The 60948-nt window shown below is 43.5% G+C and overlaps 1 protein-coding gene across 3 annotated transcripts; it reads left to right on the forward strand.

Annotated features, from left to right (window-relative positions):
• Window positions 1-18233: 18233 nt before the first annotated feature.
• n6amt1 (N-6 adenine-specific DNA methyltransferase 1) lies at window positions 18234-59701 on the forward strand. Of its 3 annotated transcripts, XM_029668597.2 has the most exons (8): window positions 18239-18608; window positions 35997-36225; window positions 55542-55735; window positions 56083-56169; window positions 56356-56446; window positions 58405-58488; window positions 58574-58715; window positions 59084-59701. In XM_029668597.2, the coding sequence occupies exons 2-8, from the start codon at window positions 36067-36069 to the stop codon at window positions 59191-59193; spliced, it is 867 nt and encodes a 288-aa protein (XP_029524457.1). In that variant the 5' UTR covers window positions 18239-18608; window positions 35997-36066; the 3' UTR covers window positions 59194-59701. The 3 variants fall into 3 exon arrangements, with proteins under 3 accessions (XP_029524467.1, XP_029524457.1, XP_029524479.1); XM_029668607.2 differs by lacking the exon at window positions 58405-58488 and having other exon boundaries at window positions 18234-18608; XM_029668619.1 differs by lacking the exons at window positions 18239-18608; window positions 35997-36225 and adding an exon at window positions 54088-54195.
• Window positions 59702-60948: the final 1247 nt, after the last annotated feature.

Raw genomic sequence — 60948 nt, forward strand, 5'->3', positions numbered from 1 at the left:
GTACTTGAAAATGTGTTCTCAGTCAACTTACCTGGTAAAATAAGAGTTAAGTAAATACAAATAACGATGTTACAAGCATGATTCAGAACGTAAGGACAGAGATGCTTTATTAGCCGGAGAAGAATGGATCAACTTTTCCGATGCTATTTTTTTTTTTAACTAGGCAAGTAAGTTAAAAAAAATCTTATTTTCAATGACGGCCTACCCAGGCCAAACCATAATGCTGGGCCAATTGTACGCCGCCCTATCTAGTTAAGGATACCATATGCCTAGTTATCACATTTCACGTTGGATTTATTATCTACAAAAACGTGTTTTCAAGTTTGTTAGCTCGCTAGTTTTAGCTTCTTAGCTTGCTAGCTCAAAGGACATTCAAAGTGCCTCCATAGAAGCCGACCCCTGCATATAAATCATGAAGCTACTGTATAATGTTCTTTTAAATGGCTAACTTTTCCATTACTTCAAGCACACCTTCAGATTATTGCTCTCACTATTAACAACTGTCTAAAGGGTCTGATTTCCCTGATGTTTTGGACGAGTAAGCCTCTAATCGAATGCGTCAAATGAACTCGCTGCCCCTACTTGGAAGAGAATGGAGCTTACTGTCAATTCATCAAAGAAGCAGTCAACCATGTATCTATCTGGTCCAGTGCTGTGATTTTCGCTCGTGTGAACCTCCTTGGGGATTGCTACAGTCTTGCTAATGAAGATTGATTTATCTGCCTGCCATGACTTGGGCTGAGACAGCGATCTGGCTGAAACAAGCTTTGGGAAATGCTCCTAGAACTGACAACTGGTGGTGCGGAATAGTGTGTGTGTGTGTGCATGCGCATATGCATTCATATACTTTTATCTGACAAAGTGAGGTTTATTATACAAAGTAGGATTGACAGGCTGGCAGAGAAATATGTGTATGTGATCCCTGTGGGAATTGAACCCATGACTTCTGTGTTGCTAGCATGAGCTCTTACCAAATTAAAAACACAGTAATCCGTTATTCAAGCAAACTCTCTGCATGACAAAGCACCAAATTAAAGTGTGTTTACTTTTCCTTCGTGAAATGATACAGCCAAAAGTGGAGAGAGGGGAGGAATGAAATTCATGAACACACGAGACACAAAGGTCAGGGGTCACTGCCAATCTCCGGGCTACAAGATTGTCTTCCGCCACGTCACAGGCGTCTCGTATTCCACACGCTCATTACAGGTCAAGGAAACAATGGGAGATCAAGACTGCTCTCCCGCCACTTAATTTCCTTCCACTAAGAAAATCTCCACATCGAATAGATAATCTTTCACTAACAGCTCAGCTCTCAAGTCAGCTCTTTTCTAGCCCCAGAAATCCCCAAATCTTCCGATCTGGCTCAATGAACCGATAAGTCATGTTTAATGTCTTCCCAGCGACAGTACTGAATCTCGATATGACGGGCTAGCAAATTAACGGGGGACATTTTCTTGTCCTAATGGATAGTATTTACAAGCTCGGACTGGCCTCAGAAATATTCTGTCAGTGACCCCATTCCTAGATATTATGAACAACATCTCATCAATGCGGACTAGCCTACCTAGCGAGTACATTCCGACACCAACGTCCATGGACATTGAAAAAAACATAGACATTTGGTCCGTCCACCCTGGCCTCGATTTCAACGTCCACAGATGTAGTTTCTAGTTCTGGTCAGTACCTTGACCTGTAGTAACAAATTAAGTGTTAAACAAATCAAAATATATTTTCAATTTTAGATATATATAGGATCAGCTTCTCTCCCGCAATCCTAACCGTAACCATTAGTGGGGGAAATGCTAAACTGACCCACGATCAATCTAGGGACAACTACACCCTACGCCCAGTATTCGCTTCCAACTAGGCCATTACTTCCAACTGGTTTTGCAGAGTCATTTTGAGGTGCATCAATGCTGCCTGCACCACAAAAAAAAAGTCATTGTGATGCATTTCCTGTCTGCTCCCCATTCCCAAACGTTACACTTCCTGGTTCCCTCACTCTTGCCCTCATGCCCTTCCCTGTCAGGGTTTGGTCAATCATGCAACAACTGAAAAGCTTTTCTTGGCCATAACCTTGCCCTATTGGCGTTGCAAAAAAACAACCTTTCCTGCGTCAAAAACATGAGAAAGAAAGACCTATGACTAACGACCAGGTGTATGTTATGTTGCATACACACATGCCTTTTTGTGTCTGGTAATGTCCTAAAAGAGGGAGTGAAATTACCATCAACCTGCTCAATCAGTGAGCCAATAAGCAGTCATTCTCATCCATTTTATTACGACAAAGTCAAGCTTCCTGTAAAAGGCTAATTCAAACCAACAATTCACGTCATATTTCCTTCCTTACTTCAGCCTTGGAGGGAAACTACCAGCGAAAGGCTGCTGACTCACCCTGACTATGGGACTGTGGGAAATATCCTATGAAAAAAAAGCCCCCTAACTCTAACGTGAGAAACGTCAGTAGGAAGAGAGAGAGTCTGAATTTTGTCACTGACGTCGCCTTCTGTCCCACAGGCTTTAGGGAAACGGAGGAACCGAATGGCTCACGCTTTGGGCGTCGAAGAGCCGTCATGGCGTCTGGAGCGGCTCCGGGCGAGCAGCAGTCTCACCAGTGTGTGCATTCCATAGAGGTCAGCTTCTGTTTGGGCAGCAGTGCTCTCCAGCTAATCAATGCTGTCAGTGTCGATGTCAGCAGTTCTGAAGGGAGCAAGGATTTACTTTGCAGACCGCCGTCTGAAATGGTATCCTCCTCTCAGACTTTGGTTCATAGTCTACTAACATGAACGGCTGGGTTCAAGCCCCGTTCTCCTACACTACAATACTATTTTAGCCCTTTGAGCTAAAGCCTAGGCATTTGTTTGGGGAGCTAATGCAAGTCTTCTGGTCTGAGGCAAGGTTATAATCACGTGAGCATAGTTCACTGAAACACCTGTCTCTCTTACACAAATGTCCTTGGCGAGACTTCACTTGGGGGTCTGTTAGTAAACTGTTTATGGACCCTCATCAAATAGTTAGTTCATCTTTTGTAAACTAATTCATTATGTGCCATGAGTTAATGTACACTGAGTGAACTAAACATTAAGAACACCTCCTAATATGGAGTTGCACCCCCACCTTTTTCCCTCAGAACAGTCTCAATTTGTCGGCGCATGAAACTCTACAAGATGTTGGAAGCATTCTACAGGGATGCTGGCCCATGTTGACTTCAATGCTTCCCACAGTTGTGTCAAGTTGGCTGGATGTCCTTTGGGTGGTGGACCATTCTGGCACCTACTACCATAGCTTTCACCTGGATTCACCTGGTCAGTCTAGTTGATGGAAAGAGCAGGTGTCCTTATACCGGTAATGTATCAGCATTATCAAACATATTAAAACGGTGTACTTATGACTTCCTCCGGAGGGCAAAGACTAAAACAAACCATCTCTACAAGAGAGCAACCGGTTACTACCTCAGAGATGTTTCAAACCGGTTTCTGGAGATAAGAGAGCAATCGTCAGCAGCTGCCTCCAAATTGAGAGCAGAGACCCTATTTCAACGGCAAGCAATTTGTTTCAATTTGTTAATACTCCCTTAATGCCTGATACAGATGTTTATCTGCAATGTTGTGTAGTGGTTGTTACCCACAATGACCTGTTACCTGATGTTGGCTTATTCTAGGTTGAGATACAGGCTAGATACTAGATTGACAGCTACTCTGGGAGATAGTCAATGTTGCTTCCCATGTGTGCCTTATCTGGACAATAAATAATCAATAGGCCCATGAAAGCTTACCTTGATTAGGGTCTATAGAGATAATAATTATAATAAGAGTCGACAACAGCACAAATAGCTGTGTCCTCTGATTTGACCTGTGATTGTAAGAAGGCAGCTTCAGGACGATCTTCAACAAATAGGGTGCCATGAACAACCGCTAAAACTCTCCTGTGCTAAGATAAACCTTTGGCTTGACTCTCCCTCGTTTTCCTATGTACCTCCACCTCCTCCGCTGCCTTCTGTCGGCCCGAATCGGCATCCCTCTCCAGACCTGGGCTCAAATACTATTTGAACTCATTTCAAATACTTTACCTATGCTCGGTTGAGCTTGCTTTGCTCAGTGGACTGATAGAATAGTCTGACGCTCCAGGCAGACTTGAGCAAATGCTCAGTATTTTGACATTTTTTGAATAGTATTTAATAAACCCAGGCCTACTCCTCTCTCAGCTCCCTGCCGTGGTTGAGGTGTTGACAGGGAAAGGAGAAAGGAGAGAGTTTCACACACATTCAACTCTGCACTGGAACTGGACAAACAGAAAAACCACTGGAGAAAAAGGCCATGCCAAACATTCACTGTTTGCTTCTTTGACCTGATGAGGACCATGTTGGTCCAAATGTTCTGTCTGTATTACCAATAGATTTTTTGCATATTTTAATAAAACCTGTGTTTGTCCAGGTTCGTCTTGTTGAGAGAAAATCAATTTTGCAAGAAGGGACCTGGTAAGATAAGTAGTAGAAACAGCAGTATCTTTTATTTCTCTAAAGGTGCTGACAGTCCCATGCGTCACAGTCGTGTGGTAGTTGGCAGGAGCGAGAGGGACTTACTGTATGTGGCCCCTTTTCTGGTGACACTCCTCACCGGCCTACTGGAAACGCTCCATCCATCCAGTAAATTACGTCAAACTCTTCCACCCCCAAGAGAGAGGCTACATCCCAAAAGGCACCCTATTCCCTCTATAGTGCACTACTTTTCACCAGGACCAAAAGGTAGTAGTGCACTATATAGGGAGTAGGGTGCCATTTGGGATGGACCACTTACTTGCATGGCTACTGCCAAGTGCCAAACGGTAAACCCGTACAGCTCTAGCTGCCTCCACCCAATAGTGTCAAATCGAAACAAAGACCAAGCTGAAATCTGTCATCTCAGCATTTTTCTCCCTCACTTATTTTATGGCTCAGAGCAATAGTCTGCTATGGGAGAATTCCTTTGATGGTGTAACGTTATAGCCCAGTGCAGAGGTGTGATGGGAAAGGGAATTGTCCACCTACGTAGTTAGTTTTAATATTGAATGCTTTATTTTTCCCCCAGTAGCAAACTGGTGTAACGTAATTCAAGAGTTTGCCACAGCAGGCATTCTAATTAGCACTCTAACCCTGACAATCGATGGAACTACAATCACCATCAACGTGCTGCTGTAATCCACCGAGTGAAATACGACCTCAGCGCTGCACGTTTGTGGAAATCCTCTTCAGTTGGCTAGCATAGCATCCGCTTTTTTGGCAAGGCAAATAGCAATCATTGGCACAACCACACAATGATGACATGGAAGAGGTGGGTGGGAAACCGAGAGAGAGAGAGAGAGCGAGAGAGGAGGAGAAATGTCTTCCCATTGTAGCTTTTTCCGATGAGCGGCACAGCGGAACAGCTTCCTTTCTTTCTTTTCTTCCTCTCCGACTCCCCCTCCACACCCCTTTCTTGTTTTATATGATTACGTTATCAAGAGCCCCCCCAGTAGAGGACAGGGGGTGAAGCGTGAAGGCAGTAGTCATCACGACGGTGACCCCAATAACTTAGTGACTGCCCAGCTGCAAGCATATATTGGACGTCCCTCTGGGGGCGAACGTCCTTCCTCTCATGAACTGTAAGCCAACTCACATGCCACAAGGGGCTCCACCCTCCACAATAGCTTCCTGCCCCCATTTGTTCCAAAGAAGAGGGTTGAATAGGGTTGGAGGTGTGGGAGGAAAAGGATAGGGATGGGATGGGAGGCATTCTAGGATTGTTTTGACGTTGGAGCCGAGGCCTTTTCCTTCCTGCCGTTTTATAGCCTACTTACGGGTAGATCATGTTCATCTGTCCAGGGTAGATATCTCGGACAGATCTGTTGCAGAGGTTTCAGGGAGCTGGACCGGATGGCCCAGGAAAGGCTCACAGCCTTGTTACACACCTGGTTGGCCTATTAAGGTGGTGGTGTTAGGACAAGGCTGTTCTAGACCTAGATACTACTGTTCTAGACCTAGATACTCTGAAAAATACTGTACAGTGGCTTGCGAAAGTATTCAACCCCCTTGGAATTTTTCCTATTTTGTTGCCTTACACCCTGGAATTTCAAAAAAAATGGGGGAGGGGGGGTTGTATCATTTGATTTACACAACATGCTTACCACTATGAAGATGCAATATATTTTTTATTGTGAAAAACTGAAAACTTGAGCTTGCTTATTCACCCCCCCAAAGTCAATACTTTGTACAGCCATCATTTGCAGAAATTACAGCTGCAAGTCTCTTGGGGAATGTCTCTATAAACATCAAGCCAACGGGATTTTGTCCCATTCTTCAAGGCAAAACTGCTCCAACTCCTTCAAATTGGATTGGTTCCGGTGGTGTATAGCAATCTTTAAGTCATACCACAGATTCTCAATTGGATTGAGGTCAGGGCTTTGACGAGGCCATTCTAAGACATTTAAATGTTTCCCCTTAAACCACTCAAGTGTTGCTTTAGCAGTATCCTTAAGGTCCGTGTCCTGCTTGAAGGTGAACCTCCGTCCCAGTCTCAAATCTCTGGAAGACTGAAACATGTTTCCTTCAAGAATTTCATGTATTTTGTGCCATCCATCAGTCCTTAAATTCTGACCAGTTTCCCAGTCCCTGCCGATGATGGGGTTCTCAGGGTGATGAGAGGTGTTGGGTTTGCCCCAGACAAAGCGTTTTCCTTGATGGCCAAAAAGTTCAATTTAATCTCATCTGACCAGAGTACCTTCTTCCATATGTTTGGGGAGTCTCCCACATGCCTTTTGACAAAGACCAAACATGTTTGCTTATTTTTTTCCGTCCACTCTTCCGTAAAGCCCAGCTCTGTGGAGTGTACGGCTTAAAGTGTATGGAATGTATGGTCCTATGGGTAGATACTCCAATCTCCACTGTGGAGCTTTGCAGCTCTTTCAGGGTTATCTTGGTTTCTTTGTTGCCTCTCTGATTAATGCCCTCTTTGCCTGGTCTGTGAGTTTTGGTGGGCGGCCCTCTCTTGGCAGGTTTGTTGTGGTGCCATATTCTTTTCATTTTTTTAATAATGTACTTAATGGTGCCCATTGGGATGTTCAAAGTTTCTGATATTTTTTTATAACCCAAACCTGATCTGTACTTCTCCACAACTTTGTCCCTGACCGGGTGCCGCTTGCTTGGCGGTGCCCCTTGCTTAGTGGTGTTGCAAACTCTGGGGCCTTTCAGAACAGGTGTATATATACTGAGATCATGTGACACTTAAATAAAGTCCACCTGTGTGTAATCTGACTAATTAGCATGTGACCTCTGAAGGTAATTGGTTGCACCAGATCTTATTTAGGAGCTTCATAGCAAAGGGGGTGAATACATATATACGCACCACTTTTCAGTTTTTTATTTTTTAGAATTTTTGGGAAAAAGTATATTTTTTTCATTTCACTTCACCAATTTGGACTATTTTGTGCATGTCCATTACATGAAATCCAAATAAAAATATATATAAATTATAGATTGTAATGCAACAAAATAGTAAAAACACTAAGGGGCGAATACTTTTGCAAGGCACTGTATATACACACACACTGTATATAGTGACATTCTTGTCACCATTGGATATTGTTGTTGAGGATTAAGCATATCTGAGATGAGCATATATCTGAGCATATATCTGAGAATGTATAGAATGTTCATACCTTCCTAAAGTACTGTGCCAGAGTCACACATATCAGGTACAATCAGTTCTAACAGTATGCTGCTATAAGGTACAGTGATTCCAATGGGTTCACGGAATAAAGACCCGCCCCATGAGACATTGGGCGGCAGTGGAAAACGGCACTGTAAGATGCACTCATGGCGACTAAGGCCTAGATTCAATCCGTCGTGTGGAAGATCTGTGCTGTAGCGCAAGTTGAAGTTGAATGCACATGTAAGTCGGCTCAATTGGAATTTACCTTTAAATTCCAATTGTGCTATAACGCAGATCTTTCACGCTACGTATTGAATCTAGCCCTAAGTTCCAGCAACTCAGACACACAGGCTGCATGCATTGTGAACCAGTGAAGGTGAACTACAGACTTCAGGGTCTTGTTCATTAGGGCACCAAACAGCAGAAAATGGACTGGAACAGGGAGGAATTACCTGAAATGTTACAAGTGTGGACTACCGGATATGACACAGCGCTGCTCAGGTATACGTTGACCTTATTGAGCTACAATCTGCGACGGAGTTAGGGCCCGGTGCTTGGACCCAGTTTGCCATGCATTCGTCATCTGTTTTTTATTTTCCATCGAGGAATCAAACAGGGAGGGGAGAAAAGAGAGAACGAGGGGAACAGTTGCAGGAGGATGAGTGAGGGTGGGGAGGGTTGCCACGTGCTGACACTAACATGGTGATGTGCCAATGGAGAGAGGGAAGAAGGGGTCCCAGGAAAACAAAGCCTGGCTGCTAAAGAAGAATGGAACCATGATTCATCATGCTGCAGCTCCTGACACTGCCATTGGCAACGAGCAGACAGAGTGCATGCTGGTCCTGCTGTTGTTGTGTTAGAGATGGCGGGCGCGAGTGAGGAGGGCAAGGGAGGGCTGTGACACCGTAATAGATGGAAAGGGAGAAAGAGTGGAGTAGATTTATATTAACCTAGAAACAAGAGCAGCTGACCTTCTACTAGGGATGGAGGGAGGGAGTGAGGAAGGGAAAGAGGAAAGGAGGGAGGGAGGGATAACTGTGGACAGGATGGAGGGAGGGATAAGGCAGTGTGTGCTGCTACAAATCTGCCTAGTCATTCCTACCCACTGGGCACAGACATCAGTTTGTCTAGTTTTGATTTACATTTGGTTGAGTTGCCAACTAACGTGAATTCAATCAACAAAACTGTCTCCACGTCATTGGATTTAGGTTCAGGGTTATTTGAAAGAAGGACATCATTCCCTTGTGTGGATACATTTTTTGAAATCCAATCAGTTTTCCATGTTGATTCAATGTCACCAGATAGCTTTTTTTGTTGTTGAATTGAAGTGGAACAATGTTGATTCAACCTGTTTTTGCCCAGTGGGTAACCACTAAAATAAGTTTATACTTTTGATTATCAGTCCAAATCCCCTTTCGCTGTCTCATTTTATTTGGTGGGGTTAGGGCTGTATCCAGGCACTCCACGACCATATACCACACCTACTCGGGACCTATTGCTTAATTATACCATATCTTAGGGTTTTTGGTCTATATAAAGTTGGATATGAAGCTACCAATGGGTAAGGTGTTGGGGCTGGGTATGAGACATAGAAAGATAGAAAGCGATAACCAGGGAGAGCTTTCCTTCAGTGGGTTCAGTGGTGGTCTCTGAGTGAGAAACGAGCCCAGAGAGTTCAGGAGAGAGAGAAACTGAACACATCCCTCTAAACCTTACAACAACATACAGTCCTGAGCCGCATGGGAAGGAGGGAGAGAGACAGAGAGAGAGTAGGAGTGAGAGGGGAAGACAGACCGCCCTGAGCAGCATTGGGAGTGAGGAAGGGAGAGAGAGCGATAGAGAGAGAGAGAGATGGGTCACAGGACTTACAGTAACATGCTCTGAATAGCACGTCTGTCAAAACAGAACTGGAAGGCCTGGAACTACACATGTCTTCATGTCCTTCACACGCAAATAGCTGTGTGTGGGGTGCTGGGAGCCTGGGTAGACTTAGTTAAATCTTTTTTTTAATGCGTTGCTGGCAGATGATTGTTTACCTTTCAGGTCTGCTTTTTACAGTAAGGAGTAAGTACAGTGTCTGGACAGAAACGGGAGTGTTAGAAAGCCTTGTAAGGACCCCTCTAAGCATTAAGGGCCCTATACTGCCTGTCCAAAACTGTACTACTCCATACCACAATCATTCTGTCTATGATTGTTAGTTAAGTCATAATTGTAAAAGACAATGTGTTCTCAATGACTTAACTGTTTAAATAAATGCAAAATAAATAAAAGTAGTATGTCTCTTTAAAAAAGTGAGGCCTGGTACAGTATGTTTTCAGAAGTATGTCACTGAAATGGATTTCAAATTCGATCAGATCAGTTTTTATTTAGTCACACAAATGTTTGGGAGGAGATTTGGTTTCTCTGTTTTGAAATCGGGCCCTTCTAAAAAACTAGGTATCGGAAAAATCCCCCTCCACTTGTCTTAGCCAGGAAACTTTTTCTTTCTGAGCCGAAGCCGGGGGAATGTCGGACTCATTTTTATTTTATGGTGCACTGAGAGGCTATTTGGCTTAGCAGACAGCCCTTATCCACAGTGACTTACGATGCTTATGGCTGGAACTCCCGGCTGGGGAGTGACAGGTCCATTCAACTCACTGACCACTCTGGGGAACATGGGAAGTGTTGCCAGCGTTGACACAGTGTGTCACGTGGAGCATAACAGGTGAACCCAAGAGCAGACTCGGACGAGGAGACTGGGATAAGGTAACCAAGGTATTTATTGAAACACGGGGGGGAAGATTGAGTGCAGGTCAGGGGAAGCCCGGACGGGTTGCTAGAAACCAGGTGCGGAGGCTGAGGCTGGAGCGAGAGGTGTGGGGACAGGGTAAGCAGGTCCGGAGGGGAATCCAAGGGAGGGTATAGTGGGGAATCCAGGACAGAGTAGCAGGACTGACGAGAAGTCGGACTGGAGACAGGCATAAGAGTCAGAGCGGGCAGAACTGTAGTGGAGAGGAAAACAGGCACAACAGGAACAAACGGGTAGAAACATGGACTGACTGGGCAGAGATTACGATCTGGCAGTGTGGAAGTGGCAGGACTGAGTATTTGTAGAGGTCTTGATTATGGAACAGGTTGCAGCTAGTGGGGATCTGCTCTGACCTCAGCACACCTGTCCCCGCCCATACAATCACACACACACACACACACACACACACACACACACACACAGAGAGGGGAGAGAGCACTGGGGGAGTGGCGGCTAGTCAAGGAAACACCGGATGAGCACTAGAGGGTGTGGCAGGAGAAGATATGACACTGTGTGTGTGTGTGTGTGGTGTGTGTGCGGGCCTGAGAGTAACAGTTTTGGAAAGAGTGTGTGTTGCTGTCAAAGTACATGGGTGGGTGTGTGTGTAGGTGGGAGGATAAAATACGAAGGCAGGTGAGACATTTATCATTGGGCCTCAGTGAGTCAAATATCTGAAAATCCCCTCTCACATTGATGGAATTACGGAAACTGTTTTCCCAGCAATCCTACAGACTGGGTAAAAACTTTTGGAAAATGACTCTGCTAGTGTTTTTCCAAATCACTCATGAAGATGAGTGGGATGTGATTGGTTATTTGTCAAGAGCAACTCAAGAGTCTCATAACTACAGTGTGTGGTTTGCTGATATAGAAACAGATTTGGGTCATTAGGTCAACGGCCCTGATTTCCAAACTCATTTTCGGGAACCTCCTACATATACTGTAACTGAATCACTTTTTGTCACCCTTTTTCAGAGGGTAAGAAATGTGTGTGTGTTTTTCTGTATTCCTTTTTAATGGCACATCTCCATCCGACCGGTGGTCTTTGCTATAGTATGACAATGAAGGGGCTTTCCGTAATCAACAGGGGAGGTGAGAAATTGCACGGGTCCTGCAGTCGACTCCTGCACCATCAAAACATTGGGTAAAGAAACCAAAACAACGATGGCCGCCACTCTAACAAGCTGTGACCTGAGGCCGGGTCTGTGTGTGAGCCTCGTGAGGATAAGGGATGTGGGGCAATGGGAAGAGGGAGGGGGGATGGAGGGGGGATGGAGGGAGGGAGGGATTGGGTGGGATTTGGGACGCTGGAAAACGGGAGAGGAGATGGGGGCACATGTTTGTAGTCAATGGGGTTAAAGGAGGGGGAGGCAAAGTGGGAGGGGGGTTTGCCACAAATTTTGATCCTCAAACAAGCCCTGTCTGGGCAAGGTAGCTAGGCCCTTCTGCTCGCTTCCCGCTACGTTGCTCTTCCAAAACTAGGTCAGAGTTTTATTATGTTTAATTATGTTTAGTGAAGACAGTGTGTTAAGACAGTGTGCAGTCCCCCTCGGCCAGGCTACACGATTAGACAAACAAGCCTTGCTCTGATACCCGGCCATGTCTGTGTACTCAAGTTGACTTACAGTACTTATTTCATATACTTACACATGCCCAGGATACAATACACAAACAGTCTATTAACTGTGCATATTCACTGTATCTAAAACTACATCTAATAGGCCTACATGCACATAAAACACGATTTACTCACCGCTTCCGAACATACTACTCACCAATGTCCAGTCTCTTGACAACAAGGTAGATGAAATCCGAGCAAGGGTTGCCTTCCAGAGAGACATCGGATATTTTAACGTTCTTTGTTTCACGGAATTATGGCTCACCCGGGATACGTCATCAGAGTCGGTACAGCCACCTGGTTTCTTCACGCATCGCACCGACAGAAACAAAGATCTCTCTGGTAAGAAGAAGGGCGGGGGTGTATGCCTTATGATTAACGAGACGTGGTGTGATCATAACAACATACAGGAACTCAAGTCCTTTTGTTCACCTGACCTAGAATTCCTTACAATCAAAAGTCAACCGCATTATCAACCAAGAGAATTCTCTTCGATCATAATCACAGTCGTGTATATCCCCCCAAGCAGACACATCGACGGCCCTGAAAAAACTTTTTGACTGTATGTAAACTGGAAACCACATATCCTGAGGCTGCATTTATTGTAGCTGGGGATTTTAACAAGGCTAATCTGAAAACAAGACTCCCAAATTTTATCAGCATATCGAATGCTGGGCTGGCAAAACCCTGGATCATTGTTATACTAACTTCTGCGTAGCATACAAAGCCCATCCCCACCCTCCTTTCGAAAAATCTGACCACGACTCCATTTTGTTGCTGCTAGCCTACAGACAGAAACTAAAACAGGAAGCGCCCGTGCTCAGGTGTGTTCAACGCTGGTCGGACCAATCGGATTCCACGCTTCAAGATTGCTTCGATCACGTGGACTGGGATATGTTCTGCATAGTGTCGGACAATAACATTGATGCAAACGCTGATTCGGTGAGCGAGTTTATTAGCAAGTACATCGGTGCTGTTGTACCCACAGCGTCTATTAAAACCTTCCCCAACCAGAAACTGTGGATTGATGGCAGCATTCGGGCAAAACTGAAAGCACGAACCACTGCTTTTAATCAGGGCAAGGTGACCGGAAACATGACCGAATACAAACAGTGTAGCTATTCCCTCCGCAAGGCAATCAAACAAGTTAAGCGTCAGTATAGAGACAAAGTAGAGTCGCAATTAAACGGGTTAGACACGAGAGGTATGTGGCAGCTCGCTTTGAGGACAATACAGTGCCACTGACACGGCCCGCTACCAAAATCTGCGGGCTTTCCTTCACTGCAGCGAACATGAGTAAAACATTTAAACGTGTTAACCCTCGCAAGGCTGCCGGCCCAGACGGCATCCCCAGCCGCGTCCTCAGAGCATGCCAGACCAGCTGGCTGGTACGTTTACGGACATATTCAATCAATCCCTATCCCAGTCTGCTGTTCCCACATGCTTCAAGAGGGCCACCATTGTTTCTGTTCCCAGGAAAGCTAAGGTAACTGAGCTAAATGACTACCGCCCCGTAGCACTCACTTCCTTCATCATGAAGTGCTTTGAGAAACTTGTCAAGGACCATATCACCTCCACCTTACCTGACACCCTAGACCCACTCCAATTTGCTTACCCCCTCAATAGGTCCACAGACGACGCAATCACAATCACACTGCACACTGCCTTAACCCATCTGGACAAGAGGAATACCTATGTAAGAATGCTGTTCATCAACTACAGCTCAGCATTTAAAACCATAGTACCCTGGGTCTCGACCCCGCCCGGTGCAACTGGGTCCTGGACTTCCTGACGGGCCGTCCCCAGGTGGTGAGTGTAGGAAAGAACATCTCCACCCCGCTGATCCTCAATACTGGGGCCCCACAAGGGTGTCTCAGCCCCCTCCAGTACTCCCTATAACCATGACTGCGTGGCCATGCATGCCTCCAACTCAATCATCAAGTTTGCAGACGACACTACAGTGGTAGGCTTGATTACCAACAACGACTTGACGGCCTACAGGGAGGAGGTGAAGGCCCTCGGAGTGTGGTGTAAGGAAAATAACCTCACACTCAATGTCAACAAAACAAAGGAGATGATCGTGGACTTCAGGAAACAGCAGCGGGAGCAGCCCCCTATCCACATCGACGGAACAGCAGTGGAGAAGGTGGAAAGTTTTAAGTTCCTCGGCGTACACATCACGGACAGACTGAAATGGTCCACTCACATAGACAGCATGGTGAAGAAGGCGCAGCAGCGCCTCTTCAACCTCAGGAGGCTGAAGAAATGTGTCTTGTCACCAAAAAACACTCACAAACTTTAACAGATGCACAATCGAGAGCATCCTATCAGGCTGTATCACCATCTGGTATGGCAACTGCTCCGCCCACAACCATAAGGCTCTCCAGAGGGTAGTGAGGTCTGCACAATGCATCACCAGGGGCAAACTACCTGCCCTCCAGGAAACCTACACCACCCGATGTCACAGGAAGGCCAAAACGATCATCAAAGACAACAACCACCCGAGCCACTGCCTGTTCACCCCGCTATCATCCAGAAGGCGAGGTCAGTACAGCTGCATCAAAGCTGGGCCCGAGAGACTGAAAAACAGCTTCTATCTCAAGGCCATCAGACTGTTCAACAGCCATCACTAACATTGAGTGGCTGCTGCCAACATACTGACTCAAATCTCTAGCCACTTTAATAATCAAAAATGTATGTAATAAATGTATCACTAGCCACTTTAAACAATACCACTTTATATAATGTTTACATATCCTACATTACTCATCTCATATGTATATACTGTACCCTATTCCATCTACTGCATCTTGCCTATGCCGTTCGTCCATCGCTAATTCATTCATCTTTATATACATATTCATCCCTTTACATTCATCCCTTTTGTGTGTATAAAATAGTTGTGAAATTGTTAGATTACTTGTTAGATATTACTGCACGGTCGGAACTGGATGCCCAAGCATTTCGCTACACTCGCATTAACATCTGCTAGCCATGTGTATGTGGCCAATACAATGTGATTTGATTTGTTACTGCTGCAGCCTGAACGAATTCTCCTTGTAATCATAGCGGAATTCGTTATCATTTAGAGACCATCGGGTCAGACAGTTTTGGGTCTATACTTGTCCATCGTTTTGCCTCCTCCAGACTCGGGTCCAGACAAAAGGTATACACTTGCTCACTTCCCCTTGATGATTTGAAAGGACTGGAATAAGATTTATGGATCAAAATCCCTTTAGCAGCTGATGCCTACACCAATGTTTTGAGATGTATGGGGAGTAGTGTACAAGTGCACACTACAGAGAAAGGACACATTAAGGGGATCCAAGTGTTGTTGGTTGATCAGTTCAGTTCGAAGAGAAATATAGACAAGGGAATTAAGCAAAATATTTCAGCAACAATATACAACAACAAAACACAGATTTCACAATTTGATTAAAATGAGTTCCTGATTAGTCTTCTGATTGTATCTCTTATCTATCATCAATCATTTGTGAGTTTAAAAGGCTGCTTCGACCCCTCTACATTTTCCATCATTGCTTCATCATTGTGTGTGTGTGTGTGTGTGTGTGTGTGTGTGTGTGCACTGGAACTTGTTTACCAAAACTCCTCAAAAAAATCCCAGTCGTGGTCCAATTTCCTCATGCGTTAGATTACCGTAACATTGGACGTCAGACGAGTCAAACACCGAGTCGAATTTCAGCAACACGTTGCACCATCTTGGTCTGGATGAGTCCCTCCGCTGAATATTGAATTAAAGCAAAACAGTAAATCTCTTGGAAGAGGACACACACTTAAGGGACGGACTTTACAGCCTGACTGCATGGAACCGCAAATGAGCCTCAGCTGCTGCTGCTGCTGCAGTGTCTACAGACAGTAGAGAGTCGTGTGTGTGTGTGGTGGCGTTGTGGTGGGCCATGGCATGTGGTGGTTGGCGTGGTAGCCGTTGGCGTGGGGAGCACTGGCCGCAGCCTTGTGTTTATGGGCTGTTTCTATGGCGGGCTCACTACAGCCATGCCAGATACACACCACAGGCCTGATGAGCCGATCCCTGTGACACATTCGGATCAGCTCTGTGCCACCTCCGGAAATCACAGGCTATACCAGCAGAACCATGAGCCATGGAAAATCCCCAATCCTGACCTACTACGACATTATACACCCCCAAAATACTTACTCTCTCGGAGGCACACACATGCTCGCACACACACTGAAGCGAATGCACACACTCACACACAGGCACGCTGGCTGGCAGTCATTCATCCTGTTCACAACGGTATCAGATAACGATTAAAACTCCCATCAGCTCTTCCAGGTAGTGATGCCTTCATATAAATGGAGGCTAGTGTTACAAAACACCAGCCTGCTTTCAGACCAAATGGCCAAACGACCAGCAGCACTGCCAAGCCTTGGTACAGAGTGACCGTGATACTCTTAACGTGTGGACTGTGTTGCGTATATTGTAGCTGGCTGGGTCTGCATCCCAAATTTCACCCTATTCCCTTAGTGACAGTACTTTTGACCAGAGCCCTCCCAGCTAGCACATTTGGGCCCTTGGCAGTTGTTGGAACGTATGGTTTTGGTTTCACATAGGTTGTGGGAACAAAGTCATATGTTTCCTGACAGGTAAAACTGAACGTTTTTTTTAAACGTTCTGAGAACAGAAGTGAAAATGTTTGCAGAGAGGTTCTGAGAACGTTTTACTTTGGTTCCTTGAAAGTTTTCCTGGGAGGTTTTATTAATGCTCTTAGAACGGAAATTATAGGTTATTTGGAGGTTTTTTAATAACTTCCTTAAAACTTTCACAGAATGTTTCAATAAGGCTTTTATTAACACTTTTAGATTATTTTGGGCTAACTTTTTTGAATCCGTTAATCATGCCAAACATTTATTTTTCATTGTGACAGTGAGATTCAAACCTATAATCTTCTTTTTCTCTATCCATGGAATTAGTTCACTGCACCACCTGGATGGCGCTAGCGTATCATGTTTTTTAATGCATACAAAGCTGTTATTTTTAGTATATTCAAACACTCCATTTCAAAGGAAACAAGCACTCATTAAGATTAGGTGTGGCCAATTAGTGGGCACTGCCATCACACCTGAACACACTTAACAAGATGGAGGATAGAGAGAGTTTAATCGATTCTGAGAACAAAATGTATATTTTTTTGTAATTAACATTCTTAGAACGTTCTCTGAATGTTACTAAAGTTTTCTTGTAGTTTTTATGAAAAGTTTTCACGTTCTTGGAACAATTTGAGAACATGACTTAATAGAACCATAAGGAAACCTGTAGAAAATGTTATGAATGAAGTACCAAAATTTAAATAAAATCTAAAGTATTTATTAAGGCCTTTTTACATCAGCAGATGTCACACAGTGCTTATACAGAATCATGCCTAAAACCCCAAACAGCAAGCAATGCAGATGTAGAAGCACGGTGGCTAGGAAAAACTAGAAAGGCAGGAACCTAGGAAGAAACCTAGAGAGGAATCAGGCTCTGAGGGGTGGCCAGTCCTCTTCTGGCTGTGCCAGGTGGAGATTATAAGACTACATGGCCATTAAGGCCAGTTTGTTCTTCAAGATGTTCAAATATTCATAGATGATCAGCAGGGTCAAATAATAATCACAGTGCTTGTAGAGGGTGCAACAGGTCAGTACCTAAGGAGTAAATGTCCGTTTACTTTTCATAGCCGAACATTCAGAGGTCGGGACAGAAGGTGCGGTAGCGAGAGAGAGCGAGAGAAAAAGCGAGAGCGAGAGCAAGTGAGAGTCGAAAACAGCAGATCCGGGACAAGGTAGCACGTCCGGTGAACGGGTCAGGGTTCCATAGCTACAGGCACAAGAGTTGAAACTGGAGCAGCAGCACAATCAGGTGGACTTAGGGACAGCCAGGGGTCATCAGGCCCAGGTAGTCCTGGCATTGGCCTAGGGCTCAGGTTCCCCCAGGAGGGGAGGGAGAGGGAGAGAGACAGAATTAGAGGGACCCTACTTAAAATTACACAGGACACCAGATAATTACACCAGATATAACGAACTGAACCTAGCCCCCCGGCACATAGACTATTGCAGCATAGATACTGGAGAATGAGACGGGTGGTGGGGTGGTGGGGTGGGGGGGGGGGGGGGGGGACACTGTGGCCCCGTCCAACGATACCCCAGGACAGGGAAATCCAGGCATGATATAACCCGATGCACTTTGCCAAAGCACAGCCCCAACACCACTAGAGGGATATCAACAGAACACCAACTTAGTACGCTGAGAGAAGGCTGAGTGTAGCACATGAAGATCTCCTCCACCACACAAGCCCGAGAGGGCGCAAAACCGCTGATGTGTGGGAGCCTGAGGAGCCAGTTGAGGCGCGGGAGCCTGGTGAGCCGGCTAAAGTATTGAAATACCAACTGTATTTTCTTTTCTTTGTCAGGTTGTGCTGAGAATGTTCCAAAGCCAAGCAACTATCCTGCACCATTCCCAAAGGTTGTGGGATCAATAACCATAGGACAACCACACGCTCACCAAACATAATTTGCTAGCTGGGTAAGAGTGAAGTTTTATCATATCGTATCATATAGATACCTTTATCCCCAATATGATCCATCTCATAGGTCTAATAGGAATCTGACCTCATTTATACGGCAGGACTTTTTCATTCAAAATAGTTAACAGGGGTATACAGTAAGTCTACAATATGATTTTTAGTGCAGTGAAACAGCGTGTTTACATTAAAGCTTACACTGTAAGTATTGTGTTGTCGAGTCCATATAGAAGAAAGCCATGTTTGACTTATCCTTGACACCCAGGTCGTGGTTTGTGTTGAATGGTGAGAGACTTGGTGGTATCCATTTAAGTATCTTAGCATTTATCACTGAGGTGGTTGGGACCTGATGAGAAAGGGAGAGGAAGGGCTGACGATATGTGTGAACTGTTCTTTACCGGGACTTTTTGTCACTGTCCATCTGTGGAGCCCAAACCTGGTGAGTGTGCACTGTCCAGATGGTCCAACTGTTGCACATCTGGAGTAGGTCTGGTAGTGGTTAAATGCAAACACACACACACCCACACACACTCTCAGATACAGGACTCCCAGACCATGAGTAACATGATTCTCTGGTCTGATGAAACCAAGATTGAACTCTTTGGCTTGAATGCCATATGTCACACCTGGAGGAAACATGGTGGTGGCAGCATCATGCTGTGGGGATGTTTTTCAGCGGCAGGGAGACTAGTCAGGATCGAGGAAAGATGAACGGAACAACCTAACAAAGTACAGAGAGATCTTTACTGAAAATCTGCTCCAGAGCGCTCAGGACCTCAAACTGGGCGCTCAGGACCCTAAGCACACAGCCAAGACAACACAGGAGTCCTTGAGAGGCCCAGCAGGAGCCTGGACTTGAACCCGATCGAACATCTCTGGAGAGACCTGAAAATAGCTGTGGAGCGACGCTCCCCATCCAACCTTACAGAGCTTGAGAGGATCTGCAGAGAAGAATGGGAGGAACTCCCCAAATACAGGTGTGACAAGCTTGTAGGGTCATACCCAAGAAGACTCGAAGCTGTAATCGCTGCCGAAGGTGCTTCAATAAAGTAATGAGTAAAGGGTCTGAATACTAATGTAAATGTTGTATTTCTGTTTTTTATTAGTAATACACATTTGCAAAAATGTCCAAAAAGCTGTTTTTGTTTGGTCATTATGGGGTATTAAAATCTCCTTTCAGACTCACACTAAGCATCTCCAATCCAAACTTAAATCTAGAATCGGCTTCCTATTTTGCAACAAAGCATCCTTCACTCATGCTGCCAAACATACCCTCGTAAAACTGACTATCCAACCAATCCCTGACTTCGGCGATGTCATTTACAAAATAGCCTCCAACACTCTACTCAGCAAATTGGATGCAGTCTATCACAGAGCCATCCGTTTTGTCACCAAATCCCCATATACTACCCAACACTGCGACCTGTATGCTCTCGTTGGCTGGCTCTCGCTTCATATTCGTCACCAAACCCACTGGCTCCAGGTCATCTATAAGTCTTTTCTGGGTAAATCCCCGCCTTATAACAGCTCACTGGTCACCATAGCAACACACACCCGTAGCACGCGCTCCGGCAGATATATTTCACTGGTCACCTCCAAAGCCAATTCTTCCTTTGACCGCCTTTCCTTCCAGTTCTCTGCTGCCAATGACTGGAACAAACTGCAAAAATCACGGAAGCTGGAAACTCATATCTCCCTCACTAACTTTAAGCACCAGCTGTCAGAGCAGCTCACAGATCACTGCATCTGTACATAGCCCATCTGTAAATAGCCCATCCAACTACCTCATCCTCATACTTTTATTTATTTAATTTATTTTGCTGCTTTGCACCCCAGTACTTGCACACTCATCTTCTGCACATCTATCACTCCAGTGTTTAATTGCTATATTGTAATTATTTCGCCACTACGACCTATTTATTGCCTTACCTCCCTTATCCTACCTCATTTGCATACACTGTATATAGACTTTTTCTATTGTATTATTGACTGTATGTTTGTTTATTCCATGTGTAACTCTGTGTTGTTTGTGTCGCACTGCTTTGCTTTATCTTGGTCAGGTCGCAGTTGTAAATGAGAACTTGTTCTCAACTGGCCTACCTGGTTAAATAAAGGTGAAATAAATAAATACAAATAAAAGTATTGTGTCTAGATTGATGAGGGGGGGGAACAATTTAATACATTTTAGAAAAAGACTGTAACGTAACAAAATGTGTAAAAAGTCAACAGGTCTGAATACTTTCAGAATGTATTGTACATAGATACATGCACACATGGACGCGCATGACGCACACATACAGATATATAGATTCAAATACATTATGATTTATGTTCTTAAAAGCGCACACACACATTAAATGTGTCTCCCATATGCATATACATTTTAAAAAATACACACTTGCAAATGAAAATACACACTTCCCCACTCCTCCTTCTCACCCCCCTCTCCCGCTCCTCCAATTTACAGTCATCCTTCCAGACAAGAGAAGCCCATTAGCCCAGCTTCAGTGACCCACCAACACTTTCCCTCTCCCTCTCCATCCCCTTTCCATATTTTTCCCTTCACCAATCCTCTCCTTCTCCCACATACAGCCCAGGCAGTGTATGACAGCCAAGAGGCCAGGGTTCCGCTCTAGGCGGTTTTGAGCACGGCTTTGACTGCTCCTACAGGTCTGCTTCGGTACTTCAGTTTAACTGACACCCAGCCCGCAAAGAACATCTCCATAGACGGCCACATAGAGAAGTCAGACCCCGAAAACTTCTAATAAGACACTTAAGACATCACCGTTGCGCACAAAACATCCCATTGAATTATTCAAATAGTTGTTTCTGAGGCCAAAAAATTCCATCACTCACAGCCGAAGATACAGTATTGAGATTGTATATTTTTAACCATGTCTGCCATGTTTTTGGATGACGTTGTCGCTGCTGCACTGCTCCCTGTGCACACTGACTGCTAGTGCACATGTGATGTTGGTCCATATAACCGGATGCAACCCAGATATAGACGGTCCATCAGTGTATGTGAACTTGAGTAGGTTACCTTGAATGCGGTCTCCAGTTGTTGATACAGTATACCAGTGATGGCGGCTCCATCCCAAGTGAGTGAAACACTTGGCAGTGGCTCAAAAGTGTGGTTAGACCAGGCTAAACACGTTATCCGAAACCCTCCTCTCCCCTAGCTACACCCGTGAGTGCATTTGGGCAGTGTGGAAAGTGAATGCTGATGTTATAGGGGAAGGTCTGATACTTAAGTTCAGAGTAAGAGACTGTTGGAGTTTGATACATTCTTGATACAGAGACTACATATTCGGTTCTACTGCAGCGCAGAGGCAGACAGATTGAAAGACAGACACATACCGTGAGAGAAACGACACAGACACACACCCCACCGCTGACAGCCAGGCCACACTCCCCACCCACTCTACCCACCCACACCATTGCCTGTCAGCGTGTGTAATCATCTAGAAAGGAACAAACACAGGAGAGTGAAAGAAGTGGTGAGGGGAATTCATCAAATCTCCAGGCCGGCCTCCCGAGTGGCGCAGCGAGACAGCTCACAATTAGGGGAGGGTTTGGTTAGGGGAGGGTTTGGCCGGCCGGCCGGGATGTCCTTGTCCCATCGCTCTCTAGCGACTCCTTGTGGCGGGCCGGGCACAATGCACACTGACTTTGGTTGCCACCTGTATGGTATGTTTCCTCTGACACACTGGTGCGGCTAGCTTCCGGGTTAAGCGAGCAGTGTGTCAAGAAGTAGAGCGGCTTGGCAGGGTCGTGTTTCGGAGGATGCATGGCTCTCGGCCTTCGCCTCTCCCAAGTCCGTATGGGAGTTGCAGCGATGGGACAAGACTGTAACTATCAATTGGATATCATGAAATTGGGGAGAAAAGGAGTCAAAAAAATTATAATCTCCAGCCCGGAGACACACGTCTTTCCCAAAACCACCTTACCATACTACTCTCAGCTCTCCAGAAGGAATGCAAAAATAACTTTGGGTGCTTTTCAAACCATTCTTGGTACTCTTTCCCCCCACAGCCTGACAATTCCTTTAATTGTTTTCCCTTGGCCAGAGTAGGGCTTCTTTGAACCTCCAGAGTAGGATTAAGGCCTAAATGCAGAAACTCGCTTGCTGGATTCTGGATCCTCCATATACTGTACTTAGGGGAATGATTGATCATTGGGACACAAACACCAGCATGCCACCTGCGGGCACACATACACTCGCAAATGCATGCACACATACAGTGCATACACATGCCAATCCCTGTTGCAGTACACGCAAATGCACATTCTACACATATGTGCGCACACATGCATGCGCATGTACACACACACACACACACAAACACACACTTCCTAGAGGCCTGAGGTTTGTCAGGTGACACCATCATAAATCAGTAGTGTATGACATCTCTCTGAGACCGGGGACCATGAGAGAGATTAGCTATCTCCCATGTCCAAAGTCACAAAGCCAGAAACACTGCTCCTACATGCAAATGTTTTGCTCCCCGGGGGAGACATTGGCGTGTGTGTGTGCATGCGTGCGTGCGTGAATGAGACGTTTTTATAAGCCTGCTCCTATTCTTGGCACTGGGTGGTCACACAGGAGTTGTAGAGGCAGAGGAAAGCAGAGAAAGACTCCCCTCTCTCCTTGTCTCTTTCAGTTTGAACATCGATGGCTCGCATGTTTACTTTGGTAGGGCTGACTCTGTTGCGCAGCGGGACACTGCTCTCGCCATATTGACGTCACCATCGTTTTCCTCCTGAGAGAGTATAGGCAGAAATAGCCGATCCCTCTGCGCCGGGACCCCGACACGTCAGCAAAATCGAACAGGTCCATCTTCATGTCTAACAGTGTCCGCTCAGAGTAGAATGAATGGTAAGACCCGATATTCACAAGTCCAGAAGTACAGTATATACAGATCTTGAGTGGCGCAGTGGTCTTAGGCACTGCATCTCAGTGCTAGAGGCGTCACTACAGTCCCGGGTTCGATCTCAGGCTGTATCACAACCGGCTGTGATCGGGAGTCCCATAGGGCGGCACACAATTGGCCCAGGGTCGTCCAGGTTAGGGGAGGGTTTGGGTGGGGTAGGCCGTCATTGTAAATACAAACTTCTTCTTAACTGACTTGCCTTGTTAAATAAAAGGTAAAATAAATACAGTAGGCAGTGCATGGATCACAGTTGATATTTGACTAGCAGATCCCTATTCCTAAGTTTAACTGTAACTGTTCCACATTTTGTTGTGTTAATCATTCAAAATACATTTTCAACTATCTACACACAATACCTCCGAATGACAAAGGGAAAACATGTTTTTAGAAATGATTGAACATTTATTGAAAATGAAACACAGAAATATCTCATTTGCCTAATTATTCACACCCCTTAGTCAATCATTTGTAGAAGCACCTTTGGCGTCGATTACAGCTTTGAGTCGTTTGGGTCTGTATAAGCGTTGCACATCTGGATTTGGGGATTTTTTTCCCCATTCTTCCTTGCAGATTTTCTCAAGCTCTGTTAATACAGTAGATGGGGAGCGGCGGTGAACAGCAATCTTCAAGTCTTTCCCAAGATTTTCAATAGGGATTAAAGTCTAGGCTTTGGCTGGTCCACTCAAGGACTTTCGCATTCTTGTTCTGAAGCCATTCCAGCATTGCTTTGGCTGTATGCTTGGGGTCATTGTCCTGTTGGAACATAAATCTTCACCCCAGTCTAAGGTCGTTTGCACTCTGAACAGGTTCTCATCAAGGATTTGCCTGTATTTGGCTTCATTCATTGTTCCCTCTGTCCTTACCAGTCTCGCAGTCCCTGCCGCTGAAAGGCATCCCCATAGCATGATGCTGCCACCACCATGCTTCACAGTAGAGGAGGTGGTAGATAAGTGATGAGATGTGCCTGGTTTTCTCTAGAGAAAACCAGGCACATCTCATCACTTATCTACCACCTCCTCTACATCGCTTTTTGCATTCAGGCCAAAAAGTAATTTCTTGGTCTCATTAGACCACAGACTTTTTTGCATTATGCTCTGAGAGTCTTTCACTTGCCTTTTTGAAAACTCCAGGAGTGCTGTCATGTGCCTTTTTCTCGGGAGTGGCTTCCGTCTGGCCACTCTCCCATAAAGCCCAGATTGTTGAAGTGCTGTAAAGACTGTTGTCCTTCTGGCAGGTTCCCCATCTCAGCCAAGGAACTCGGTAGTTCTGTCATAGTGGTCATTGGGTTCTTGGTCACCTCCCTGGCCAAGGTCCTTCTTGCTCGGTTGCTCAGTTTGGTCGAACGGTCTGCTCTTGGCAGAGTCTGGGTAGTTCCATATTTATTTTCTTCTCTCAATGATGTAGACCACTGTGCTCGTGGAAATGTTTAGCACTCCAGAAATTGTTTTACACCGTTCCCCAGATATATATATATGCCGGTCAAGCATCCACTACCCTGAGAATTTGATGCAAATAGATGCACAGACAGAATATTCAGTGCACATGTCCCCCCATGCAGGAATCGAACCCACAACCTTGGTGTTGCAAACAGCATGGTTTAACCAACTGCGTCCTCAGAACTAAGTCATAAGGCCCAGATTTGTTTTGCTGACCACACGGCCTAACCAGGAAAAACTCTGGTGGGGTCCTAGTCAACCATGCACCAAAGCAGGCAACCAACCTCCTGTAGGCTCACCAGCAAACCACTACCCTAGCAACACCTTGGCCGAACAGCAATGCTGCACAATACTTTGCCAGTGGCTCTTGACTAACTGCTAGTAACGGAGTCATCAGAATCACTATGAGTAAAGGCTCTGAATTTTGGTCACCAAACCATTAGCCTAGCAACACTTTGACTGTGCAGCTATGCTAAGCTATTACACTGTCTCTTGGCTAATTGCTAACTGCGCCTCAGATCCGGTCATGGCTAGATGGGATGCAGCTTATGTCAAACTGAAGTCAAAAGTTGCATGTTCGGGGAGAATCTTTGCTTTTTAGCTAACCCTAATCTTTTTCCTAACCTTAACCCAATTATCTTAACCTGCTATGTTAATTCTCCTGACCTGCTGCCTAAGTTCTCCTAATCTGCTACAAAAAGTCACTTTTGTATACCATCTAGTCAAAACCCTTAGACCCAGGTCACCAGCAAATGCTAGACTACCTTCTCACAGTTACTCTTGGCTAACTGTTCCTTAGTTACTCACTCCTTACCCAGAAAATATTGGTGGGGGCCCAGTCAACCATACACCCAATCAGACAACCAACCTCCTTTAAGGTCATCAGCAAACTGCTAGCTTAGCAACACTTTGGCTGTATAGCAACTATGCTATCCTATTTCAATGGCTATTGGCTAACTGCTCCATGGTTCCTTACTAATTCTCTGCTTTTTTATGAGATGTAGCAAGCTAGCTAGTTGATAGCCTAGCAAAATATTAACAGTACAGCAACTATGCTATATTACCTCAAAGTGGCGCTCGGCTAACTGATCCTTGATTCCGCACTCCTTCCCAGAAAAACATGTGTGGGGTCCCAGTCAACCATACCCAAGCAGACAACTAAATTCCTTATAAGGTCACAAAATCCCTAGCCTAGCATCACTTTGGCTGTAGAGCAACTATTCTGTGTCTCTTGGCTAACTTCTAACTGCTTATTTAACCAACTGAGTCAACAGAACCACCATAAGTAAGGCTCTTTATCACCAAACCACTAGCCTAGCAACACTGTTCATATAGCAGCTATGCTACTTTATCCAGTGGAACTTGGCTAACTTATAACTCACTACTCCTTTCCTCACTATTTTCTTTTTCATGAGATGTAGCGGAGCTGCAGCGTCAGCGTGCTGCCTTAGCAGCCTGCCTGTAGTTCACTGGGGGCACATTTGGCCAACACATGTCCTCCCCTAGGGCCTTGTTCCTCGCTGGGCTGGGGTGAGGCTGGAACCCGAATCAACAGGACCACAGACCACAACAACATGGCAGCTCAGGCAAAGGGCTTTGGTCAGCAAAATACAACGTAAACCTACCTAACTACCCCATTCGTCTTCATCTAATGAAATACTGTCAATCTGCGTTGTGTTTGTGTGTGTGTTTGTGTGGGTGTACGGGTGTGCATGTTTACAGATGTAATATACACTAAGTATACAAAACATTAAGAACTCCTGCTCTTTCCATGACCAGATGAATCCAGGTGAAAAGCTATGATCCCTTATTGATGTCACCTGTTAAATCCACTTCAATCAGTGTAGATAAAGGGGTAGAGACAGGTTAAATAAGCTTTGGAACAATTGAATAAAATGATTGTGTACATTTGCCATTCAGAGGGTGAATGGGCAATACACGAGATTGGAGTGACTTTGAACGGGATATGGTAGTAGGTGCTAGGCACAACGGTTTGTGTTAAGAACTGCAACGCAGGCTGGGTTTTTCATTCTTAACAGTTTCCCGTGTGTATCAAGAATGGTCCACCACCCAAAGAACGTTCAGCCAACTTTACACAACTGTGGGAAGCATTGGAATCAACATGGGCCAGCATCCCTGTGGAACACTTACGAAACCTTGTACAGGCCATAGCCCAACGGATTGAGGCTGTTCTGAGGGCAAAAGGATGGAGGGGGGTGCAACTCAATATTAGGAACGTGTTCCTAATATGTGGTATACTCAGTTATGAGAGAGATCTACATGAGTCGTCTTGATTATGCAATCAAAACCTGATTAATGCTGGCGAACCACCTGAGTCTAGAGTCTGGCATGTGGACAGTCAATCGCGCTGACATTTAGATTGAGACACTGAACTGCAAGTGTGAGCATCTGGTTTCAAACCCGGGTCTAATGTATGCCAGAAGAGTGCATGATTAGCCTGTGAAGTCAAACAATATGGCCTTGGGCATTGTTCAGGAGCCAATGTAACTCTGCAGGTCTTATCCAAGGTTACTCGCCATGTATGTGTGGTCAACAAATCACCTGGAGACACCTATAAATCTTCACTCTTTACATGTTGTCATCTCTAATTGATGTTGTGGGCACAGCGAAATATTTTTCACCTTGTCGGCTCTGGTACATATTATTCCATGTGTGTGTGGGGAGTGGTGGTGGATTGTGTGTGTGTGTATCTGTGCGCACATCTTTGTGTGCTTGCACTCACGTGGGTGCACATATGTGTGTATCCTGTGTGTGGTAGTGTACCACAGCTCTGCCAATAAAATATTCTCATTGCTCCTGGCTCTCATCAGAGAAGGAATATTTAATTGTGTGTGTGTTTTAGGTACCATTTCCTCTCCTCCATTCTAAATTACACTCACAAGTAATGACTCAGCTTTTAATTGTAGCAGCCACAGTAACTTCTACTATTAAAATAACATGTGTTTGAAACAAGTATATGAATCTCCAAAAATGACTCATGATTAGAATAACTAACTTCAACACCTTCACTTCTAATTCCTGTGTCTTCAGCAATATCTGAAAATCCTATAACGACCTTGCAATTTCCTTTTCCATTCTCTGGTATCCTTTACTTTAGCAGTTTTGACTTTGATCACACTGTAACACTTTATATTAAGTTGTGGTGTAAAATGTGCCCACTGCCAACGGAAGACGTTTTCAATGATAGCGATATTTACTCTAATCAGATCCTTCTTAGAATTTGTGTCCCGAAATAGTAACCTACTAGTTATATTGAATACAGGCCTCAAATTGATCATGCATGTGCAACTGAGTTGTGTTGGTTAAATTCACTCAGGTTGAAATATCCCCACACTCCCGAATTGCTAGGTTTTCGGTGGAACAGCTGGCTAAGATGTATCAAGATGAAGGTCACTTGTGTTTCCAAGACAGAGGATCTGAAATCGACTCCCGGGTGAGCTCTTGTGGAAGGAAGCTATATACTGTTGCGCAGCAGAATGACGCTCGGTTTATTTGTTGATGTTATTAGGATCCCCATTTGCCGACAGTAATGTGTTAAAAAGTCCAACTTGTTCACATAGTCAACTTATACACAACACTGACACACACACTTACCCCACCAGACATTCCAACAGGGGTCTTTTCACTGTCCCCAGGTCCAGAACAAATTCAAGGAAACAAACAGTAATATACAGAGCCATGATTGCAAGGGAACTACCTTCCATCTCTATGGCGACAGCCAGTCTTACTGGGTTCCAACACATAAATCAAAAAGACTTGCGTTTAGTCACATAAAAATACTTCACAATTTAAAAAACATGAACATGTAGTGCGCATGTTTGTGCATCTATCAGATGCACATGCATGTCAGCACATACATACAACAAGTAGGTCGATAGGGGAGAGGCATTGTGCCGTGAGGTTTGCTGGTTACTTGCGCAATATTAGATGGAAGGGAGTTCAGTATATTACTGTTTGTTTCCTTGAATTTGTTCTGGACTGTGATAAGACCCCTGTTGGAATGTCTGGTGGGGTACGTGTGTGTGTCAGTGTTGTGTATAAATTGACTATGTAAACAATTAGGAATTTCTAACACATTACTGTTTCTTATAAAAAAAAACAAGAAGTGACCCAGTCAGTCTTTCCGCAACTCTTAGCCAAGAGAGATTGGCATGCAAAGTATTGATATTAGCCCTCTGATTACAATGTACATTAAAACTTGTGGCTCTGTTCTGTGCCAACTGCAGTTTAACTACAGTAGGTCCTTCTTTGCAGCACTTGACCATATGACTGGACAATAATAAAGATAAGATAAAACTAGAGCCTACTGGACTTGCTTTGTGGGGTGTGGTGTCAAAAAAGCAGAGCATTTCTTTATCATGGACAGACCTCTCCCCATCTTTACAACCATTAAATATATATATATGTTTTAACCATGACACTTTACAATCTAAGGTAACATTAAGTCATTTAGTTTCTTCAACTTGTTCAACAGCCACACCATTCATTACCAGATTCAGCTGAGGTCTAGAACTTAGAGAAATATTTGTACCAAATACAATGCTCTTAGCTTTTGAGATGTTCAGGACCAGTTTATTACTGGCCACCCATTCCAAAACTGACTGCGACTATTTGTTAAGGGCTTCAGTCACCTCATTAGCAGTGGTTGCTGATGAGTATATGGTTGAATCATCAGCATACATGTACACACAAGCTTTGTTTAATGCCAGTAGAGGGCCTAGAGAGCTTCCCTGTGGTACACCACACTTTACATGTTTGACATTAGAGAAGCTTTCATTAATGAAAACCCTCTGAGTTCTATTAGACAGATCGCTCTGAATCCATAATATGACAGAGGTTGAAAAGCCATAACACATACGTTTTCTCAACAACATGTTATGGTCAATAATATCAAAGGCTGCACTTAAATCTAACAGTACAGCTCCAACAATCTTCTTATTATACATTTCTTTCAACCAATCATCAGTCATTTGTGTCAGTGCAGTACATGTTGAGTTCCCTTCTCTATAAGCATGCTGAAAGTCTGTTGTTAATTTGTTTACAGAAAAATAGCATTGTATTTGGTCCACCAAAAAATCCAACAGTTTGCTTAAAGCTGGTAGCAGGCTGATAGGCTCCCTCCAGGCCTGAGGAAAAACACCTTCCTCTAGGCTCAGATCAAAGATATATGACAGCTAGGAGTGGCTATAGAGTCAGCTAACATCTTCACTAAGTTGTCAATGCCAGGAGGTTTGTCATTATTGATTGAAAACCAAAAAAATCCACCTCTCCCACAATAACCTCTCCCACAGCAAAATTCAAATTTGCAATGCTTTTCTTTCTCTCTTTTATTCTTTTTTGTTATGCATAAATACAATGGTGCACTGCTCGTTTGTTAATTTTACTCACTTTGCCAATGAAGTAATCATTAAAATAATTGGTAACATCAAATTGTTTTGTGATGAATAAGCCATCTGATTTGAAGAAAGATGGAGTTGAATTTGTATTTCTGCCCATAATTTCATTCAAAGTACTCCCAAGTTAAAATATTGATCTAGGCTTCAAATTACAGTTACTTCTTCTTTTTGTTGCGTTTAGTCACATAATTTATGTTTGCAGTAAGTCAGCCAGTCAGATGTGCAGCCAGAGTTAATTGCCCTCCTTTTTTCCCATCTCTTTCATCCATACAGTTTTTAAATTCCTCATCAATCCATGGAGCCTTAAGAGTTCTAATAATCCGTTTCTTAACAGGTGCATGTTAATCAATAATTGGAAGGAGCATACTCATAAATTCGTCAAGTGCAGCATCTGGATGCTCCTTATTAATCACATCAGACCAGCAAATACTTGAACAACATCCAGATAAGAGTCAGAGCAAAATCTTTTTTTTATGATCTCTTATATGTCATTTTAGGCCCAGCTTTCAGAACTTTGGCTTTCCTGTATATAACCACGATACTGTGATCACTGCATCAAATGGGTACGGATACAACTATAGAACAAAGTTCTACAGTATTACTAAAAACGTGATCGATACATGTGGATGATCTTGTTCCTGTAGTGTTTGTAAACACCCTGGTAGGTTGATTAATAACCTGAACCAGATTACAGGCACTGGTTACAGTGAGAACCTTCCTCTTGAGCGGACCGCTTGATGAAAGCAAGTCAATATTCTGGTCACCAAGAAAGTAGACTTCTTTATTTACATCACATACACTATCAGGAATTTCACACACGTTATTTATATACTGACTGCTAGCAAAATAATAGGCTTTAGGTGAGGCAGGTGTACCTGCAACCACAACACTCCAATAACACTTGACATGAGATCTAGGGTTATGGCTCTTATATACGGCAACACCTCCCCCATAAGCACCTGTCTCTTCTATAGATGTTATATCCTTGTATTGCTACTGCTGTATCATCAAAGGAATCGCCCTAAGTGAGTCTCAGAAATGGCTACTGTATGAATGATATCTGATGTTAGCTAGTTATTGAATCCATTAAGCTTATTTCTAAGACTACATATTAATATGGGCTATTTTCATCCCTTTCCTGGTTAGCTTATCAGAGATAGACATCAAATGGGAAAGAACAAAAAGCAAGAGGGGAAAAAAAGTCCATTAATCTGTTGGTGTGTTTAAGTGTGTGTCTATGTGCTGCGGTTGAAGCTAGGAACCCCATAGGCTTAGCTCTCTCATCCCACCAGGCTTTTGGGACGGACGGTGGACAATGAGCCTGTCATAGCTGATGTAAACAATGTCGCCACATGCTCTGGCAGCTTTCATGGCTTGGATGACTTCTTTCCTCTTCTGGCGCACAGCTTCAGGATAGTCCTCATTGAGGAAGCTGTACAGTAAATTCATCTCAAATTCTTGGCACTTTCCAGAACAGCTACCATGTCTTTTAATGTCAGGAACTTGACCACTATTGGCCTGGGCCTGTCACCTGGGCCGGCGATGGGTTTTCCAGTCCTGTGGGCGTGCGCCACCTCAATTTTCCTGTGGTCCATCTTCAGTTTCTCTTAGATAATTTCTCTGTTTCTCCTCAGAATCTGTCCACAGCAATGTTGTTCCACCTTAATTGTTCCGTGTTTAGCTAGCTAAAGACTTACTACTGACCTAGTAACCTTTTAGTTTTTTTGTTTGGGGATAGATCTGCTATGAAAATAGCAGACAGATTAGTTCATCTCAGCCTATGCTGCCCTTCAGTCCCTTGATTTCTTGGCCCTGACGGAGACACGAATCACCCCAGCTAACTCCAGCTGCTCTTTTTCATCTGACTACATTTCCTCTCATAGTCCGAGAGCATCTGGTCGCCACGGTGGGGGCACAGGTCTACTCATTTCTCCTAAGTGGAGATGTTCTAGTTTCTCCCTCTCTTACCCGTCCATCTCCTCATTTGAATTATATGCTGTCACTGTCACTTGTCTACTCAAGCTTAACATTATTGTCATCTATCGCCCACCAGGTGCCCTTGGAGAATGCCTCAATGAGGATGACACCTTAATAAGTTAATTTACTGACGATGGCTCTTTGTACTTGGCGACTTCAACCTCCCAAATTCTGCCTTCGATTTCTCTCTCTCTCTCTCCAATCCTTGCCTCTTTTGACCTCACCCTTTCCCAATCCCCTCCAACTCACAAGGCAGGCAATACGATTGACCTCATCTTTACTAGTGGCTGCTCACCTATTAATTTCACTGCAACCCAACTCCAGGTCTCTGATCACTACATTGTTTCCTTTTCTGTTTCCCTTTCCTCCAACCCTAACCACTCAGCCCCTACCCAGATGGTCATGTTCCCTAGCAATCTTCGCTCTCTCTCTCCCACTACTTCTCCTCTTCTATCCTACCAACTCTTACTTCTGCTAAATCTTTCTCTTGATTCTGCCTCTCCTACTCTCCTCCTTTTCCGCATCCTATGCTTCGCACTGTCTCCTTCCCTCCCGGCCGGGTCAGCCCTCCCCTCCTGCTCCGTGGCTGAGTGACGAGATAACATTGTGAGATAACAGCGCAGGGCTGCAGGCAGCCGAGTGAAAATGGAGGAAAACTGAACTTCTGGAGCATCTATCATCTCGTCACTCCCCCCTCTCTACAATCTCTTCCTCTATATCCACTGCTAAAGCCACTATCTACCACTTTACAAGCTTCTGCCTCTAACCATAGGAAATCATTTTCCACCTTCTCCTCCCTCCTTAATTCTCCACCCCCTCCTTCCTCCCTCTCTGCGGATGACTTTGTCAACCACTTTGAAAAAATGGTTGACAACATCTGCTACTCATTCACTGAGCCCAATGAGTCCTCTGGTCTCATTCACACAGAACTACCCAACGCCTTGACCTCTTTCTCCCATCTCTCCAGATGACATCCTGCGATTAGTGAGGTCTGGTCGCCCGACAACCTGCCCGCTCGACCCCCTTCTCGCTTCTCTAGACCATCTCTGGAGACCTTCTCCCATTCCTCAATTTCCTCATCAACTCATCCCTGACCACTGGCTGCATCCCGTCTGACTTCAAAATGGCCTGAGTTGCTTCCCTCCTCAAGAAACCAACACTCGACTCATCAAACGTCAAAGACTATAGACCTGTATCCCTTGTTTATTTTCTTTCCAAAACACTTGAGCGTGCTGTCTCTGATAAACTTTCTCGTTAACTCTCTGAGAACGATCTTCTTGACCCTAAACAGTCAGGCTTCAAGACAGGTCACTGAACCGAGACTGCTCTTCTCTGTGTCATGGAGGCTGTCCGAACTGCACAAGCTGACTCTTTCTCCTCTGTTCTCATCTTACTAGATCTATCTGCTGCCTTTAACACCTTGAACCATCAGATCCTCCTCTTCACCCTCTCAGGGCTGGGTGTCTCAGGGGCAGCACACTTTTGGATTGCATCCTACCTGGCAGGCCGCTCCTACCAGGTGACATGGAGAGGATCTGTGTCTGCACTACGTACTCTCAATATTGGTGTCCCCCAGGGCTCGGTTCTAGGCCCTCTCCTCTTTTCTCTACATACCAAGTCACTTGGCTCTGTCATATCTTCACATGGTCGCTCCTATATTTGCTATGTGGATGACACTCAACTACTTTTCTCCTTCCCCCCTTCTGACACCCAGGTGGTGACACTTATCTCTGTGTGCCTGGCAGTTATCTCAACTTGGATGTATGTCCACTACCTCAAGCTTACCCTCGACAAGACAGAACTGTTCTTCCTCCCATGGGAGGCCTGCCCGCTCAAAGACCTCTCCATTGCGGTTGACAACTCCACGGTGTCACCCTCCCAGAGTGAAAAGAAGTTTGTCGAGACCCTGGACAACACCCTGTTGTTCTCTGTAAACATCAAAGTAGTAAGTCACTCCTTCAGGTTCATGCTCTACAACATCCGTAGAGTACGACCTTACCTCACACAGGAATACGGCATAGGTCCTAATTAGGGCTGTTGCTTAGACCGTATTACCGGCACACCGGCGGTCATAATTCACGAAGTCAGTCAAATTCCACGTGACTGTTTAGTCACTGTAATTAGGCTTCTCCAAGCTCTGATAGCCTACCAAACTTGCTAACTGCCGGGCACTCAGCTCTCTATTGTCCTTCTAATTACAAGGACATAAATGCAAATGTTTTCAAAAATCTAATCAAACACTTAATGAGAGCCCATGAGCTCATGTTGCGCAACATTTATATAGTCTATGCAATTGCTCAAGAAAACAGAGTGATGGCCTCAGAGGATCCCATCAGCTTTCTATAGGTTAGGCCAACTATATTTATTTCTCAACTTTCCTAATATTAAGCACATTGTTTATCTTGTAAACAATATAGAATAAACAACCCTTCACATGATACCATAGAAGCAGTGTTCTGATAATATAACAATGTACACCTTTCATCTTTCATTCCCAGCCGATACAAATACTGTGCCCATCTGCATTTTGTCTGTTGGTAATGGGGCTGCCTTGGCAAACATGTCAGAGTGGTCATACCTTCCTGTGTGGTGTCCCGTAATCAGCAGGAGTTCCTATACCCCAAGGTGTCTCCCTCCCCATATTTACTGATACCATTCAATTCAATAATAAAAACGACAATACAAGTAAAAGTTGTGTCTTGCAAAAATGTCAGAGTGGTCAAACCTTCCTGTGAGGTGTCCAGTATACAACAGGAGTTCCCTGATCCTGGTGCAGAATACTGGTTTCTATCTTCCCATATTGACTGATACCATTCAATTCAATAATTTAAAAAAGACAATACAAGAAAAAGTTGTTCCTAGTAAACCTTTTCTATTACCAATGGCAGTTAGGATAGGTATTATCTGACACACAAACAGGTACTATGTTGAATTTTGAACAGGTCAGATTAAACCTACCCAATTATGGTCTCCCCATCAAACGTGGAAAAAGCATCTCTAGTCCATCTGTATAAATAGGCAGAGTTCATCAGTGATAGATGAACAGACAGATCAGTGACATGAAATGAAAAGGATGTTGCTATTACTGGACATCTGTGATGTACTGTATTATTAGTAATCACCTCATTGTGGATGTGTTGAGTGCCAGTTCTCTCTGCATCTCATGCATCTTTGAAAACATATACACACACAGTCACTGTTCTATTACCAACAACATATTTGTGTGTGTGTGTGTGTGTGTGTGTGTGTGTGTGTGTGTGTGTGTGTGTGTGTGTGTGTGTGTGTGACACTGCAGAGAGTTGTGATCAGACCCTAAAGGAAGAGTGGAGGTGTGAGGTAATAATGCAGGAAAAATCTGCTGTTTGTTCTACACACTCCCACTGGTTGGCCACTAACTCCCATAACTCCCCAAAGACACACAGTGTCAGCTTACTCACTCTCCCACCTTTGATAGTGATAGCCTGAGAACCACTTGGGGGCGATTAGGAGCTAAACAACTCAGTTACTGTTTTTATTGGTCATCTGGTGAATGTAGGCCACATTTTCTGTTCATGATAGCCCCCCCCCACCCACATCTCTCTCTCTCTTTCTCCTCCTCTTTTTCTCCTCCTCTCTCCTATCTGCAGGATAATGCCAGACTGACTTTAACTAGCTGCAGCTGTTCACTCTCCAGGAAACTCCAGGGAGACTGAGCCCATGGAGGTGGGCACGACGCATCTCACCCAGAGGAATGTCAATGCCGCCGTCAACAGGGTCTCTGCTCCTACTGCGGGGAGTCGGACAATCCCAGGAACACCTGTCCCAGAAGGAGAACCAGGAAGCAACAGGCCGAGGAGCGCTCCTGCACCTTCCCAGGTAGGCGTGGAAGTTCCTTGCTCCTCTCTGTCCACCCAGTCTGTCCTCCTCCCTGTCACCTTCCCTGACTATCCTGGCCCCCCACTGAGTCCTGCCCCAGTGGACTCAGATGCTGCAGCCAATTTCCTAGACCGGTCAGTGGCCTTATCATTATGCATTCCTCTAGCCCCTTTACAACCCCCTATCCCAGTCCTTGCCCTAGCCAACCGTCCCCTAGGAACAGGACTGGTGCGCCAGGCCACGATTCTCATTTCCCTCACAGTTACTCACAACCACCATGAACACATCCCTTTCCTCATCTTAGACTCTCCGGCACACCACATAGTTCTAGGTTTCCCCTGGCTACAGTTGCATAACCCCAGTATATCGTGGACAGAGAGGAGGTTGTTGGGTTGGTCGCAGGATTGTCAGGGGAGGTGTCTCTGTGTCGATCTGTGCCACCTCCGTGGAAAGTCCGGAGCAGGCTACCCATATCCCTATCCCGGAAGAGTACCGGCACCTACAGGTGGATTTTTCGAAGACTTGTGCCACGTGCTTGCCCCCTCATCGCCTTCTCATCGACCTACTGTCTGGTTCTATCCTCCCGCGGGGGCACATCTACCTTCTCTCGCATGCAGAGATCTAAGCCAAGGAGGCCTACGTCCAGGGGGGGCGCTGGCCCAGAGATTAATCTGTCCGTCCACCTCTCCAGCCGCCTCCAGCTTCTTTTTCACGAAGAAGAGGAGGGTGGTCTCTGCCCCTGTATTGATTACCGGACACTGAATAAGGCTACTGTTAAATTCAGTTATCCCCTGCTTCTCATACCCACTGTGATCGAACAGATGCACAATGCTAAGTACTTTACTAATGATTGGTACCGAGAAGGTATGGAACACCGTCTCCAGCGTATCGTCCTCCGGCAGAAGGCGCAGGCCAATCGTCACCTCAGTGTGGCCCCGGTATTTCACTCCGGTGACAGGGTCTGGCTTTCTACGAAGGACTTGTCCCTCCACCTGCCCTGCCGGAAGCTGAGCCCGAAAAGCGGTGCTGGGTTCCTGTGCAGGACGTCCTGGATCGTTCTCTCATTCGGGACACCCACAGGCGGCGTCACGACCGACCGACTGGCCTGCACCGTGTCTCTGGGGTTGTCCCCAAGGTCAGGGGGGGGGGGGACAACTGTCACTGTCACACCAGCCTTCGCTTTGGATCCCCCTCTTGTCCAGCTCAGGGTCAGGCCTTCTAGCTGCTGCCAAACCTACTGCTGGAAAATGCCCTTTACTCATCATCAACCCCGGACTTGTCTCGTCATCATTACACACACCTGGTTCCAATCCCCAATCTATCACTGTATATATACTCCCTCTGCCATTTGTCTTTGTCGGTCTTTGTAAATGTTACTTGTTTTCCTTAGAGTAATCTCTCCTACTATTTCTTGAGTACTTTATGTTTTGCGCTTTGGGTTTGTCCTGTGCCTTTTTGTTTATGAATATATATATACAGTGGGGCAAAAAGTATTTAGTCAGCCACCAATTGTGCAAGTTCTCCCACTTAAAAAGATGAGAGAGGCCTGTAATTTTCATCATAGGTACACTTCAACTATGACAGACAAAATTAGGGGGAAAAAAACAGAAAATCACATTGTAGGATTTTTTATGATTTTATTTGCAAATTATGGTGGAAAATAAGTATTTGGTCAATAACAAAAGTTTATCTCAATACTTTGTTATATACCCTTTGTTGGCAATGACAGAGGTCAAACGTTTTCTGTAAGTCTTCACAAGGTTTTCACACACTGTTGCTGGTATTTTGGCCCATTCCTCCATGCAGATCTCCTCTAGAGCAGTGATGTTTTGGGGCTGTTGCTGGGCAACACGGACTTTCAACTCCTTCCAAAGATTTTCTATGGGGTTAAGATCTGGAGACTGGCTAGGCCACTCCAGGACCTTGAAATGCTTCTTACGAAGCCACTCCTTCATTGCCCGGGCGGTGTGTTTGGGATCATTGTCATGCTGAAAGACCCAGCCACGTTTCATCTTCAATGCCCTTGCTGATGGAAGTAGGTTTTCACTCAAAATCTCACAATACATTGCCCCATTCATTCTTTCCTTTACACGGATCAGTCATCCTGGTCCCTTTGCAGAAAAACAGCCCCAAAGCATGATGTTTCCACCCCCATGCTTCACAGTAGGTATGGTGTTCTTTGGATGCAACTCAGCATTCTTTGTCCTCCAAACACGACGAGTTGAGTTAGTACCAAAAAGTTATATTTTGGTTTCATCTGACCATATGACATTCTCCCAATCTTCTTCTGGGTCATCCAAAAGCTCTCTAGCAAACTTCAGATGGGCCTGGATATGTACTGGCTTAAGCAGGGGGACACGTCTGGCACTGCAGGATTTGAGTCCCTGGCGGCTTAGTGTGTTACTGATGGTAGGCTTTGTTACTTTGGTCCCAGCTCTCTGCAGGTCATTCACTAGGTCCCCCTGTGTGGTTCTGGGATTTTTGCTCACCGTTCTTGTGATCATTTTGACCCAACGGGGTGAGATCTTGCGTGGAGCCCCAGATCGAGGGAGATTATCAGTGGTCTTGTATGTCTTCCATTTCCTAAAAATTGCTCCCACAGTTGATTTTTTTGGCATCTTGGCCATGTTCTGTTATAAACTCCACCCGGCACAGCCAGAAGAGGATTGGCCACCCCACATAGCCTGGTTCCTCTCTAGGTTTCTTCCTAGGTTTTGGCCTTTCTAGGGAGTTTTTCCTAGCCACCGTGCTTCTACACCTGCATTGCTTGCTGTTTGAGGTTTTAGGTTGGGTTTCTGTACAGCACTTTGAGATATCAGCTGATGTACGAAGGGCTATATAAATACATTTGATTTGATTTGATTTTTTTCAAACCAAGCTGCTTACCTATTGCAGATTCAGTCTTCCCAGCCTGGTGCAGGTCTACAATTTTGTTTCTGGTGTCCTTTGACAGCTCTTTGGTCTTGGCCATAGTGGAGTTTGGAGTGTAACTGTTTGAGGTTGTGGACAGGTGTCTTTTATACTGATAACAAGTTCAAACAGGTGCCATTAATACAGGTAATGAGTGGAGGACAGAGGAGCCTCTTAAAGAAGAAGTTACAGGTCTGTGAGAGATAGAAATCTTGCTTGTTTGTAGGTGACCAAAAATTTATTTTCCACCATAATTTGCAAATAAATTCATAAAAAATCCAACAATGTGATTTTCTGGATTTTTTTCTCATTTTGTCTGTCATAGTTGAAGTGTACCTATGATGAAAATTACAGGCCTGTCTCATCTTTTTAAGTGGGAGACCTTGCACAATTGGTGGCTGACTAAATCCTTTTTGCTCCACTGTATATATTTTTTTCCTTTATATAACCAGGTAAGCTAGTTGAGAACAAGTTCTCATTTACAACTGCGGCCTGGCCAAGAGAAAAAAGCAGTGCGACACAAAACAACAACACAGAGTTACACATGGAATAAACAAGCATACAGTCAATAACACCAAAGAAACAAAAATAAAGTCTATATACAATGTGTGCAAATGGCGTGAGGAGGTAAGGCAATAAATAGGCTGTGAAGTGAAGTAATTACAATTTGAGCAGATGGTGATGTGCAAGTAGAAATTTGGGTGTGCAAAAGAGCAGAAAAGTACATAAAAACAGTATGGGGATGAGGTAGGTATATTGGGTGGGCTATTTACAGATGCAGCGATCGGTTAGCTGCTCAGATAGCTGATGTTTAAAGTTAGTGAGGGAAATATAAGTCTCCAGCTTCAGCGATTTTTGCAATTCGTTTCAGTCATTGGCAGCAGAGAACTGGAAGGAAAGGCGGCCAAAGGAGGTGTTGGCTTTGGGGATGACCAGTGAGTTATACCTGCTGGAGAGCGTGCTACGGGTGGGTGTTGCTTTATTGACCAGTGAGCTGAGATAAGGCGGAGCTTTACCTAGCATAGACTTATAGATGACCTGGAGCCAGTGGTCTGGCAACGAATATATGTTCTATTGTGCTTAAATAAATGTAGTAGTTCTAAACCTGTGACTGCCTCCTGCCTACTCCTCTCTACACCAGTGACAACATCCCTTTTAGTGAGCATTTATCCAATATAATCCATCCCCCTGACAGGTGTGGCATATCAAGTAGCTGATTAAAAATAATGTTCATTACACAGGCACACCTTGTGCTGGGGACAATAGAAGACTATAATTTGCAGTTCTGTCACACAACACAATGCCAAGTCAAGTTTTGACGGAGCGTGCAGTTGGCATACTGACTGCAGGAATGTCCACCAGAGCTGTTTCCAGATAATTGAATGTTAATTTCTCTACTTCGTTTTAGAGAATTTGGCAATAGGTCCAAACGGCCTCACAACCACAGTAATGCACCATTGAGCGAGCGGTTTGCTGATGTCAACGTTGTGAACAGACTGTAACTCAGTTGTACTGTAAAATCAATGAAATTGCTGCATGTTGTGTTTATATTTTTCTTCAGTATATATAGGGAAAATGTGAAACAGCAAAACACATTTTATAGAAAAGGTTTTATGCCTAGTTCCTTGTTTAGAGCACATGGTCCTGAGCTACAGGCAGTTTGGGTGTCATTTTAGGCAAAACATTTTTTTTAAATGGTCCAATCCCTAACAAGTTGAGGAGGGGGAACACACCTCAATTCAAACTGTTGTTAGAAAATCATTTGAAATTGACCATTTGAAACATAGCCTTTAGATAACTAGCAGGCAGCGTGCCTTTGTTTGAGGGCAGCATGGGTTAACTGTCTTGTTGCGTAACAATCACATTTTGGAACACTGAGTGCGTTCTGACATAACACGCATTAAAAAAAACTCATACTGGGGCAACCATTAGAGATATTTGAAACTCAGGTGGGAAAAGGTAAAAAAATAAGAATCATCAGTCCGAAGGATACAGACAGCTGAAGAGGTATCCATAGATATGCAGAAAAATCCTCAGTTACACTGTGGTGTTTCACTGAAGAAAATAAATCCTTTGAAATATTTTAATACTGGTTGGTTAACAAGAGTCGCCCCATGAAATACAACTTGAGTCACGTGAGAAGAGTGGGTAACTGGGTAACTGAAAAGTGAGTAACTGAACAGTATGCAGTCAGTCCGAACATGCTGCACTGTATTAGCCAACAACAAAGCTAGCGGTAGCCTCTTGACGCTTTGGCTGAGGGATGAAGGAGAACAATACTGCCAGTTGCCTAAACTGGGCTAATCCTCGCTCATAAAGTTGTCAGTCAGACTTCTGAGGGAGAGCTGGAGGGGAATCAAAGTCTCAAAGATCTGAGCATACAGAGTTGGTTTTGTACCCATTAGCTTTAGTGCTAGAGGGAGCACTGCATAGGCGGCTCCAGTTCTGTTGTCTTTAAAGTCAATTAAATTTCCCTAGCTTTGCTGGCATGACGAAGCAAGGATTACAGCAGTTTGGCCAAATCGTGACACAGAAATGACAGAGAAATAACACAACATATTATTTTCAACATAGCCAATGCATGTGAGGATGGGTGATATTTGATGCAATAATAAGCCTTTATTACTTGTACATCTTCTAACTAACTGAGATCCTCACAGCTGACCCATCCACTATAAGAGAGGGAGTTTGTGATGTGCTGTCATAGACACTGAATGCACACATGCATAAAGGGTCAGTATGGTATATGTCAGTCCTCGTCTCCCCTTTTCAGACATGCCTTCTATGGTCACTGATAAGGTATCTCCTATGCTATGTCAGTTTTAAAAACATTCGATTTTTGTACTGATGCCAAATTCCCCCCTAATGACTCATCCATACCAGGCTATACTTAGATATAGTCTAACAGGAAATGTATGGAGTAAAAGTTAAAGACCAATTGGTTGTGATTTGTGCTATACTGTGTAAGCTCCCTTGACACTCACCTCTTGATTTATACTTGGTATGCACCTGTACTGAGTTTGTACTGGGGAATTCAGTGATTATCAAAATACACCCAAAGAAGCCAGTATTAATACCCAGAGAGAATTAGGTTTTCAGGAATGATGAGCAAACACTAATCGGTGCTCCGAGTTGTAGGGAGTTTTCTAAGATGTCTGCCCCCACACACGCGTTCACCTTGTGATGGAACAGGAGGGTTGGCAGAAAGCCATGAGGTCAGATTTGAGTGTTATCCTGAGATAAAGTGGGATGAATCCTACATAGCTATGGTTCCTATCAAGAAGCTAGTTTCAACGTTGTTATTGAAGAGGCCCACCTTTCTAACACTGGATTCGGCAACGGATAATAACCAGTAAGGTTAATGACATTAAAATTAAACACTTGCAAAACATGCTGGGTATTATTCTAATAAGCTATGCCCCCAAACAAATAGAAATGTGGTCGGTCCGGAACAGATCCAAATCTGAAAGAATGTCTAGGCAACAGTGCAGTCGGAAAGTATTCAGAACCCTTGACCTTTTTCCACGTTTTGTTAAGTTACAGCCTTTTTCTAAAATAGATTTAATTGTTTTCCCCCCTCATTAATCTACACACAGTACCTGATAATGATAAAGCAATAACAGGTTTTAAGTATTTCTTGCAAATGTTTTAAAAATGAAAAACAGAAATATTACATTTACATAAGTATTTGGGATGGTGCCAGGTTTCGTCCAAATGTGACGCTTGGCATTCAGGCCAAAGAGTTCAATCTTGGTTTCCTCAGACCAGAGAATCTTATTTTTCATGGTATGAGAGTCCTTTAGGTGCCTTTTGGCAAACTCCAAGCAGGCTGTCATGTGCCTTTTACTGAAGAGTGGCTTCCGTTTGGCCACTCTACCATAAAGGCCTGATTGGTGGAGTGTTGCAGAGATGGTTTTTTGTCTGGAAGGTTCTCCCATCTCCACAGAGGGACTCTGGAGTTCTCTCAGAGTGATCGGGTTCTTTGTCACTTCCCTGACCAAGGCCCTTCTCCCCCGATTGCTCAGTTTGACCAGGCGGTAAGAGTCTTGGTGGTTTCAAACTTCATCCATTTAAGAATGATGGAGGCCACTGTGTTAATGGGGACCTTCAATGCTACAGACATTTTTTGATACCCTTCCCCATATTTGTGCCTCGACACAATCCTGTCTCTGAGGACAATTCCTTCGACCTCATGGCTTGGTTTTCGCTCTGACATCTGCGGGACCTTATATAGACAGGTGTGTGCCTTTCCAAATCATGTCCAATCAATTGAATTTAACACAGGTGGACTCCAATCAAGTTGTAGAAACATCTCAAGGATTATCAATAGAAACAGGATGCGCCTGAGCTCAATTTCGAGTCTCAGAGCAAATGGTCTGAATACTTTTACTTTTTAATACATTTTCAAAAATGTCTAAAAACCTTTTTTTCGCTTTGTCATTATGGGTAATTGTGTGAAGATTGATGAGGGAAAAAATATTTAATCAATTTTAGAATAAGGCTGTAACGTAAGAAAATATGGAAAATGGAAAGGGTCTGAATACTTTCCAAATACACTGCATGTTTCACAATTTTGAACATCACAGTACAGCAGGGCACAGTTTAGTACAGTAAAGCACAGTAGAACACATAAGAGTATGGTACAGTACAATATGGTACGTACAGGACAGTAGGGTTTTATTCAGTAGAGTACAGTACATTACAGTATAGTTAAATTTATTAGAGTGGATTACAGTAAAGTACAGTACAGCAGAGAACAGTATAGTTCATTTCAGTAGCGTACAGTACTGTATTGTACAGTACAGTAGAGTTTAATTCAGTAGAGTACATTAGATTACAGTACAATAGAGTACAGTATAGTTTAATTCAGTAGAGTAGAGCACCGTACAGTTTAGTTAAGTACGCTATACTTTACGTTTCTTTACTTTACTGTACTCTAGTGTGCTGTATTGTACTATACTCTACTTTTCTTTTCTGTAATGTGTACTATAATGTACTGTACTCTGCTGTGATCTTCTGTGCTGTACTGTGAAACATAGGCCGTGTCTCGACATTACAGTTCATGTAGTTTATGTATTCTGATCATGGTGGTCTGATTATGGAATTCCGAACACATCATGCATTTACACCTACATTTGAATGTGTCTACTGTGTCCACATTGTGTCCAGATTCCTTTCCCCTGCGATATATTCAAATATCAGTATGAATTCTTAAAATGGTGGAAGAGGCTAAATCTGATAATATCACAACAACAACTTGATGGCAGTAGCTACCGTAGCTAAATAGCCGGTTAACCTCTAACTAGCCCGCAAGCTAGCTAGCAAAGTGAAAGGGATTGCAAACAGGTTAGCATAACTCTAGCCAAACATTTTTTTCTAATAAGCTAGCCAGCTAGCATCTATGAAGCCAGCAAACACATTCCTCAAACACTAGGAACGTATTTCCTCCAATGTTTAAGGGAAAAAAGATGCCTTTCGCTCCCAAAACACATATTTTCTGGAGACTTGTGGGCAGAGTGCTGATGATGCAGCCCACTGTATGTGAAATCAGCACACAATGTGTCACTGACCACCTCCTGAAGTGGCCAGCCAAATCTGAACAAAATCCGACCACATTGCGACTTTCGTGCATCTAGACCTGTCTTTTCGATGCAATCTTTGTACTGTAATAGAAGAAGTTGAATGTAAGTGTCAAGTGCAGACACAGCCATGGATGTTTATGATTGGTTCTGAACCAATTATAGACGTCTATGTTTAAGCTAAATCAAGGTCAGTTCGGACCAAATCTGAACATCTGCAGTATGTTTGGGCCAAATACAGTTGAAGTCGGAAGTTTACATACATATAGGTTGGAGTCATTAAAACTCATTTTTCAACCACTCCACACATTTCTTGTTAACAAACTATAGTTTTGACAAGTCGGTTAGGACATCTACTTTATGCATGACAAAAGTAATTTTTACAACAATTGTTTACTGACAGTTTATTTTCACTATTTTATTTCGTAATTCACTGTATCACAATTCCAGTGGGTCAGAAGTTTACATACACTAAGATGACTGTACCTTTAAACAGCTTGGGAAATTCCAGAAAATGATGTCATGACTTTAGTAGTTTCTGATAGGCTAATTGACATAATTTGAGTCCATTGGAGGTGTACCTGTGGATGTATTTCAAGACCTACCTTCAAACTCAGTGGCTCTTTGCTTGACATCATGGGAACATCTAAAGAAATCAGCCAAGACCTCTGAACAAAAAATTGTAGAACACAAGTCTGGTTCATCCTTGGGAGCAATTTCCAAACACCTGAAGGTACCATGTTCATCTGTACAAACAATAGTATGCAAGTATAAACACCATGGGACCACGCAGCCGTCATACAGCTCAGGAAGGAGATGCGTTCTGTCTCCTAAAGATGAACGTACTTTGGTTCGAAAAGTGCAAATCAATCCCAGAACAACAGCAAATGACCTTGTGAGATGCTGGAGGAAACGGGTACAAACACATCTAGATCCACAGTAAAACGAGTCCTATATCGATGTAGCGGTCTTTACCACAGGAGAACCAAGAAATGAAGAGCGACACCACGGCTCTTTTTGTCTTTTATGTCGATCTGCAAATGTATTGTGAAAAGACAGGACAGGAACACATCAGTCTCCAATGCACCATCTGACAAGTTGTTCGTTCTCTCTCAGAGTTTTCTCAGACTCACACAATCACATTCATACATAAAGCCATTAATGTATAGTATAAAATAATAACCAGTCCTTAATACAAAGAATGTATAATCTTAATTACTAGACAATAGAACCATACCTACAATAGTATTGTGAAAAGACAGGACAGAAACACATCAGTCTCCAATGCACCATCTGACAAGTTGTTCTATACAGGAGCATGAAGAAAGGTAAAACTCATATCCTGTCTCACATCCCCAACATATTGCTAGGTGCTTTCAGTGTTGACAGGACCAAAATACAACAACTCATGTACAAAATCACTGCAACACAAACAAGTTACAACGTGAAATCACCTCTATCCCATTCAGACCTTAGAGGGCCAAAACTACATCTCCCATAATGCAACGCCAGCACCAGTCAGCAGCTTAGCTTACCGTCTGGTTCACAGAAAGGCATGCTAGCTAGCAACAGCAACACTTTTTTAGCACTCTGTAAACTATATTAATAACTACAATAAAACTCGTCTCACATATCTACAGCATTAATCTCGGGATGTTTTATTTATTTCACATTATGGACTTCTACAAAAGGAGTCATCTGTAACACATGCCTTTCTCTCAGTGTTTTCTCGGACTGAGGAGAATGGGAGCTATGGGTAGTACCAGGGTGTTAGTAGGTGACGCAAGCACCCAGATGAAATAAAATACATTTAAACAAAACCTGAAGAGGTTAACATCATTCAGCTACTGTAGTTGCCTACCTAACGTCAACAGGCAGCGCCAGTAGCACAGCAATTAAAAATAGACACTAAAAGTAAAGTTCCTGGCAATCATAGCGATCTGACGACCCACTTCTATCTGAACTTGGAATATTCCTCTTCGCGGGTTTGGTCCACTGACCTCTTGATTGTTCTGTGTTGTGTACTATTCTAATAATTTGAGGTTTGATGGAATAACCTTTTTACTCTCCTACATCGACATAACCTGAAAGGCCGCTCAGCAAGGAAGAAGCCACTGCTACAAAACCGCCATAAAAAAGCCAGACTACAGTTTGCAACTGCAATGGGGACAAAGATTGTACTTTTGGGAGAAATGTCCTCTGGTCTGATGACACAAAATTAGAACTGTTTGGCCATAATAACCATCGTTATGTTTGGAGGAAAAAGGGGGACGCTTACAAGCCGAAGAACACCATCCCAACCATGAAGCACGGGGATGGCAGCATCATGTTGTGGGGCTGCTTTGCTGCAAGAGGGACTGGTGCACTTCACAAAATAGATGGCATCATGAGGATGGAAATTTATGTGGCTATATTGAAGCAAAATCTCAAGACATCAGTCAGGAAGTTAAAGCTTGGTCGCAAATGGGTCTTCCAAATGGACAATAACCCCAAGCATACTTCCAAAGTTGTGGCAAAATGGCTTAAGGACAACAAAGTCAAGGTATTGGAGTGGCCATCACAAAGCCCTGACCTCAATCCCATAGAAAATTTGTGGGCAGAACTGAAAAAACGTGTGCGAGCAAGGAGGCTTACAAACCTGACTCAGTTACACCAGCTCTATCAGGAGGAATGGGCCACAATTCACCCAACTTATTGTGAGAAGCTTGTGGAAGGCTACCTGAAACGTTTGACCCAAGTTAAACAATTTAAAGGCAATGCTACCAAATACTAATTGAGTGTATGTTAACTTCTGACCCACTGGGAAAGCTGAATTAAATCTTCCTCGCTACTATTATTTTGACATTTCACATTCTTAAAATAAAGTGGTGATCCTAATTGACCTAATACAGGCAATTTTTACTCTGATTAAAATTTTGGCTAAGGCGTATGTAAACTTCCAACTTCAACTCTACAGTTCGAACCGGACGTCATTGGATGTATAGGATTGGTTCAGATTTGGTTTGGACTGGAACAAAAATCTATGTCAGTGGATTTTGAAATCAAGGCCAGTCCGGACCATAACAAAAAAAAAAAAAAAATATGGAAAGAAAAATGATGGCAAATGCTTATTGGGTAAGCACTACTTGTCCTCTTCCAATCCTTGCAAAACAGAGAAGAGCGAAAGAAAGTAAACACACTTGTTTTTCCTTGTTCACACACACACAATCCATTTCTGGGTCAGTCTGTGTTCGTTTGTTATAAAGATCCATGCTGCCCTCCAGTGGCAATGGATGCTAAAATAACACTTTTTGAGGAAGTTCAAGAAACACCATCCTCAGACATTCACTACATATTTAGTTGCCCATAAAGGCATGGCAGATTAAAATATTGTGTATATAGAGTCTTCATATTGTGGAAAATGCTTACTTCCTAACTTTGTATTCTGACCCATTAAGTCTCCCAAGTCTGCGCATGTTCCGAGGCATTTAAACGTGTTAACCCTCTTAAGGCTGCTGGCCCAAACGGCATCCCTAAACGCATCCTCAGAGCAAGCGCATACCAGCTGGCTGGCGTGTTTATGGATATATTCAATCTCTCCTTATCCCAGTCTGCTGTCCCCACATGCTTCAAGATGGCCACCATTGTCCCTGTTCCCAAGAATGCAAAGGTAACAGAACTAAATGAAGATACTAAATGACCCGTAGCACTCACTTCTGTCATCATGAAGTGCTTTGAGAAACTAGTCAAGAATCCTATCACCTCCACCTTACCTGTCACCCTAGATCCACTCCAATTTGCTTACCTCCCCAATAGGTCCACAGATGATTCAATCGCCATCACACTGCCCTATCTCATCTGGACAAAAGGAATACCTATGTAAGAATGCTGTTCATTGACGATAGCTAAGCATTCAACACCATAGTACCCCCCAAGCTCATCATTAAGCTCAAGGCCCAAGGTCTGAATTAGAGATCGACCGTTTATGATTTTTTTCAACGCCGATACCGATGCCGATTATTGGAGGACCAAAAAACACTGATACCGAATAATCAGACGATTTTTTTTACATTTATTTGTAATCGTGATAATTACAACAATACTGAATGAATACTTATTTTAACTAAATATAATATATCAATAAAATCAATTTAGCCTCAAATAAATAATGACATGTTAACATGTTCAATTTGGTTTAAATAATGCAAAAACAAAGTGTTGGAGAAGAAAGTAAAAGTGCAATATGTGCCATGTAAGAAAGCTAATGTTTAAGTTCCTTGCTCAGAACATGAGAACATATGAAAGCTGGTGGTTCCTTTTAATTAACATGAGTCTTCAATTTTCCCAGGTAAGACGTTTTAGGTTGTAGTTATTATAGGAATTATAGGACTATTTCTCTCTATACCATTTGTATTTCATTAACCTTTAACTATTGGATGTTCTTATATTCATTTTAGTATTGCCAGTGTAACAGTATAGCTTCCGTCACTCTCCTCGCTCCTCCCTGGGCTCGAACCAGGAACACAACAACAACAGCCACCCTCGAAGCAGCGTTACCCATGCAGAGCAAGGGGAACAACCACTCCAAGTCTCAGAGCGAGTGACGTTTGAAACGCGATTAGCGCGCACCCCGCTAACTAACTAGCCATTTCACATCGGTTACACAGGCCTCATCTCGGGAGTTGATAGGCTTGAAGTCATAAACAGCGCAATGCTTGACGCACAACGAAGAGCTGCTGGCAAAACGCACGGAAGTGCTGCTTGAATGAATGCTTACGAGCCTGCTGCTGCCTACCACCGCTCAGTCAGATACCTGTATGCTTGTATGCTTGTATGCTCAGTCAGATTATATGCAACGCAGGACACGCTAGATAAACTAGTAATATCATCAACTATGTGTAGTTAACTAGTGATTATGATTGATTTATTGATTGTTTTTGTAAGATAAGTTTAATGCTAGCTAGCAACTTACCTTGGCTTACTGCATTAGCGTAACAGGCAGTAACAGGAGTGCAACGAGAGGCAGGTGGTTATACCGTTGGACTAGTTAACTGTAAGGTTGACTTTTATCTCCCTCACCAACTTCAAACATCAGCTATCCGAGCAGCTAACCGATCGCTGCAGCTGTACATAGTCTATTGGTAAATAGCCCACCCATTCTCACCTACCTCATTCCCATACTGTTTTTATACTGTTTTTTTTTATTTTATTTCATTTTATTTATTTACTTTTCTGCTCTTTTGCACACCAATATCTCTACCTGTACATGACCATCTGATCATTTATCACTCCAGTGTTAATCTGCAAAATTGTATTATTCGCCTACCTAATCATGCCTTTTGCACACATTGTATATAGACTGCCCATTTTTTTTCTACTGTGTTATTGACTTGTTAATTGTTTACTCCATGTGTAACTCTGTGTTGTCTGTTCACACTGCTATGCTTTATCTTGGCCAGGTCGCAGTTGCAAATGAGAACTTGTTCTCAACTAGCCTACCTGGTTAAATAAAGGTGAAATAAAATAAAAATAAAAAAGGTTGCAAGATTGGATCCCCTGAGCTGACACAGTGAAAATCCGTCGTTCTGCCCCTGAACGAGGCAGTTAACCCAGCGTTCCTAGGCCGTCCTTGAAAATAATAATGTGTTCTTAACTGACTTGCCTAGTTAAATAAAATTTAAATAAAGGTGTAAAAAAATAAATAATAATAAAATAAAAAAATCTGCCAGATCGGTGTCCAAAAATACCGATTTCCGATTGTTATGAAAACTTGAAATCGGCCCTAATTAATCGGCCATACCGATTAATCGGTCGAACTCTAGTCTGAACCCTGCCCTGTGCAATTGGGTCCTGGACTTCTTGACGGGTCGTGCCCATGTGGTGAAGGTAGGAAACAACACCTCCACTTCGCTGATCGTCAACACTGGGGCCACACAAGGGTGCATGCTCAGCCCCCTCCTATACTTCCTGTTCACCCATGACTCCGTGGCCATGCACACCTCCAACTCAATCGTCAAGTTTGCAGACGACACCACAGTAGTAGGCTTGATTACCAACAATGATGAGACAGCCTACAGGGAGGAGGTGAGTGTGGTGTCAGGAAAATAACCTCTCACTCAACATCAACAAAACAAAGGAGATGATCGTGGACTTCAGGAAACAGCAGAGGTAGCACCCCCCCAATCCACATCGACGGGACACCAATGGAGAAGGTGGAAAGTTCCTCAGCGTACACATCACCGACAAAGTGAAATGGTCAACCCACACAGACAGAGTGGTGAAGAAGGCTTGTCACCTAAAACCTTCACAAACTTTTATATATGCACAATTGAGAGCATCCTGTCGGGCTGTATCACCGCCTTGTACAGCAACTGCCTTGTACAGCAACTGCACCGCCAACAACCGCAGGGTTCTCCAGTGGGTGGTGCGGTCTGCACAACGCATCACCGGGGGCAAACGACCTGCCCTCCAGGACACCTACAGCACTCGATGTCACAGGAAGGCCAAAAAGATCATCAAGGATAACAACCACCCAAGCCACTGCCTGTTTACCCCACTATCATCCAGAAATCAAGGTCAGTACAGGTGCATCAAAGCTGAGACTGAGAGAATGAAAAACAGCTTCTATCTCAAGGCCATCAGACTGTTAAATGCCATCACTAGCAGAGAGAGGCTGCAGCCTACATACAGACTTGAAATCATTGGTGACTTTAATAAATGGAACACTAGTCACTTTAATATTGTTTACATATCTTGCATTACTCATCTCATTTGTATGTACTGTATTCTGTACTATCTACTGTATCTCAATCTATTCCGCTCTGACATTGCTCGTTCATATATTTATATATTCAGAATTCCATTCCTTTACTTAGATTTGTGTGTATTAGGTATTTGTTGTGAAATTGTTAGATATTACCTGTTAGATATTGTTGCACTGTCAGAACTAGAAGCACAAGCATTTCGCTACACCCGGAATAACATCTGCTTAACACGTGTATGTGACAAATAAGATTGGATTTGATTTGAATACATGACTAAGTGAAAATGTATCTTAAGTGAAAGTTAGGTTTCGCCATGTAGAGTGTAACATCCCCATTGATATCAATACATGACTAAGTAAAAATGCTTCTTATTGGAAGTTATAATTCCTTGACTCAGTGAAAATGTAGCTTTCGTGAAAGTTAGGATTCACCTTGTAGAGAGTAACACCCTGCCAGAAGCCAGGCACATTATCACTTTTCATTGAACAGCTCATGGTACACAGAAATGTATGAAAAGGGCCTATAGAGCCACCCAATCCTAACACTAGCGCCCTCGTGGCCACATCTGAGAAGCACATCTGAGCATAGGCCTGCAGTCTGTTATTCGTGTTCGGCCCATCTATGCCATGCCTTCAACACGCAGCCTCCATTTGGTGTATTTGGGCCCCTATTAATCCATGGGTCTATGAGATTAAAAACAAGTTTGATTTATCACTCACCACTTGCAAAAAGTACATGTTTTTACAGCCCTGTTTTTATTGGTCCCCGTTGTGTCTGTAATTCAGAGGGAAGGAGATCGTTAACGAGTTAAACAGCACATTTAATGTTCTGAGGCAATATGGCTGAGTGTTCTAGCTCTATATACTAGCTCTGGTCCAGGGTGTTACCGTTGAAAAGGCTCAGCATCAGCAAGCCACACTTGCTGATAGACATCCGGCCGGACTTGATTTAGCCCAAACATAGACGTCTATAATTAGTTCAGATTTGGTCCAGACTGAACCAAATCTGAACCAGTCATAGACATCTATGTTTCACAGCACAGTACAGTAGAGCACAGCAGAGTGCAGTACATTACAGTATACAGTACAGTAAAGTAGAGTATATTAAAGTACAGTACAGTAAAGAAAAGTAACCCACTTTACTCTAATGTACCCTACTCTACTGAACTAAACCGTACTGTAGTCTACTGTATTAAACTCTACTGTCCTGTACTATACTCTACTGTACCATAATGTGATGTCAAAACTTATGAAACATAGACTAGACATCCATGATTAGTTCAGATTTGGATCTGATCCCCACCGACCAAATTTGTCCTTGTTTGTGGGGCGGAGCTTATCAGAATAATTTCCACCATGCTTTGCAAAAGTGTTTGGTTTTTACATTTACTTTTTGGTTATTCAGCAGACGTAACTTACCGTCAGTGCATTCAAACTCAGGTAGATCAACAACAACATATCACAGCCATAGCAAGAAAATAAAAAGATGTAACCGTTACTGAGAATTATAATGTAGTTGAAGTGGTCTGTTGCTTTATTCTATTAGCTGGCTTACTTTGAACATCATTGTGGCCTGTTTGAAAGTGTTTGAAAAGGTTAATATAAGTACATGTGACAAATGGGAGCAATAATAAATATCTGTGTTCAATCTTCAGTTTCCTCCTTCCTATAAGAGGCTTGTGAAATTATTATTGTGACTTAATGTCGACACGTATGTGCAGTTAAAATTTGTCTATAGATGTATTTTCAAAGTCTGTAAATGATATATTTTCAACTTCTGGAAAATACGTATTTTCTGCTTTTGTTCAGCACCTAAAATGCACTTGATTTCATCGTCCGGGAAATACGTAGTGTTTTCAACGTCCTGAAAATACGTATTTTCAACATCCGTAAAATACATATAAAATACATATACAGTCAACGGCTGTAAAATAAATATTTTACCTTTCATTCAGCACCTAAAATGCACCTGACGTCAATGTCTGGAAAAGACGTCTAAAAGACATATTTTCAATGTAATTTTGCTTACTGGGATAGGCCTATTTCATTCATATAGAATGGGGAATGCTTGGAAATAGTCTCTTTTCAGAATTTTCTGGTTCACTGATTCACTGGTTCACTCTGTCCCAAATGTCACCCTATTCCCTTTAGTGCACTACTTTTGAGCAGGGCCTACTGTATGAGTAGAATAGGGTGTCAATGTGGTATGCAGCAGCAGGACACAGTGTTAACAAGGATGATCCCACAACCCGCCTGGTGCCTTCATGTCTGGTTATGGCGTGTAAACCCAACACTCTGGATGCATTAATATTTACCAGTCTCTTTGGTTGTTAACCAACCCACATAAAACATAATGGCCATATGACACGCAGACTTGATATATACACGCAGACTTGAGGCTTCTGCTGATGTCCATCAGTACTGTTAGTTGACTCATTCTAATCTTACACTTCACTTATTTTTTAAAATCTCCCATCAACCCAGTCTCTCATTAATGATGCACTATATGTACAAATTAGCACAATGTTTTTATGTACTAATAACACAGACTCTTGGCGCATCGAACTCCAATGCCACGACCATTCTGAATCTCCCATCATTATTGTTGCAACGGTGTGCTAATCAGAACTACAATTCCCACAATGCACTGCACCAACCGGAACCAGGAAAAACATCTAGTTAGTTACACGTGCGCCTCTTCATCGGCTTCAAACAAACGTATCATACCAAACGCTTCAGGTAAATGTAACTTGCAATAAACATTTGATCTAACATTGTCACTTAGTGTCGGTAAATTTGGCATGTACATGCATTACATAGTGATAATGCAATATATTTGAAACGCATTCTCGCAACCTAGCTAGCTAACGGGTAATTCAGCTCTCATCATCAAATTAGTCTACACCGACTAATGCTGCGTTCAGAACAACTATGAAATCTCCGACTTCCGAGTGTTCAAGACAACTGGGAAATCGGAAAAAACGAGAGACAAGTGGGGAAAACCTTTTGAACGGCCGACTTTCCGACCTGAAGATCACTGAGTCAAAATTGTATCGTATTTTTCCGAGTTGTATTGAACGTACCAATAACATCGGTATAGACATTTTTAAAATAATTTAACCAAGACATACCCCAACTTGTTTCCAATGGGAAGAAATTAGTCAGTGGCCCGAACTGGAGTAGGCTCCTATTGGCGCATTTTTCCGTTAGAGAACACCTACTATGTGAAGTGCATGTGTGCAATAACACAATTCGCCTTTGCGCTCCTTTTAAATAACGCGATTTTAAAACTTTTACAAAGGTATAACGTTTACAAAACTTAGTCCACTCTGTTCATAGCATATTTTAGTTTTGGGGACAGAAAACTGTATTGAGATCAAATGTTTAATCGATGGTAAATGAGTGGAAACGCCAAGCGGTGAAATATGTCTCATTGTTCTATTTGTGGTATAGAGCTCACCAGCTTGTAGTCCTAATTACTTCTGGGTTCTTCATCCCTATGGGAAAAATGTAATAAAATTTTTGCGTGTTGTTTATATTTTTGCTCAGTGTAGGTTATGCCCCACAGCTACTTAAATAGGTCTATGAACCACAGCATCGTGCTTTGCAGTTTATGAAAGTGAAAGTTGTTTATTATGAGTGTATAATGGTCATCAGGCATCGTAAATGGCACCCAGAAAATGTACTTTTCTTAGCCTAATCCTTTTGTTGTTCCACACTTTCACATGGCTGCAGGCGTTTGGTGCAGTTAAAAACACTGCTTGTTAAAATGTCGAACATATGTGAAAATACTGTCGTGAATTTTTAACAGCTTCATGAAATGTTACAAACTTCTGTTGAACCCAGTCATTGGTGTGTTCTCTAAAAAACATTTATGCCAAAGGCCAGTGGTCTCAGAATTATGGCCACCCAAGGCACTGTTTGGGTTCATTTAGTGCAGTTGTTATTTATTCCTATGACTGTCCAATAACCCCTTGACCTCTACCCGTTGTCTGAAGTCTATCCTGTCTCAGAGTTCCAGCACTTTGTATCAACCTTAGGATGACAAACACTTACCTAATAGTTCTGTGTCCATCTCTGTACAGCTTTTAGTCAAGCACATCGCTGTCCCCTGCCTGACATCCTGTGTGTGTAAGTCAGTGGGCCAGATGTCCTTTCCCACCCCGTTGTACTCCCATGCGGGCCGCGGGCCTTTCACTGACGTGTACGAGCCAGCCGAGGACTCCTTCCTCTTGATAGATGCCCTTGAGCAGGATGCTGACAGACTGAAGAAAATTAGGTGAGCAGCTTGTCACAATACCTGGGTTGTGTTCATTAGTGCTTACATAGAAAAACATTTTGCAACAAAAACGAGAGTTTCTTATTGGACAGGTAGTTCAGGTAGTCCCGTCCCGTTTTGATCCGTTTGGTATCTAGTGAAAATGACCCTTGGTTGTGTTCATTAGGCACCAAACAGAAGAAAACAGACTGAAAAGAGAGGAGCTCCCTGGACTGGTCCAATAAGAATTTTTGCTTTCTGTTGCCAAACTTCTTTAAAGGTTTTCTGTTGCGTGCCCTAATGAACACCACCCTGATACCTGCTACTGGTCAACAATACAGTTACTGACCTTTGACCCTCTTCTCCAGCCCCTCTGTGTGTCTAGAGGTGGGCAGTGGCTCTGGGGTGGTGTCCGCCTTTCTGGCATCCGTGATCGGACCTACAGCTCTATACCTGTGAGTAGGGGTGTGTGTGAGAGAGAGACTGACTGTCTGTATTTGTTAGGATGTGCTTTAGTAACATGCCTATATCTGTGTTTAGGACGTTTTGTAAAAATAACTGTCTAGAGGGCTTGTGACTCGTATGTGTGTTTTAACGGATGTGTTTGACTTGTTGTGTGTGTGTGTGTGTGTCCTCCCCAGCTGTACCGACGTGAACCCCGCAGCAGCCCAATGCACTCTGGAGACGTCTCGCTGTAACGCCGTTAGTCTGCAGCCTATCATCACTGACTTGGTGAGACACACACACGAGGGATGTGCATCTTTCTCTTTCAAGATTATTCGATACGTTGCTAGATACATGGGATACGATACAGGAATGATACGTTTTGGTTTGAAGCGATTTGGTTTGAATCCATTCACCCTAACAATGGGAGTCGTTGTCCTCAAAGCGGCATGGCGGGCTGTCTAGCTCCCGCCTATCCTTTCTTTGGATTGGTGGATGCATCTCCTTATTGTAATCAGTTTTTGAATATTCAATGAGGGTTGTTGAAGTCAACCATCTGTATTCAATGGAGCGAGAGATGATGCTATGAATTCATGTCATGAATATGCATAGCCATCTTGAGACAACTCCGATTATAAAGTGTTCTAAAAAGTGTTCTTTCTCAAAGTTGCCAGGATTTCACGCGACCTACTTATTATCAATACACTCGTAACAACTTAAGCATTGCGAAACTTCGATTCGATCAATATAAGCCATATATTTTTGGGTTGACCAAATTTGACACTCATTGACCCCCATACAAAAACTCTGTGCATGGTGGGTGAAACAACGAAATAACACCACCTGCTGGAGGGAGACAGATTTTCCACTGAGTTGGACCTCTTCATCTCCGATGTTGGTGCCTGAGCTGAGCCATAAGGGAAACTGGACATCTACCACCCCACTATCAGACAAAGGGGGGGCAAGGTTAGCTTTTTCTGTTTTTGTTTCAACTGCTAGGGAAGGGAAGACAATGTTCCTACTAGTCAGACTCAATCTCACGGGCACAGACATGACTCTAGTCATGTAACCACAGTAACCTCATAGCCCTTAAAGGGGCAGGTGAAAATTAGTCTCATCTGTGATGTTTTGGTTTAAAGACTCGGGTCACATAAAATGCAATGAAATTAAACAATATACCACATTACTTCTTACTAGTAAGACATTTGTTTTTTAGAAACATTACAGAGCAGGCTCATCAGTGTAATTTGTCTGCAAATTTGTACTTTATTTTGGTTGGTTAAAAAAAATCTGAGAGTGACTGTCACAGTTGCTGATGGACCAACATGTATATTTTAGGCCCTGGGCCTACTGCTGCTGACGATGTTGAGTCTCATAGCAAAGGGTCTGAATATTTATGAAACTAAGGTATGTTACAAATTAGCAAAAATGTCTAAACTTGTTTTTCCCTTTGTCATCATGGGGTATTGTGTGTAGATTGACGAAAACATTTTATTTAATCCATTTTAGAATAATGTTGTAATGTAACAAAATGTGGCAAAGGGAAAGTGGTCTGGACTGTACACTGATTGTTAAAAGCAAAACTATCTATAAACTATTGCTGATGGTGGACCTGAACAATGAAAAATAAAATATAATGTAGCCTAAGCCCCGATCAGCAGGTAGGCTATATGTCCAGATGAGTCGTGTCTCGGGCGGTTGCTTAGGCTACTTCATTCTGGTAAAACAATTTTTGAACAGCGCATTTGATAACCAATGTAATTTGCTTTATTATTGTTGTCACTCAACTAATAAAGCCTGATATTGCGCAAGCTATTTTCCAAACATTAGAATGCTGTAGGTGATGCGCAGCCTACCTCTCTCGTTGGACAGCGCGTGAAGCAGCACACAATGTTCAGTTTGACTAGGCTACTCGTATTGCCTGTTATTCGCCATGCAAACATGACTTTAGGATCAACAACTGTCGACACAGTTACATGCTTTGTTCCACACTGAAGGAGAAGACGAGAGGTGTTTTCAGAAGGTAAAAATAAAGTAATATGAGCAAAGAAACAAGTTAACCTGCGATTCATACCGTTTGAATCGATATTCTGACCGATGCATGCTACATTTGGAACAGTTTGGGGTCGCAGACCGATGCACTCTCAATCTTTAACATTTGATCCAGGCACACATGATGAGAAAGACCCACACACTTCCTCTCCATTTGTTCACCCCAACTTTACATCTGTCCTTCTCCGTTTTAGGTGGACTCTCTCTTGCCAAGGTTGTGTGAAAAAGTGGACGTTCTTTTATTCAACCCTCCTTATGTCATCACACCATCAGAAGAGGTAGAAAACTAAACTAGTGTTTGGTTGTTCTCCATACCACAGTGACGGAATTGTGTTTTATAGTGTGCGTGTATGTTTTTGTCAGGTGGGTAGCCATGGCATCGAGGCAGCCTGGGCTGGTGGGAGGTGGGGCCGAGAGGTGATGGACAGGTTCTTCCCGCTGCTTCCAAAGCTACTGTCCAATCAGGGGTTGTTTTACCTGGTCACTGTGGCAGAGAACAATCCAGGTGAGCCTCCCACTTCCATTCTCTTTTGACTTCTTGGTTTATATTTACTCAGTCTACATTGATAAATTACATACGGCCTGATGTTATTTGGCACTGATGCATTTTTTACTATCTTTGTGAAAAGAGCAGTCTACCCTGTATAGCTTGTTTAGGTCCAGGGTTAGAATACCACTCCTTGGAATGTTTTGCCATTTGCAGAATGAGTGAGTGACACTGACTGAAGAATGTAGGTGGGATCATTAACATTTAATTACCACAACCCTGGTCTTTGCAACAACAAAAAAGACAGTTCCTCCCCGATTCAGTTCGTTTCCTTCCATTTGATACCTAATGAACACTACCCTACTGTAACCTCTTTCTTCTACCAGAGGAGATCACCATTCTGCTGAGGAAGTTTGGCCTGCAGGGAGCGCCTTGTCTGTCCCGACGAACTGGTCCAGAGAGCCTGTCTGTTCTGCGCTTCCACAGAACAACGTGATCCTCCCTGTCCCACAGAGGAGACCATGAACCTGCTGCTCCGACCACAGCGGTTTCAGCTTCATCTCAACAACCATGAGTGATCACCTGAACTTTAACATAAATTGAGTGAAAGCCACCGTGGGTTCATGGGAGCATTGGTCAAATAAGTGACCATGTCTCAAGACTTTAACCCAATGCACTATACAAAGGCTAACAGGTTGTCCATGCTAATGAGTGTTCAAGTCTCCTTGAACCGGTTTGTATTGGGAGAGGATCCAGTCAGTGTCAGTATTGAAGACATGATGTACAGGTAGAATTGACATGCAGACTAGACCGGGCACGCGCATGTTGATTTTATTCATCCACACCAGACCCCATAAGGAGACGCAGGTTAAAAATATCTAAACGAACTCTGAACCAACTATATTAATTTGGGGACAGGTCGAAACATTCATGGACATTTAGCTACCTTGCTATTGCTAGCTGATTTGTCCTGGGATGAAATTAAACATTGGGTTGTTATTTTACCTGAAAAGCACAAGGTCCTTTTTTCCCCCTGGATCTCAGTAGAATTCTGACCCATTGAGTCACACACAATTGTGTGTTCTCTACACTATTAATCCAGATAAAAGGGGAAACCTAGTTAGTTTAAGTAATCTCTCCTCCTTCAGTCTTCTGTGAACTTTATATGGTGGTTGGCTGCCAACTTTAAGTTGCATTACCACCACCAACTGGACTGAAGTGTGGACCTCAGTTCAGCTTTCACTCACCCACATGGGTATATGCTCCTAAAAACCAATGAGGAGATGGAAGAGGCGGGACTTGCAGCGCGTCACGTGTCAAAAATAGTTATTATAGTTATTTTAGGGCCTAGCTGCGCAGACACTCGTGAACAGTTTGGATGAAATGATTGATTAACGTGTACATTTATTTTGGAACGCAAGCGGTGTAGTCAGCAAGTGACTGACCCAAAGATTGTCTTTGGACTCATTTAATCTTAGGGCTCGATTCAATCCATGACGCTTAAGATCTGCGATATACCGCAGTTCAAATGTAGAGATCATTTCCGATTGAGGCAACATGCAGCGTTTACTGTGAGTGGATGCAGTCCCGCGTACATGGGAACATTGCCTTTCAATTTCATATTCAGCGCTGCGGATTGAAACAAGCCTTTAGTTTATTGCAACATTGTGGTTTCCACAATCCTACCTGGGATGCCAACTGCAGTTTTAAAGGTATCATTTGGTATTTTCTGCTTTTTTGGATGGAGGGGAGACGGGTGAATGAGTTCTGCTGAAATAGCAATGGATTCAAACACATGCTGCAACGGAGCCAGCAGTTTAGACCAAAGATTGTTCACTCAGGCTGCTTACCATTCGGAGAAAAGTGTTCCCGTCCACTTAACAGTGTGGCTCTCCCATAGACAATGCAGTAGCATCTGGATATGGTCTGCTTAGTTTCACTTCAATTTTAAAAAAAAGTGGGGTGTCTTGCTTCCTCTTCAGTCTCTGGTTAAGACTGTTACGCCACCTTAGGCCACTCCAGCTGCAGTTTTGTGGATCTGAAAGTTGTAAGTAAAAAGTAGTTTAAAATAGATGTGAACAACTCAGTTTATCAAGGTATGACATTTGTTTATGTAGTTACATATCCCCTGCATTACTCATAGTGTAACATGATGTTCAAATGTTATGAACATACTTCATGTTTGAGCAGAGTTGAAATTGGCAGGGTTTATGGTGAATGCGATCTCTACGAACGTTGGAGTAATTGCCTT

This window comes from Oncorhynchus nerka, linkage group LG2, assembly GCF_034236695.1.
Source record: "Oncorhynchus nerka isolate Pitt River linkage group LG2, Oner_Uvic_2.0, whole genome shotgun sequence".
In the NCBI taxonomy this organism is placed as follows: domain Eukaryota; kingdom Metazoa; phylum Chordata; class Actinopteri; order Salmoniformes; family Salmonidae; genus Oncorhynchus; species Oncorhynchus nerka.

Excerpts from the sequence above, each read along its gene's own strand:
- n6amt1 (XM_029668597.2), top strand. The coding sequence starts at position 36,067 with ATGGAGGTGGGCACGACGCATCTCACCCAGAGGAATGTCAATGCCGCC. Across the intron at positions 56,170-56,355 it reads GGACCTACAGCTCTATACCT|CTGTACCGACGTGAACCCCG; the intron begins GTGAGTAGGGGT and ends TGTCCTCCCCAG. Across the intron at positions 58,716-59,083 it reads TGTGGCAGAGAACAATCCAG|AGGAGATCACCATTCTGCTG; the intron begins GTGAGCCTCCCA and ends TTCTTCTACCAG.